Below are 59,551 nucleotides of genomic sequence, written 5' to 3' on the forward strand. Positions count from 1 at the left end.
CACACAAGAGATTGAAGCATTCTCTCACACAAGCACAGCCCTAGATTTCATTTTTTTTTTTTTTTTTTTTTTACAGATGCGTTGATACAAGGTTCTTATCCTATGTCCAATACGAATATATTGGACAGTTTGACTCTGTCCAGTGAGCATGCGGTGTGTCTCGGAGCACAGCAGGACCCCAGGCTGGCTGGAGGAGGTCCGGGGGGAGAGGCGATGCTGCGCAGTGAAGCATGTACGACTCCAGGTCCTTCTCGCCACGCAATCGCCACACTGGTGGGGCGGTGAGGAGTAAGGCAAAAGATATTTACAAAAAAAAAGAGCTCACTAAATGAACAGATGTATGTAAGTAGTAGTCTTTTCAGAAAACAAAAACAAAGAGGAAACTGATCTAAAAAAACAAACAAACCATGAGCCAGCATTCTGTATGTTGCAGATATTATTAAAAGGTCTTTTATTTATTTAATTTTTTTTTAGCAGCTGAAAATGAGCCTGGTGGCCAAGGAACAGTTTATTATTTATATATATATAAAAAAAAAAGTGTATTCAATAATAATTTTAATAATAATTGAAAAAAGGAAGGCAGTATTCCCGGATCACGGTTCCCCTGGCTCACACGGTCCCCCTCTCTCAGAGTGGTGTGAGCCCCCTGGCCCGGGAGAGGCTCACAGACTGACAGGCGCACAGCGTAGGGTCCCCTCCGGACCCCTCACTCCACAAAGAACCCGCACGTTTCTTCAATCGCAGTCAGGAGCTTCTCATACAGTTTCTCGTAACTCTCGTAGGGAGGAACGTCGATTCGATTAAAACTGGGTAAAGAGAGAGAGAAAATGAAACCTTTATTTGATTCTGGAAGTGTGACGAATAACATTAGCAACATGTTCCTCTGTGCTGTCTGGAGGGGCAGGGTGCTGCACTGGCACAGCGCCGGTCACTCAGTCCCATTACAGGGACACAAGAAGCTTTTTATTTTTTTTAAGTTTCCTCTTCAATAGAAACTGGAAAGGCTAAATAATGAAATGAACCACTGTGTTGTTATTCTTGATCAGCTTCCTCTTTCGAACACACACACAGTTTGTCGAATTGAAGCCATGCCAGTGGCTTGAGGACTCACCAGGTGTGTGCTTTGGGCAGGTTGTTGGTGCTGGCGTCGATCTGGTGGATTGTGAAGAGACGAGGTCCGGTGGCACCTACACAGCCAACAGAAACAGGAATTCAGACCAGCACAGGCCACAATAATGTGAAAATAATGCCACCTTGTAACTGAAGGGGTTAACACACAGTCGCTGTGTCTTTGTATCACACTCACAGCTGGGATTGAACACAATAAACTCCACAAACATTTCCAACGCCTCCTAGCCTGCGCCGTGTTTTGTGAGTCGGGTAGGAGGCCCTGTTTGCGAGGCCCCTGTTTAACTGTTTACATGCCCACGAGTTGATTGATTCATTCAAACTACATCTGAACCGTTTATGGTACAAGGGACAGATGTGTCCCACCAAAACACCTTCTTATTTTTGCACCAAGGTGCACGGAACAGGGTTTCAAATGTACTGACAGGGTGGATCCGGTCGTCACAGTTGTCAGTTTCCTCGTGATACTCAAGTCGCTCTCAAATGTATTTTAAGAAGAAACCGTTTGAACAGCAAGCGCTCGATTCCTTGTGTACCTGAAGGGGTTCAAGTTACTCCGCTGATGCTGCTGAAGTTTCCCCTGGCTGTTTCCTCGCAGCCTGTGAATCGGACCCTACCTTGTAGTGCTTTGAAGCCCTGCAGAGGCACCCTGGAGGAGCCTGTGACGAACTGCAGGAGCCTGGCTCTGCGCTCCTCGTCGTACGTCTCCACCGCCTTCCAGAACCACTTGACCACGTTGCTGTCCAGCGTGCAGTGCTTCAACCGCGTGTTTGACTTCCAGTCGCTGATGTCAATCTTACCAAGGCCGCAGATTATGAGCTGCGGGAAAAACACGACAAAAGAGAAGCGGTGAGAATCTCCGCGGAACGCAGCGCAGCGCGTGTGATCAACGCACGAAGGAAGCTACGTGAAGGTGCGTGCTGGGGAGAGTCAGGATACAAGAAAAAAAACAAAAACTCGTTTCTCAGAGTGCTGTTTTTACAACGACTCCCCTTGTAAGCAAGAGCTCTCAGTGAAACGAATTACATAATTACAATAATAATACATAAAAAAACTAAAACAACAAATAAACTGTGGAAAGCCAAGTCTCAAGGGCAGCCAGCTCAGAGTCTTGGTTCGCACACAGTGCATTTCACTGCAAAGGCACCTGAAGTAATTGGCCTGTCTGCTTATTTTGCCTGAGAAAGCAACGTGAAGCGACAGCCTACCCAGCCCCAGCCCGCTTCTCACCTCCAGCTCCTTCTCGTCAAACGATTTGAGCAGATGCTGCGGGATCACCTCGTTGAACCCCTTCTGCAGAGCCAGGAACTGGGCTTCTATCCCCCGCAGAAACCGCCAGTTTACATACAACCTGCAGGACAGAGGGGGGGGGAAACAATCAATGCAGAGAACAAAAGCTGGATCAGCAAGACAGGTCAAACCAAACCACACAGCCTGCTGCAGGGACAGACACGACCCAGGGGTGGAAGCAGCCTGCTGCAGGGACAGACATGACACAGGGGTGGAAGCAGACTGCTGCAGGGACAGACACGACACAGGGATGGAAGCAGCCTGCTGCAGGGACAGACACGACACGGGTGGAAGCAGACTGCTGCAGGGACAGACACGACCCAGGGATGGAAGCAGCCTGCTGCAGGGACAGACACGACACGGGTGGAAGCAGACTGCTGCAGGGACAGACACGACCCAGGGATGGAAGCAGACTCAGCTGTTCCGGGTTTTACTGGCTGTTTAAGCTTAGCCCTCCAGGACTGTCACCTCTGTGGTTCGTCGCGGCTCACCTGACATACTCCTTCTTGCTGTCCTCGCTCACTGGGATGCTCCCTCCGTTGGGTTTCAGCTCATGCTGAATGATCTCACCGTACGCGTTGTGCTCCACACAGAACGTGTGGTCCAGCACTCCTGTGATGTCGTTAGCACTGTCAAATACATGCAGCAAGTTTTACCAAAATACAGTGTCCTACTGTCATCGCCACACCAGACATCAACCCATCTTACAGCAAGCAAGTCAGCAATGAGACAGTGACTACAATGAGTCTACAATGAGACAGTGGCAGCATGCTGCACTACTAAAGTGACAATATAGCTCTTATTTAGAATATTACTATATTAGTACAGTCGGTATTACGAGAACTTCGAGAGTTCTTGTTATTAAATTAAGTGACTTCACTGGGGTTCAGAAGTCTCCAGTACAGAAATAAAACACTCTGGATCCCTGTGGCGTGCTCTCTAGTGAGGGCTCGCCGGTGAATACTCACAGGATCCAGACCAGGCTGTTGTGCAGGTCCGGGTCCACAGACTCCATGTCATCCAGCGTGATGGGTTTGCCCAGCAGCTGCTTGTAGAAGGGCAAGGTGAAGCCCCCGTCGATGTAGTGCCCGTGGAACACCGCCATGCCCATGATGCGACCCACAAAGTGGAAGTAGGACAGGTGCTCCTGGAAGGAAGGAGACCCGGTGAGAGCATGGAGTGAGACTGAACGAGCCCTACAGAGTCAGCGGGGTGAGGAGCAGACCTGGTGAGAGCATGGAGTGAGACTGAACGAGCCCTACAGTCAGCGGAGTGAGGAGGAGACCTGGTGAGAGCATGGAGTGAGACTGAACGAGCCCTACAGTCAGCGGAGTGAGGAGCAGGAGGAGAATACAAGCTCTATAACCACAGAAGCAGACAAGCCCAGCTCTCTTGCATAGCAGTTAAGACTATACCTTGCTTGCTGGTGGTGTGCGCGGTCGCCGGTTTGAGCCCAGCCTCCTGCCTGCTCCTCAGCAGCAGTGCACGGGGTTCACTTGCATTGCTTCTATGCAGGCTGGATTTGATCCACATACAGTAAAGCTCACTGAGGACACGTCTGCGATATAGAAGAGGTCTACCAGTTGTTTCTGTCTGGATTATTAAAAGATGCTCCGCTGTGGGCTGGTCTGACAGACCCCGGTCAGCACCGGTCTTGAACTGCCTTTATCTAAGGGGACATTAAGCTGTCTGAGATGTGTGCTAGTCAGGGGTCTGCGAGACAAGCTGTGCATGACTGAAAGGTTATCAATCATCCGTCACAATCCACAGGAGACATCCAGGAATCCAGAGTACGAAACTACACAGAGTCACAAAGGGTCATTAGCATGCCATGCCAGCGGTTCTATTAAAGAGATGCTTGTGCAAGCTCTCTGGCTCTCTCTCATTCTCTTACCGGGTTGACTGCGGAGTCTGGGTTGATCTGCAGGGTGTAGATGTCGTCCCGCGAGTACTGGAACAGGCCGTAGTACGGGTTCAACATCTCGTGAGACAGCAGGTACAGCCACTCCCTGCCAATAACAAAAACAAACGCTGTCGCTACAGTGTGTCACACAATAAAGGGTAAGGCAAACAGTCACACAGTGCTGGTGCACTCACAGCTGTGCTGCTGTTGCAAAGTGTCGCCACAAGAGGGCATCACTCTCGAATTAGATCCAGTAAATAATAAGGCTGATTGAAGCTGTGTGTGTGTGTTTCAAGTTTGGATAGCACAAGGAGATTTAAGAAAAAACAAACAAAAAAAAAAAAAACATGCTTTTAGGACTGATTTTGAGCTGTGTTCATACCTGGCCACCCCTCCGTAATCCAGGCCTTCCTCTCCTCTGAACTTCACCATCAGTCTCTTCCACAGGTCCTTCGGCCTCATCTTCATCACCTGCCTGTACGACTCCTGCAACGACAAGGGGAATGCGTTAGAATGAGAGACACACACACACAGAGACAGAACTGCGTTAGAATGAGAGACACACACACACACAGAGACAGGACTGCGTTAGAATGAGAGACACACACACAGAGACAGGACTGCGTTAGAATGAGAGACACACACACAGAGACAGGACTGCGTTAGAATGAGAGACACACACACACACAGAGACAGGACTGCGTTAGAATGAGAGACACACACACACAGACAGGACTGCGTTAGAATGAGAGACACACACACACACAGAGACAGGACTGCGTTAGAATGAGAGACACACACACAAAGACAGGACTGCGTTAGAATGAGAGACACACACACACAGGGACTGGACTGGGTTAGAATGATATACACACACAGAATACTGAAGCCAGCTCAACACATCTGATAGGGATGGGCTGGATTGGGTCATACTCAGTTAGATAGGAATCTGCAGATACATGTAAGTTCAAGCACACATGCACCAAGCCTGAGTGCTTAGGATACAAACGCTGCTTTTACAGCTGTACATATCCAACCTCTTCCTGATGATCCACATGCTCACAAGGAGTGGAGCGTTTCCCCAACACTGCACATTATCTTATGCTGAGAACTTGGCTCAGAAATGCCCCTTCATGTTCTCATGCGTTTTTTTGTTTTTTCACACTACGCCCACCAGTTTCAATGTGAGTGAGTCAGGGCAGCGTCTGACTGTGCTGCCAGGGAAATGCCTGGAGTGGAGATGTGCCAGTCACTGCTCGGGTTAAACTGTGGCCACTGAAGTCATTCAATAAAACACAAGAAAACAAGCTGTTTGAACTTCCACTCCTTCCACAGGAGCAGTCAGCACCAAGCAGCAGTGAGGGGACAGATGGGACAGGACAGAGGACAGGCTGGGCACTTTGTAGCAAACTCACAATGAATGAGCTGCTGAAACCCCTCCAGCAGCCTTTGAAAACCAGGCTGTTCATCACTAAACACATTCCAGGAACTACTGCAGAAACAAATGTTAATGCTAATGAATATTTTACCCTATAAAAAAGTGTGAGCGTTGGTAGCTGTGCATGCTGGAAGCGCACGTGTGTGCGTGCGTGTGTGTGTACATGTGTGTGCGCGCGCGTGTGCCTGCGTGAATGCCCGCTCTGCTCCCCCTGCTGGTCACCTCGAAGATCTCTTCCCGGGAGACCTCAATGCGGCAGTGCCCTGCCTGGGGCTGCTGCTGGGAGAGCTCCTGCCGCAGGATCTTCAGTTTGTGCACCAGGTCGCGCTTGTACTTGGGCACGGTGAGGCACTCCGCCTCCTCGGGGAGCTGGCTGGGGGACATCACGGGCAGCGGCTGCTGCTGCTGCTCCTTCACCTGGTTTTGCCTGCTGTGTGGAGGAGAGAGGGAGGGAGAGAGATCAGAACAGGCCTGAGCAACACATGGAGCATTCAGGGTGAGTGTCCCTGAGATACGACAATCCACACAGCATGGTTTGCACACAGTACTCCTCAAGAGTTCTAGAGGCCACATGAAATCCCTCGGCTGACCGTTTTGCGCCAGGTAGAGTAACTACTACAGCCGCAGATGCACACCATGCGATTCATTTAGGGAGGCTGGGAAAATATTGTGCTGTGGCGCAGTCATCCGACATGGTAAACTTGATGGCTGGCTGTGAAGCCACACCCTCACAGAGGGAGCACACACACACCGCTGCCCTGTCCCTTACTGTGCACCCATGTCTCCCTGCTAACCCACGAAGCAGACCGCATGTGTGCACAGTAGGGCTGCACAGTCTGGGGGGTCTGGAAACATTGAACCAGCGGACTGAATATAGAGCCATTCCACCAAACCAGAGGCACAGTCATCTCATGTCCAGCACAGAGCGAGGGCAGACACTGCTTCTACCATCGTACTGCATCACCAGACACTGCTTCTACCATCGTACTGCATTACAGCATTATCAGGGACGCCAAGGAAGAACAATACTAGTTTAAAACATAAAATGTCTGATTAATAAAAGAAAGAACACTTTGCTTTCACCTCTCTCATTTCATTCCTTTTTCACAGACGAACAGGAAAGCCAGTCTGATGGATTTGTGTTTTCTTATTCATATCATGATCATCACAGCTACAAACCTGCTCTCAAACCAAGACGGAGAGTGAACTTCTGAACCCAAACTGTCTGAACAATTCCCGTTCAAGAGTTCCTTTGAATCTGGCATGAAAACTCCTCAGCCGGTGCCAAGACGCAGCTATCCAGAAGAAAGAGACTCTTTTTGAATTCAATAGTACTGTATCATGTGCCCACTGGCCCTCAGGATAGCTGAGCTGTACTTAACTGAGGAACAATGACAAGCCAGCTGAGCCTCCCACAGCACAGCAAGAGTCCCTCTGCCTTGAGGATTCTGTGAGGCCTCTGGGATTTACAGGAACTGTGCAGCCACTTTCACCGCAAGACAAGAACATCCGAGAGTACCATGACACAGTCGATCACCTTGCCCAACAGCCACTGTATGAGTGTGGCATAGCCCATATATATAACCAACTCCCCAGTAATGTTGTTGAAGCTGACACCCTGGGATCCTTCAAGAAGCTGCTTGATGAGATTCTGGGATCAATAAGCTACTAACAACCAAACGAGCAAGATGGGCTGAATGGCCTCCTCTCGTTTGGAAACTTTCTTATGTTCTTATGTTCTATATATATATATATACCCCTGTATTATAATTAGGGCTTCTGAGTTTCAGTTTTAAAATCGATTATTGATTCATTCTGAATACTTTAAACCCACCCAATTACTGAGTGGCAGCACGTTCCTACATTTCTATTGGAGACTCCGCTTGAGAGATTGAAAACAAGATTACAATCAGGCTGGTTCGCGGGATTTAACGCTGTATTACAGTTAAGATACAGAGGATTTAAAACAGAATTGTGGCGAAAAAACCCATTAGAATGTGCCCGTGACCATAAGTATTTCATTGTGTAAGACAGCAAAGGAAAGAAGGTACAATTTAAGTGTGCAAGTACTGTCCAGTTACAATACATATTTTGATAGAACATTTTTATAGCATTTTGGGAGTAACCGAAAACAATAATTTTGTTCTGTATATAAAAAACAAAAGCCCAGAAAAAAACGATTTACATAAAACTTGAAAATAGCTAAAAAAAAAAAAAAAGTAAGCACTGAAAAATGAAATGAATAAAAACCAAAAAACAGAAGCCCTAATTCTAATGAATGTAGTGAATCTCAGCAGAGCTGTCCTGTCTTTGTGTATGTTCATGCATGACATGGGTGTGCATGTGTGTGCGTGAGCACAGCTGGGGACTGCACCGCAGCGGAATTGAAGACAACCCATCCCTTTCACAAGCTCTGCGTGCAGCATCTGTGAATCTGAAGCGCAGGAGTGCTGATGCTGAGCTTCTGTCATATACCATCCCCTCCACAAACGTTTGTTTTCCACCTTTTCAAACGCAGCACCATGCCAAGGGCTGTGCCTCAGATCTCAGTTCAACACCGCAGCGTGTTTCAAAGGGCCTGCCTGGGAGAGACTCTGCTTCCAGACTGCTGTTTGTGTTGGCACTCCAGCAGGGAGCTTGTTCCTTATACCTGAAGAGTCTGGACCACAGGAATGTGGGATTTTAACATGCAACTAAATACCCAACGTGGATAAACAGAAACTGCTCTGGCAACAGTGGAAACTTGAATGCAGCTACTTTTTCCTGAAACCAAATCTATTTTAACTGCATACAGAGATTTCCATTCACTGGGGTCGCACAGCGTTCAGTCTGTCTGTGTCTCTGTGTTTGTCTCTTTGTCTGTCTGTGTGTCTGTCTGATCTGTCTGTTTGCCCCTCTCTCTCTCTCTCTCTCTCTTTCAATTCAATTCAATTCAAAGTGCTTTATTGGCATGACTTATTTTCCACAGTGTTGCCAAAGCAATTACATACATATTACGAACAGATGCATATATATATATGCAGCAGTGTGGAGTAGTGGTTAGGGCTCTGGACTCTTGACCGGAGGGTTGTGGGTTCAATCCCCAGTGGGGGACACTGCTGTTGTACCCTTGAGCAAGGTACTTTACCTAGATTGCTCCAGTAAAAACCCAACTGTATAAATGGGTAATTGTATGTAAAAATAATGCGATATCTGTATAATGTGAAATAATGTATAATGTGATATCTTGTAACAATTGTAAGTCGCCCTGGATAAGGGCGTCTGCTAAGAAATAAATAATAATAATAATAATAATAATAATATATATATATATATATTGTATGCACAAACAAGGAACCATGGTAACAAAATAATAAATAAAATAGAAGATAAATAATAATAATACAGAAATTGAATTAAATATTGAAATAATATTTAAACTGTTAAATTGTGCCGTGTCACTGCGCGCCCCTCAGGTTGTAGCAGGTGGCTACATATTTGGCAGCCAGTGGAGCTGTGTGTCCCTCCCCTGAGTCTGCCATTTGTCTGAAAACAGGAGACAGAGAGTGTGAAAGCGAGATACAGCGAGACAGAGAGAGAGCGAGAGCAGGGAAAAGATAGTGGTAGACTGAACCCCCCCCCCCTCCTCAGTCCTCCCGGTTTCCTGTTTCTGTGCCCAGCAGACACACCCCAGAAGCCTTGGGGAACTCCAGTCAGGTCACTCAGTCCATCAGGAAGTCTTCATCCGATCACTTCCTGCTCGCTCGACTCAAACAAGGAAGCAGCCAGGAAAACAACGGGTTGGGGGGGGGCACCCAAACAGAGCCAAGGAAGCAGGCGGCATCCCACTGTGCACTGTGCAATTAACCTTTATTTCAAACTTTATTTCAATTCCTGCAAAAGTTAACATTGAAAACTAGGAGAGAGGCAAACTGCCGGTCTCTCCAAGCCTCCTAAGGCAGGCTGTGTTCAAAACAGCAGTCTGATTTATTACTGTACAGCAGTGGTTCCCAACCCCAGCCCTGTGTCTGCTGGTTTGCATTCCAGCTGAGCTCTCAATTACTTAACTAGACCTTTAATTGAACTAACAATTTGCCTAATTAGACCTTTTTAATTGTTCTCAGCTCCTAAAAAGAGTTCAAGTTACTTATAAAATGTTACAGCTAACTTGAAATCTGCAACTGTTTAAGAGCTGAAAACAAGTACAAATGTAAAGGAGAGACTGCCGGAAGAACACCAGAGAAACATCTGGGAAAGACATGACCACATGTAGCCAAGGCACGCTGCTGCTGACTATACACCACTCCGGAGGCACGCTGCTGCTGACTATACACCACTCCGGAGGCACGCTGCTGCTGACTATACACCACTCCGGAGGCACGCTGCTGCTGACTATACACCACTCCGGACCTGTTTGCACTGTATGTTTGATTGCATTTAAATCGTGTTCCCTTATGTAAGTGACTTACTATTCAAATCCGAATGCACGCACGCACACACACACACACACACACACACACACACACACACACACACCCACCCACCCACCCTGACACACACCCACCCACCCTGACACAGACACACACACACACACACACACACACACACACACAGACACACCAACAGACACACACACACCCTGACACACACCCTGACACACACACACCCTGACACACATACACACCCTGACACACACACACACACACACACACTGACACACCAACAGACACACACACTAACACACACACACACACACACACACACACACACACACACACACACCCACCGACACACACTGACACACACACCGATACAGACACGGACACACACAGACACACACACACACACTGACACAGACACACTTTACACACACACACCCTGACACACCCTGACACACACACCCACTAACACACTGACACACACACACTGACACAGACACACTTTACACACACAGACACACACAGACACACACAGACACACTGACACACCCACACACCCTTTAGAAATGCACAGCCAGACATCAGTCAATTTGATGTGTATTGTTATGCGTATAGTGTAAATGCTATTGCATAAAATAACACAATAGAGAAGAAAGCCATTTATACATGACACACATTGCTGTACAGCCCTTATTATTAAGATACATTCCGTGATGGGTGTATTGTTGTAAGCTTTTTGTCATAATAAAATAAGACATTCTTCAGCAAAGTCAACACACAGAGAGAAATATGATCTGAAGTCATGTCCAGCTATGTGAAATATGTCCGAAAAGACATTTGGCAATTACCAGCCTTGCCAAAAAGACAGCTCTTCAGCAGCTTAACTTTTACAACAGATGTACGGATGAGACAACAGTGCAATTAGATGGCTCCACATTACTGAGAACATCTGCCTTGCGTATTATTTGAACAGCTGTGCTGAGGAAACAGACCAGCAGCCTCAGGAACGCCTCTCTGCACTACACGCAGTCAGCCTCTCCCAAGCTTCTACACGAAGCCTAGCTCGGAGCACATTGTACTTCAACACACGAAGTTCAGCCAAGATCACAATCCATTAATCCAACAGCAGAACCCTCATCCTGGCATGAGCAGTGCTGGAAGGCTGAGAGTGCTCTTCTAGAAGAAGCAGATTCTGCACACCTCTGCAGGCAGACGTGTTTCACATCAGGTAAAATGCAATCGTTTCTTATTCATGTCAAACTTTTAAGTGGTACTGGCTAGTTTTTATGTTTAAATTCTTTCTAACAGTACTCCATACAGACAAATGAAAAGCTGGGAGAAAAATATGAACATCTTCATCATCAGGAATCCATCTATGAGATTAAACAACCAAACCAAACCAAACCAATCTCACACTTAACCCACAAACTGCAAAAAAAAAAACCCACCAGTGCTGTTAAAGCAACAGTCTCATCACTGGAATCTGATTAAACTCCAAATCAAAATCCCAAACCACAGCGCCACAATAAACATGCATAGAAGCTACGCCATACAAAGCAAAACACATAAGGTAATTAAAGAGAGTCAAAACGCACTGAAAAAGGAGAACAGGATCGGAACGAATCAAATTCTTGGCCGGGAGGCTGTCCTGACTAGACACCTGCAGCGAGAACCACCCCAGAGCAGGGCCCCCCCAGAGAGACTCCCCCAGAGCAGGGCCCCCCCAGAGAGACTCCCCCAGAGCAGGGCCCCCCAGAGAGACTCCCCCAGAGCAGGGCCCCCCCAGAGAGACTCCCCCAGAGCAGGGCCCCCCCCAGGGGACTCCCCCAGAGCAGGGCCCCCCCAGGGGACTCCCCCAGAGCAGGGCCCCCCCAGAGAGACTCCCCCAGAGCAGGGCCCCCCCAGAGAGACTCCCCCAGAGCAGGGCCCTCCCAGAGAGACTCCCCCAGAGCAGGGCCCCCCCAGAGAGACTCCCCCAGAGCAGGGCCCCCCCAGAGAGACTCCCCCAGAGCAGGGCCCCCACAGAGAGACTCCCCCAGAGCAGGGCCCCCCCAGAGAGACTCCCCCAGAGCAGGGCCCCCCCCCAGAGGACTCCCCCAGAGCAGGGCCCCCCCGGCTGGGAAGATGACCCTCCCCATCTCTGCATGTAAGGGTATTACCTTATGTTATTGTTTTTGCTCTCCATGCCGCCACGGGACCCCTTAGTCTTAGCACTGCTGAAACAGAAAACAACGTCAGAGATACCATTCATAAACCGAGCCCCTTCCACACATGGATCGATCATTCACAGCATTAACTGAGCATATCAGACCCACGATAAGCCCAGCTGAGACACCAGCGCTCCAGTTTGAACCCATCCCGGCAGCCAGGTGCCACGCAGCAGGCCAGTGGCCAGCGAAGGATGAAAACCGGTTTCCTGCTCCTAGTCCTGTGTCTTTTGCATTAACCACCAGGCCACGCTGCCACCTTTCTTCCTTCCTGTGTCGTCAGGGTAATCAGTTCCAGCTTTCTCCGGTACTTACTTGAGCACGAGGTGCAGGTTTGCGGAGAGGCGGGGGTCTGTGAACTGGGTGGTCCGGTTGTTGTGGTCCACGAAGTAGACTCGTCCCGTGGCCGTGTTGCGGATCTCCCACCCAGGCGGCAGGGGTCCAAGCTCCTCGCAGTTCACGTTGCTAAGATCCCTAGAAAAACAAACACGAGGTTTTAAAAGACCTCAGCGCTCACATCCCGGGCCAAATCCACTCAGTGAGAGTAAACAATTCCAAGATATCTTTTAAAAAGAGGCATTTTTTAACTGAAACATAATAATTTCAGCTGGAATCCTTTACTGTCCCAAGGTACTGTACAAAGCCACAACAAAGATACAGGAGGCCTTGCCTGGGCTGTCATGAATGATACAGGAGGCCTTGCCTGGGCTGTCATGAATGATACAGGAGGCCTTGCCTGGGCTGTCATGAATGATACAGGAGGCCTTGCCTGGGCTGTCATGAATGATACAGGAGGTCTTGCCTGGGCTGTCATGAATGATACAGGAGGCCTTGCCTGGGCTGTCATGAATGATACAGGAGGCCTTGCCTGGGCTGTCATGAATGATACAGGAGGCCTTGCCTGGGTTGTCATGACTCATTGTGAAAATTAGATAAGAGCCAAACTACAGTCCAGCTCAAACTACAGTGAAAAAGAACAGCGAATAGCCAACATTGGTAGCTTGTACTTGTCTGAGCACTTTTAGGAAAGACTCTATCAGGAAAGGACACGGGCAGTTCACCTTTTGCCAAGATTCGGAGTGAGACTGGATTGAGTTTCAAATACTGTGGTTGCAATCTCTTCCCCTTTCAGGACAGTGCTGTGTAAGCCCTGTCCTGTCTGTGACAGTGCTGTGTAAGCCCTGTCCTGTCTGTGACAGTGCTGTGTAAGCCCTGTCCTGTGTGCTGCTGCCTAAGGGCTGGGGGGCTGACAGACAGGGCTGAAGGAGGCTCTTACCTGGGTACCCGGGGGTCATGCCACGTGCTGACTCCCGTCTGCGTGTGGAGGAAGTAAACCTGCCCCTGCTGCGTCGTTCTTTGTTCTGGTAAAAGATTAAAAGAGGAGACTAAATTATTCTGAAAGCTTTTGATGCATGGTGCTGTGTGCGTGTGCGACGCTTATTTAAAAAAACAACTCATTTATCAGAGCTGTGAGGCTGCGGTATTTCCATGTGCTGAGCTCTCCCTGGCTCGGTCTGAGGCACTCCGCCCTTTTACTGTGAAACCCCTCTGAGGTTTAGGTGGAGTGGGAGGGGCACGGTCCCTCGACACCTCACCACACCAGCCCTTGGTCAAACAAAACACAAAATCTATGCACTGTTCAATCTCCTGTTTACCCCCTTAAACACCAAATGACAAGCAAGGTCTTGGGATGATGCAGGATCCCATAGGTCAGTCCTATAGGTCTGCAGACACTGTTACTGGCTGAATCACTGGCATGGCGCTCCAGCAGTGCACACGGGCTCTTCAGTGCATTCCTGGCTGTGAAAAGGGTGACTCTATTGGGTTCTTATTTCAGTCGAGGTACGAAGATTGTTTTAGATCGCAGTTATCTGTTGCTTTCCTGCTATAATGCACACACATACATACAGAACAGATGAATCCCACAGAAACCACAGTAACCTTTCAGCAGGATTGTGAAATACAAAGAGCAACAACAACAACAACACATCATCTACGATACAACACTGAAACTTGCACACAGCCTTCCAACGATGAAGAAAGAGCGTTTCATTGCTGCAGTGCGGGAGCCAAGTGCTTCTCACACACTGGGAATCTCAAGACAGAGACGTCACCAAGAAGTTATTTTCTCTGCAGAGCAAGAAAGCACGCTGTTTGCAAACACAGAAGGAGCACGCCTTACAAAAACACATTTTCAGCACCAGCTATACCACCTTGCCACTTTTTAAGGCTGCAGAGTTGCACAGAAAAGGGGCTTGCAGCAGGAGTGCTATTCACCCCCCTGCTCAGCATTCCTACAGGCATGCATCACCACATGCCTATAGCCCTGCCAAATAAAACAGTTTTAATGACAAAGTCCTGGCCATGCTGTCCACTGCAATGATTTAAAAAGAACAAACTCCACCATGCACCAATGGATAATGTACAGCCTTGCAGGCGTTCACAATGTAGCAATCCTGTAAAGAAACGTAATAAGTCAGTGGCAAACGTTTCAACTAGAAGTCTTTTACAATGTCAAATCGATCAATCCATCACATTCTTTTTTTATATAGCACCTTTCATAGCAAGGCCACCTCAAAGCGCTTTGTCTTCAGTGTGCCCCGTGTCTCGGTTGGTTCCGACTCACCGTATCCCTCGGGCAGGTCGGGTGGGGTGTGCAGGTGTGTTCTGCTCATGTAGTTCCTGTGTCGCTGTGAGCGTACCCTCCTCTCCTGGGCCCGCGGGTCAGCGGTCTGTCCGCACGACGCCCCGTTCATCCCCATGATGGGCGTGTTCTCGTCCACCAGGCAGCTCAGGGGCCGCCCAGGACTCGAGTACTCCGAGGCGGGCCTGTGGATTCAAATCAAACCACGAAAAACAAACGACACAGCCGTCAGACACGAGAACACAAAGAAGTTCAAAAGTGAATGTTAACATGTGATGCAAGAAAAGAGGATGTATATTAATGTCCGTGAAATCAGGCTTTTGGAGTGTAGAGGGTTACTGTACTAAACTGTATATTTTACAAAGGAAAATAATTTAGGCAGCGAGGGGAATGTTTGTTATACCACAATAGTAAGCACAGTCAAAATGTCAAAGCTCACAAAAATGTCTGCATAATAAATCTGGTAAGCAAGCGTTGCATGCATTTTTGTACGATTTGTTCAAGTGTTGCTCTGAACTCTCCTGTGGGCTTGGTGCACTGAAGCCTCAAAAACAAATGTTCTTTTCTGGCAGCACTCACCAAAAACTAATCAACAAGGGAGGAGAGAAATTCTGCCGAGATTTGAGAGCAGGAACTGTGGTAAAGGGCCATGCGGCCACAGAGCGCCAGGGAAGTGTCCGGTGATAAGGAGGCAGAGCAGAGAGCCCTCGAGGCTGGAAACAGTGCTGTGTCTCGACCGCTAGAGCCACAGACGCCCCCTTATCATAGTTTACATTGGAATTGGAATTGGGAATTGATTAAAAAAAAAAAAAAAAAAGGAAATCGGAATTGAAAAAAGGGAAGACCCCAACCCTGCTGATGTGACGTAATTCAACAGACCTAGCTGCAGGCGAGACCCCAGACCCACAGTGCCAACCCAGGTCTGAACAGAGCTGGTCCCTGCTGCTCTCAGCTTACCGTGTGGGCCTCTCCCACTGTGTGGTCCGGGTGATGTGATTGAGATACTGGATGCGTCCGGACGCGGTCCTGCGCTCCTCCCAGCTAGACAGGGCACAGGGAGAGGAAGGCAATTAGAGTGGCTTCCAGAAAGCCATTGCCAGCCACACCGCCACCAGAAAGCAACCCGCTGACGTGGAGCAGGCAGCACATTACAGGAGGTCCCAGCCCAGAGCTGGAACTCTTTGAAACGTAACCTTTCTTTCCTGCTCTGGAACAGGACCAAGCCATGCACAGCCCAGGACCAAGCCGTGCAGAGCCCAGAACCAAGCCGTGCAGAGCCCAGAACCAAGCACTGCAGAGCCCGGAACCAAGCACTGCAGAGCCCGGAACCAAGCACTGCAGAGCCCAGAACCAAGCACTGCAGAGCCCGGAACCAAGCACTGCAGAGCCCAGAACCAAGCCGTGCACAGCCCAGAACCAAGCTGTGCACAGCCCAGGACCAAGCCGTGCAGAGCCCGGAACCAAGCACTGCAGAGCCTGGAACCAAGCACTGCAGAGCCCGGAACCAAGCACTGCAGAGCCCAGAACCAAGCCGTGCACAGCCCAGAATCAAGCCGTGCAGCTGGGTGCAGCTCTGGGGAATGCATTTAAAGCCGTACCTGTGGAGTATCCTGACGGATTTACAAAAAAATCGGATCCCACTCAGAAACCCAGAATAAAAAAACCACTGAGAGTGGAGCACAAGCCCTGCTCTGTGGCCAGCTCATCAGTGTCCATGAGGCTGTAGGTTAATCCCAGGCTTGGATACAAGTCTGTAATGTGTTTTCTGGGGCAGGACGGGTGCCAAGCAAGAGGGTTAGCAAAAAAATATCTGGATTACAAAATACATTAAAAAAATAGGCCACAGGACTCTGCTCTCACTGCCGCTAGAGGGACCAGGGGTGAGAGAGTGCAAATAATTCAAGTTCCCTGACCATTGTGGCTGCAAAGCTTCTGTGGTTTGTGTTTTGCACACTCATTGTTTTACACACCCACCCATCCTTCCTTTCCACAAGCACTAGCACTCACCCATCCGGTAAATCATTATCAAACAAGCGGCTGCAGTCCACCACCGGTCCTCCTGTGCCAATCCGATCTCTTGATTGGAGACTTACTGGAGTAGAGAAACAGACAATCCACATGTAACTTGCTGCATCTCTCCAGGGTACTGTGTGCAACGCAATGCACCCGGAGCATGCCATGAGGACACTGGATTAGTCATCAGTATCAGACCTCTGGCAAAGCTCACTTCTTTATGATTACACTTCAGTGCATTAGTATACACCACAGAAATCCTGGTCTGGCCATCAGTCTGATATCAATGACTGATCAGTGTAACCCTTTTCAAGGAATGGCCAGTCAGGTTAACCAGAGTGATCTGCCACAGCACTCACCTACTATTTGCCCTCTCACTGTGTCATTGTCGTTGAGCCCAAGCTTGTTGAGGTCTAGTCTCTGATCTGTAAGAAGCAGATTGCAAATAGCTGCATGAACTTCATTCTGAATGTGGAAGGACTGCACCAGGGAACTGAACATAAACCAGCCTGTACATGAGAACACATTATAGAAGACATTGATCCACACCAGCCCACATTCAGAACCCGGACTGGAATACTGGAACACACAAGATTCCAAAATAATGTATTGAACGTTCCGTACAGAACAAGCCAACGCAACAGAGCACCATTGAAATGATGAAAAGGAACAGAAAAATAAATTCTCTAGTCTGGTGTGTGAAAGGGATCGATTCAGGCAGAGTCTGATGATGCATTCCCTGCCAACAATGTTCTAAATTGAGTAAAAACGTTGAGAATAAACCAGCCTCTGGCAACCAGACGTTTGCAACTTATTTTTGTCTAAATGCACTGCTAATCTGTTTTGCACAGATGTCTAGACTAAAGAGCTGGAAGTAAAATGGTTACAAGATCAAAAGGCAGACAAGGCGTGGCTAAATGTATTTCATTTATTGTTTCTTATTAAACTCTTTTTAAACTGTTCAAAATCGTTTCAAAGCTGCTTTTTCAAACGGACCCCTTACTGCATGTGTTTTTACTTGTATTGCTTTTTTTAAATGTAAAACAATCATTTAGCTTGGAAACATGACATTCGACCACAAAACAGTGGACAGAGGACTTTTGTCCACAAACACCCTCCTGTGTGTTATCTGTAAGTCATCTCCCTGCCCTACAGTGATAGGGTGTTTATCGCTGCAGTATGATTATTGCTGGCTCTGTGAGATTCTAAGAGGTGCCCTGTGTGTGAGGACACTGTTCTGTGCTTGTGTGAGATTCTAAGAGGTGCCCTGTGTGTGAGGACACTGTTCTGTGCTGGTGTGAGATTCTAAGAGGTGCCCTGTGTGTGAGGACACCGTTCTGTGCTGGTGTGAGATTCTAAGAGGTGCTCTGTGTGTGAGGACACTGTTCTGTGCTTGTGTGAGATTCTAAGAGGTGCTCTGTGTGTGAGGACACTGTTCTGTGCTGGTGTGAGATTCTAAGAGGTGCTCTGTGTGTGAGGACACTGTTCTGTGCTGGTGTGAGATTCTAAGAGGTGCTCTGTGTGTGAGGACACTGTTCTGTGCTTGTGTGAGATTCTAAGAGGTGCTCTGTGTGTGAGGACACTGTTCTGTGCTGGTGTGAGATTCTAAGAGGTGCTCTGTGTGTGAGGACACTGTTCTGTGCTGGTGTGAGATTCTAAGAGGTGCTCTGTGTGTGAGGACACTGTTCTGTGCTGGTGTGAGATTCTAAGAGGTGCTCTGTGTGTGAGGACACTGTTCTGTGCTTGTGTGAGATTCTAAGAGGTGCTCTGTGTGTGAGGACACTGTTCTGTGCTGGTGTGAGATTCTAAGAGGTGCTCTGTGTGTGAGGACACTGTTCTGTGCTGGTGTGAGATTCCAAGAGGTGCTCTGTGTGTGAGGACACTGTTCTGTGCTGGTGTGAGATTCTAAGAGGTGCTCTGTGTGTGAGGACACTGTTCTGTGCTGGTGTGAGATTCTAAGAGGTGCTCTGTGTGTGAGGACACTGTTCTGTGCTGGTGTGAGATTCTAAGAGGTGCTCTGTGTGTGAGGACACTGTTCTGTGCTTGTGTGAGATTCTAAGAGGTGCCCTGTGTGTGAGGACACTGTTCTGTGCTGGTGTGAGATTCTAAGAGGTGCCCTGTGTGTGGGGACACTGTTCTGTGCTAGTGTGAGATTCTAAGAGGTGCTCTGTGTGTGAGGACACTGTTCTGTGCTGGTGTGAGATTCTAAGAGGTGCTCTGTGTGTGAGGACACTGTTCTGTGCTTGTGTGAGATTCTAAGAGGTGCTCTGTGTGTGAGGACACTGTTCTGTGCTGGTGTGAGATTCTAAGAGGTGCTCTGTGTGTGAGGACACTGTTCTGTGCTGGTGTGAGATTCTAAGAGGTGCCCTGTGTGTGGGGACACTGTTCTGTGCTGGTGTAAGATTCTAAGAGGTGCTCTGGGTGTGAGGACACTGTTCTGTGCTTGTGTGAGATTCTAAGAGGTGCTCTGTGTGTGGGGACAATGTTCTGTGCTGGTGTGAGATTCTAAGAGGTGATCTGGGTGTGAGGACACTGTTCTGTGCTTGTGTGAGATTCTAAGAGGTGCTCTGTGTGTGGGGACACTGTTCTGTGCTGGTGTGAGATTCTAAGAGGTGCTCTGGGTGTGAGGACACTGTTCTGTGCTTGTGTGAGATTCTAAGAGGTGCTCTGTGTGTGGGGACACTGTTCTGTGCTTGTGTGAGATTCTAAGAGGTGCTCTGTGTGTGAGGACACTGTTCTGTGCTGGTGTGAGATTCTAAGAGGTGCTCTGTGTGTGAGGACACTGTTCTGTGCTGGTGTGAGATTCTAAGAGGTGCTCTGTGTGTGGGGACACCGTTCTGTGCTGGCGTGAGATTCTAAGAGGTGCTCTGTGTGTGAGGACACTGTTCTGTGCTGGTGTGAGATTCTAAGAGGTGCGCTGTGTGTGAGGACACTGTTCTGTTCTGTGCTGATCGTGTGATTTTTCAGACAGGGAGGGCTGGTGTGACGGGATGATGATTTTTTCGGGTTAATCGCTGAGCTAATCCACAGTGTCCATAGCAGCGGCATAATATTATTGAGCGATGATTAGAATGAAAGATGTTGATGTTGACACGGATCCATGCTGAGCAGTGCAGTGCAGTCAGCTCATCCAATCTCCTGTTGCATGGACCAGGGAGGGAAGCCCTAGCAGCAGAGAGACCGGCCAGTCAAAACAACCCACTCAGGGCGCCTCGCTGCCGGGGACATGACAAGCAAGAAATTTGGGGTACACCATATCCACTTTGGGTGTTGCAGCCGGAATATTTCAGGGCAAACAAATGAAATAGCTGAAAACTTGTATTCAGGGATGAAAATAAGACTCAAATTGCATAGCCGTTTGATCCATTCCTGGTTTTGCTCTGAGTTTAATAAGACAAACCTGAGTTTGTTCCCTACTATACACTGTGGCTAAAAACACTTCACTGCCAAACCACTGGGTGCTGAGCAGCAAAAGCGAATGGAAGGCACTGGCAAAGAAAGAGCTCATTTTATTTTAAGGGAAATCTCCAGGGACCTGTAATTTACAGCACCAGTAAAAATCCCATTTATTTTGTCACTTGGCAGACTGTACTCTGGGCAGCTGCATTGTGCTTGCGGTGTGCTGGCTGTGAAAGGACTGGGGCCAGTGTGGAGATTCTGATGTTTGAAATTGCTCTGCGGCTTAAACACAACACACAGACAGATGCAACACACAGACAGATGCACACCTAGGACTAATGTAAAGCACTGTGAATTACTTCTGTACTCACAGCCAGTGTCTTTCAGGCGGTTGATTGCGTTGGATAGGAGCCGGACGCAGCCCAGGAATCCAGCGCCTTGCTTCTTGTGGATCTTCTTGTGATTCCAAACGCTTATTGTTATTGAGTCGGACTTCCCAATGTACCTGGGATGGGGAAACACAAACACACACACACACACACACATTACTCACATTACATATGTGTGTTTTTCTGCTTTAAACAAAGCTCCCAGCGAGATTAAACTTGTTGCACATGTTGTTTCTCCCTCGTGTCTCCTGTTAAAAGTACAAACTGACGAACACGACCACAGCCTGTGCCAGTGGACCAGGGGGGAGAAGATTACTGGAAGAGACTGCTCAGTATCTGGACGAGTGACAAATCAGCTCTGGAGGGAGCCCAAGAAGAAGTGCAACTCAATTTAGAGGAAGAACGAACAAAGACAGAATACCTGGCAAGCAATTACTGCACAGGGCTTTCCAAGCCAATCCAACTCCTTTTCCAGTTAGCAGGGATTGTAAAGCACAGCTGTCCTGTTTCCTCCCGTTCCAGTTAGCAGGGATTGCTGTCCTACAGACACTACAGGGGTTTCCCCAAGCAGGACAGGCCCAGTCAGAACTCACCCACACACAGTGTGTTCCCGTCTTTCCAAACCACAAATACCCAAATGGAAATCCTGTTTATTTAAATTCTTAGACAAGTCCCAGACCAGTTTCACAATTACTACAGATTCTTTCCCCCCAATGCCACCCCCTGCTCTCTCCAAACCAACCAATGATGAAAATAATGCTCACTGTGAATTATGATATGAAATTCCTTAAAATAACATCCATCATCACTGTTCTAGACACACACATGACCACCATGAGCACTGCAGACAGAGAAATCTAAATTACAAAAACATTAACGAAAAATTTCATTTCACTAAAGTTAAACAGCATTGCATTGTTTTTGCAGATCCCCAGTTGACCTGTTTTGAAGCTGACGAACAAACAGATTATAATGCATTTGCTCGTTGCAAAGTTTATTGGTTGTAAATGAAACCTCCTCCCTTGATCATTCGAAACCCCTAAAGAGTACAAACAGAAGTGCTGATCAGCACTCCTCTGAGTCAGGCTGGCTGCATGGTCTAGCTGGCTGGCACCGGACACACAACTTCTTACACCCCTAGCCAGCACACAGTACCCATTTTAATATTTTAACGTACTTCCCACATTGACGGAAAAAAACAGCGTGTCTCCACCCTGCACTTTGAAAGAGGAACTAATTTAAAAAGGAACAAAAGCCTTTATGTGGCTTAAAAAGGAGGAGTTTTTTTGCATTCCGCGCAAGCATACTTTTGTGCTAACCAAACATTAGAGAAGAAAAAGAAAACTCATGGGCTAGACAATGACAAAATGTCTGGGTTTAAGACTGGTAAACACCATTTTTAAATGTCTTGAATAAAATTACTTTTTTTTTTTTTTTTTTTTTTTTAAATTTAGTCGTTGCCAATTAGTTTTTATTATTTTCTCCCCAATTTGAAATGCCCAATTATTTTATTATGCTCAGCTCACCGCTACCACCCCTGCGCTGACTCGGGAGGGGCGAAGATGAACACACGCTGTCCTCCGAAGCGTGTGCCGTCAGCCGCCCGCTTCTTTACACACTGCGGACTCACCGTGCAGCTGCCTCAGAGCTACAGCGTCGGAGGACAACGCAGCTCTGGGCAGCTTACAGGCAAGCCCGCAGGCGCCCGGCCAGACTACAGGGGTCGCTGGTGCGCGGTGAGCCGAGGACACCCTGGCCGACCTAACCCTCCCTCCCCCCTGGCGACGCTCGGCCAATTGAGCACCGCCCCTGGAAGCTCCCGTCCACGGTCTGCTGTGGAATAGCCTGGACTCGAACTCGCGACGTCCAGGCTATAGAGCGCATCCTGCACTCTAGCGAGTGCTTTTACTGGATGCGCCACTCGGGAACCCCAAAATTACTTTTTAAAGCTACAGAGAGAGAGAGAGAGAGAGAGAGAGAGAGAGAGAGAGAGAGAGAGAGAGACCGAGCAAGAGTTCTGTTAATCCTTGACTCTAGCCCAGTGGAGGTGATGCCAGCAGACAGGTGAGGTGTCATTAAAAAACATTATTTTCATCATTGGTTGGGCTCCCAAGTGGCGCATCCGGTAAAGGCGCTCCGCGTGGAATGCAGGATGCGCCCTATAGCCTGGACGTCCCTGGTTCGAGTCCTATTCTACTGCCGACCGTGGACGGGAGCTCCCAGGGGGCGGCGCAAAATTGGCCGAGCGCCGCCTGGGGGTGGGGCTTAGGTCGGCCAGGGTGTCCTCGGCTCACCACACACCAGCAGTACAAGCTCAACAGAGAAACACGGACAGGACAGACAGACAGACTGGAGATCAACGTTCCAGCAACGAGCTAGACCCCGAGAATTCCAGCACTGAAGGCAAGCCCCTCATCATCCCTGCTCTAAATCAATACTCACAGGTCGTAATGCTGGTTCCACTTGGGGTCAAGGGTATTCTTCACAGTGTCTGTAGAATGGCATTGCCCAGAGCCGTCCACCACCACCTTAGCAAAAGGGTCAGGAAGCCCTGCGGGTTCAATCACAAGAGATTCATATACTGAAGCACATCCAGCCGACTCATGTACTAGAAGCCTACAGAAAGCAGGCCTTGTTGATGGCCACTTTGTTCACATGTACCTTTCCTCCAGGTAGTTGGTGCCGGAGAGAAAAGCTCAAACTTTTTATGAGACAAATCCTTCTATTGAAACAACCCATCTCATTATACACTTCAAACAGTACAAATCTTTACATCTTAGGAGAAAATAAATACTTACGAAAGAAGTCTTTCTTCACCAAGTTTTTCGCACATAAAACTGAAAAAAAAAATGAAGAAAAAAAAAGTTAATAATCCAGGTGCTACTCCATGCATGGGGTTAATAGTCTGGAAACGTGCACAATAGAGACCAGTTTGTAACCAGATCACATTTCAAGTTTTCAACTGCCAGTACAAAATCACCACTGCAAGAATGCCATAATGAATAGGACGGGAGAACATATGCAGACTCTGAATTATTAACCAATGCTGTGGCCTTAATCCACTTCATCATTTGGCCACTTTCAACTACGTGCCTGAGGAGCTTATGCATTGAGCACAATTTACTGACTGAAGCGTAAAAGTGATTCCTACTATAGCATACATATACCATCTCCTGACTCCTCAATGCAAGCAAAAGAAAAGAAAAAAACAAAAGCTAAGAGGCGTTCCCTCTGGAGCGAAGCCAGCTTGAGCATTACTGCAAGAAGCCTCTCGTCTAACCTGCTAGGAGCACCCTGGTGAAATATTTAGTGTGCTGGCCGTAGGGCAGGGCCTTCTGCAGAGCATCACAATGCTCCCTGGAGGTTCTAAGAACTCTCTTAGAACCTCGAGGTTCTCTCTCTCTCAAGGTACAGCTGTAGAGGAGGAACAGCGAGCTCTGTTGCTAATGGACTGGATGCTATTCGGGTCAGCCTGCATAAACAGAGTGTTCTTCTGAGCCGTGCAGGACTGCATCTCAAAAACAGAGCTGAATAATTCAAGAGAGAAAGAGAGAGTCAAAGTGCAAACTATTATTTGCACTGCATAACAAACAGCTCTGCAGCTCTCAGTGCATGCTGAAAGCTTTAGAGACAGTGTATCCGGTGTCACTGCTTATTGAATAGGGTTGCACTGCGCGCAAGGCATCCTGTGCTGGCAGAGCTCTGCGTTTACTGGAATTCATACCGTGGGTACAAAAGATGCATAGAAACAGAGACAGCGAGAGAGCGATGGGAGCATCCTGTCGGGTATGTGCAATTATGGCATTGCTGGTCAGTGCTGTTGTGAATTCCTATGAAACTGCAGCCTGTCCTGATCCGACCTGGCATGACACTTAAAACGCTTCCCTCCGCATTCCCAGCCTGCCTGGCACAGAGGATGTTCTTGTTTGCATATCCGAGTGCTAATTGGTCCCTGAAAGCTACAATCTTTTCCGAACTGGTTTCCATAAACAAACAACATCATCTTCAACCCGATCTTCCATTGCCGTGACAAACACCATCTAAACATTCAAAACACACAGTGAGCAAAGAATAGCGAGGGCCAGTTTAAATGCAGGGGTGGAAATGACGACTCCCATTGCACAGCAGTTTGATCCATTCCTGGTTTTACTAAGAGTTTAACAAAACACAGCTTAGCTTGTTACCTATACTCTGTAGCTAATCAAGCTCATACAGTAGTAAAACCTGGAATGGGTGAAACTGCTGTGCAATAGGAGTCTTATTTCTATCTCTATTAATGTGTTCTTCAAAAAACGTGTAATTTACAGTACAGCAGTACCCTCCCAACACTGCTGGCTGGTGATGTGTGAACCACAAAAATGTCTAATGCTAACAATAATAATAAATTAAAAAAAACACACATTGAGGATATACTTAAGTCAGAACCCACACAATTATTTTAATAGGCAATTCTACGAGTCCATTATTTGTGCAATAACAATAAACCAAAAATAAATCACCCGCCGTTCCCCACTGAAAGAGGAAAGACAAGCTAAAATAGGAACAGCGTTCAAGGAGACCCACTAGAAAAGTAATGCTTTCCTGTCAAACAATCCCCAATCCACTGCCAGTTAATTACAGCTATGTTGCATGTCAGGACTTCCATATGTCATCTGCTTCATCCAGATAGAAAGTCTTACAACGCAGAGATTTGAAATCTTTCTAATTAAGACAAATAGGTTAGGGTTAGAGCTGATAAATGACTCCCTATACCTCAACCCCACCCTCCCCCCAAAAAAGAAATCTGAAAATCAGTCTTAGCGAGTGGTATGGCAGGCCAGGTGCGACTTGCTGTTTGCAATGTAATCCGATTCAAGATTCAGAAATTACCAGGAAATACTTTACATTCCACTCCTGCAGAACACCACCCAGAGTGAGTGTGTGCGAGTTACACAACAGCACAGCGGCGCTCGCATTGCAACAGCGGAGACGAGACCGAGTCAGGAGTGTGGACCTCCACGGAGACGAGACCGAGTCAGGAGTGTGGGCCGCCACCGAACCTGCTCTTTCCAGACAGACAACGGAGACAAGACCGAGTCAGGAGTGTGGACCTCCACGGAGACGAGACCGAGTCAGGAGTGTGGACCTCCACCGAACCTGCTCTTTCCAGACAGACAGCGGAGACGAGACCGAGTCAGGAGAGTGGACCTCCACGGAGACGAGACCGAGTCAGGAGTGTGGACCTCCACCGAACCTGCTCTTTCCAGACAGACAGTGCGGAGTAGTTTTAATGTTGGGAAACATTAGCCCCCCCCAGCGCAGCCCAGCCCCCTTTATTTGGAAATGCAGGGGCCCCCGCTACAGTGTGTGGAAAATCCAAGGGCAGCACCAGATCCACACTGCCTTGTCCGAGAGAATAAGTTCAAAAGGGTTCTCATGCAAACCAGCTGACGGGGAAACTGTGCACAATGAACAGAGGAAATACAGAACCCAATGTAAAGAGTCACGTGTGTGTGTGTGTGTGTGTGTGTGTGTGTGTGTGTGTGTGTGTGTTTGCGTGCGTGCGTGCATGTGTGTGTGTGTTGTTTAGCCCTGTGGGCTAAACAAACACTCCAATCAATAAGCCACTCTCAGCCCATGAACTGAGGAATGGCAGACAGCTAGCCCCTAGAACAAAAGTTAAAGTTTCAACAGAGGCAAGGACGCAGAACTGGTTTGGTGGGACCGTGTCCTCCCTCGTCGTCACGGATTGGTTTGCAGTGCCCTGGCACCTAATCAGTTATTTTCCACCTACAAGTTCCTACAAGGAGCTTTGTGTTCCGCGAGCCAGGAAATGTATTAGTGACACAACGATTAAATAAGACGACCACAAATAGAAAACCTTTCACTGAAACGATCCAAATCTACAACAGGAAACTGGGGGGAAAAAAATAAGATACCTTTCAGCATGATTTTCTGAATTGATAAGCCTGACAGATAACAGGTGGGAGAGGCCGTCTACACATCTATATACAAAAAAAAATACAAAGATAAAAAGCTCAACCTGATCTAGCAGACTTGAGAAAAGAAAGGTTATTGCACTTCTGCTTTCCAGCAAAAGCCATGGAAATCCTGTACTGAGACTGTGTCTGCTTTGTCCCGTCTCGTACGCCACACCCCTCCCCAGATGTGCGCAGGTTGAGACTCGGAGACGGGGTGACTGGCGGACACGCTGTCCGGAGCCCGTCTGTGTCAGAGCAGCGGCACCGTGTCCAATTCACAGCATTGTTCTACTGCAAACAAAGAGCTTCCTTTTCCCTCCCATTCGTTCTGTGCCAGACCTGAAAACCCATGCAGCGCTCTTACACTACATTCCAGGAACGAATCTTTATCAGCTTCCTTAATTCACCTCCCCTAGCCCGGTGGCTCCCTGCCACTTGTGTCATAGTTAGACCTGTCTGGGTTCTCATGACCCCACCAATATGATGGCTTCCTAGAGCAGTGGGGAGGGAAAGAGATCATTTGACAACAAAGCCAAAACAAGCCACAATGTAGACAACAGGACCTGTAAGAATTGGGTTTGACAAGAGATCTTTAGAAAAATCAGCACACTATCAGGATTTGACACAATATGACAATGTAAGCTCATCTCTGACTGTGCTCAGAACAGTCCTTGAAATTAGAATGCAGTTCAGATTCCAGATCCAGGTCACTTGACCTCTTGTGTTTATCACGTCAATTGACCCTGAATGACTAAACAGTAATAATAACTGTGAGCATCAGCCCCAACTCCCTCCCATAGCTACTACACTAGAACTCTCCAAGCCACCCCACTCTCCTCACTACATACAGAGTCCCAACAGACCTCCACTGATATGGAAACTGGAAAGAGAGAGAGCATTCATCTAATTTCCAGCAGCAGCAGCAGCAGCAATAGCAACCGCTTTGTGATTTTGCATCATTTTGAAGTAAAGGGTAAGCCGAATGATAAGACACTGCTCACACTTAATAGAGAACAGTGAATTTTCACTGAATCCCCGCACAGCGCTCATCCCATTCAGAGACGATGAATCACTTCCCATTTGGCAGGGGTTCAGAGTGCAGAGGCTGTCTGCTCCGAGGATTCTTTTTCTTCTGAGAATGGGATGTGGTGATCCTGCTCACCTGACAGGGCGCTCAAGCGACCGCTGCCAGCTGCTGGAGACTAGACCTCGTCCTGTTTACCAGACACGCTGGGAAGAGCTTTTATTATTGAGACCCGAGGCTCGAGGGCAGAGGATGCGCTGCGGGAAGACAATATCCTAACAAACAAACAAACAAACCCATTCCTTGACTTCTTGTAAATCTTGTTTAATCCACAGTGCTGGTACAGTACATGCACGAGCCAACAAAGCCAGATGACTCCGAATGCCAAGCACAAGCGATGACAGCGTGCAGTTCCTCTGCATGTTCAGCCTGGGCTTGGAGAAATCTGCCTTGCTTGATTGTAGCAGAAAGCAGCAATCGTTTGTGTGGCAGCCCCAGGGTTAGATGTCTGCTCTTAGAAAAGCACCCGTCAAAACACCCCACGCAGTCACAGGATCACAGTGCATAACTACAGCAGGACTGGAAGAGCGTGTGTGGAGAGGGGGCCTGCTCTCACATGCTTACAGGCCCCAGGCTGGCACACTACATCACATGAATCATCAAGCAGCAAACCCCACAAAAAAGCCTTTGTAATTCCACCTGCTTAGTTACTAGTTTATATATATATATATATGGTAATATTGAAATGTTAAGTCATAGTTTCACACAATCATTCATCAGCCCCTTGTCTTGATTAGTTTACAGTTTTGGAATGAGTCACACTTCCAGGGACATTAATAATAATAATAATAATAATAATAATAATAATAATAATAATAATAATAATAATAGGGGCAAGTGAAAGGATTTGCAGAGCCCATCGTCCTTGCTGAATGAAAAGCCTTCTCCAAGACGAGCTGCACACACAGAACTTTACTGCGCAGTTCAAGCACCTAAACCTGCAGGCTGAGTCGAAGCCAGTCATTGCACAGACACACAAAGATGAAGACGGGAAGGACAGGCATCCTGAGTACTGTACTCAAGCACAACAATTACAACCAGCTCTGGTAGCGAACACCACATGAAACGGAGACAGGAAGAAGCCCCAGCCACAGCTAAACTAGGTGTGAGACACAGAGTTGAGAGAACACAGCAAGCACAGAGCAGGAGGCGTGATCTGCACATGAAACCGTCTGTTTCCAATCCGGTACGACCGCAAGCACAGAGCAGGATGCACTGCCGACTTCTGAGGGTCCGGAACGATGCTTTCGTTCTGTTCTGTGTTCCCATCGCTGACTCCTGAGGGTCCGGAACGATGCTTTCGTTCTGTTCTGTGTTTCCATCGCTGACTCCTGAGGGTCCGGAACGATGCTTTCGTTCTGTTCTGTGTTTCCATCGCTGACTCCTGAGGGTCCGGTACGATGCTTTCATTCTGTTCTGTGTTTCCATCGCTGACTCCTGAGGGTCCGGAACGATGCTTTCGTTCTGTTCTGTGTTTCCATCGCTGACTCCTGAGGGTCCGGAACGATGCTTTCATTCTGTTCTGTGTTCCCATCGCTGACTCCTGAGGGTCAGGAACGATGCTTTCATTCTGTTCTGTGTTTCCATCGCTGACTCCTGAGGGTCCGGAACGATGCTTTCATTCTGTTCTGTGTTCCCATCGCTGACTCCTGAGGGTCCGGAACGATGCTTTCATTCTGTTCCCATCGCTGACTCCTGAGGGTCCGGAACGATGCTTTCATTCTGTTCCCATCGCTGACTCCTGAGGGTCCGGAACGATGCTTTCATTCTGTTTTAATCACACGGAGCCCCTTTGACCATACAAGTATTTCTATGTATTCCCTTCTACTGAGTATAAAATGCATGAGCAGCATGGGTTTGCCGAGGTTCAGTTAGACATTCTGTACATTATTACATTCTGACCAGGCTGGCTGGGATTGAAGAAACGTGTCTACATGTTTATATAAAGCTCAGTTTCCTTGGTTATGGTTTTACTTTTCCTCCCCAACACTTCCTTTATACACACAGAATAACCGTGACGTGGCTGTGAATTAGGTGCTGCAGTGCAAGTAAGAAAAATCTGTGTTTTACTGGCTTTTATTATATTCTTTTTTGGATAGCAAAATCAGACGACACCGATGGTAAATAAGCAAGCTGCAAAGGAAGACCATGCGTGCAAATAAATAACACACATTCTGCAGAAGAGTTTCCTTCCTTCGTTTAGAAGGGAACTTGATGGGTGCCGTTGAGAGATCGCTTTACTGAACTAATGACTATTGTTTTTCATCTCATTCAAAATGGAAACATATAATAAATGCTTCTGGACACGAAACATCAAACAGTAATCCCAGCAATAAAGATAAATATGAATCCTTATCTGCTTACCAGAGTTTAAAAACCCACTTGGGTTAAACAAAAAAAAAAAAAGTTTTGAAGCAGCGTGTGTGTTTCATATTGTAGAGAGTTATGTATGACATTTCCTTTAAAGGAAACACCAGCACATTTTTCACCATGAAGGAAACGCACTTTGAAATGCGATATTATTGAAATGTAAACATTGCTCCTGGTCTGGTGGGAAATAGCAAGACCCTAACTCCTGCACCGCTGTCAGACACACACACCACTGTCACACACCGCTGTCAGACACACACCAATGTCACACACACTGCTGTCAGACACACAACACTGTCACACCCCGCTGTAACACACACACCAATGTCACACACAACACTGTCAGACACACACACCACTGTCACACACTGCTGTCAGACACACACCAATGTCACACACACAACACTGTCAGACACACAACACTGTCAGACGCACACACCGCTGTCACACACACACCGCTGTCACACACACACTGCTGTCACACACGCCAATGTCACACACACTGCTGTCAGACACACAACACTGTCCGACACACACACCGCTGTCACACACACACTGCTGTCACACACACACCGCAGGTCTCGCGCTCCAGTTTCTCTGCACTGGACACAGCAGAAAGAAAGGGAGAGACGCACAATGTCAAGTTTCACAACGACAGGAAAGATTTGTTTTTAATAAAAGCGCTTCACAGCGTCTGCAGCATAGCTGTACGAAACTTTGACCCTGTCCGAGCGGTTCAGGCTACATTTAAAATCACTGCTGTAGAAGTTAACTCCGAGACATTTCAAATGCAAATCCGCCCAGTCTGCCACAGCAGCAGCAACTTGAACCAGCTGACAAATCAGGAGCTTTTGTGACTTACATTTGAAAGGAAATTGAGAGTAACGTGACAATTTTACCATGTGCCCCGCCCCTGACAACATAATTCTAGTCCTTGCACATATATTTTTATTTTTAGTGAGCACCACTAATGCACAGCGACACCCCTCAACAATCTGTCCGCTGGATCTCCTTGTATCCATAAGCTGATATTCCAGACGAAGGTCTGTGTCTTGTGCTGTAGATTTGGGGAAGATAAAAGGAGAGTCATTGCAGACTCTGCTAGGTCTGCTGTGTGCTCAGTGTGCGGAGAGACTGGAACTCCCTGCCAAAGTGGCCTCTTGTTTTACGAGGTCAGACAAAACAAGGAAGCTGCACTGGTCTGGAACACGGCTGCAGAGAACAGCAGCGTGAGCAGGGCTCTGCAATAGCTAATCCAGTTAGACTTCAGCAGGTAATGATTACTGGAAAAGTTAATCAGATCGGAGGAAGTGAACCCTGCTCAGACACAGTCTCCAGGCAGGTTAGCGAGTGCAGGGACAGAGAGGTAAAAATCAGACAGACAGAGAGAGAGAGAGAGAGAGAGAGAGAGAGAGAGAGAGAGAGAGAGAGAGAGAGAGAGCGCTGTGTGCAGTGTTGGCATCCCCTTTCACTTAAATAAACAGCCCAATTTTAGGGACAAGCAGTATAAAAGTGTTTGTCATGCATGGAGAAAAGAAAAATATAATTATAGAAAGTTTAACTTTAGATTCTAGCATGCCTTATTCTTACAGCCCTGTGAGCATGAGATATTACAGGGGGTGGGGTAGGGTATTGTGTGAGGCTTGCAAACCTAATTCCCAGTGCTATATAAATAGCACTACACACACACACACAATTTCTCATTGCTCCACACAGCTGTACTGTAAGTAAGACGATTCTAGCGAGGATTAGCAATCGATTCAGCCTTGTATTCATTAACACATGGAAAGACCAAAATGCACGTGACCTACGAGCTTGGATTTAAAATGCGAATGTTTAGAGGTTGCATGCTGGTTCAGTATCACGTGCGTTCATGTATCCCATCTAGCTAGCAGCAGCCATCACTGGCTAACACACTGCATGGTATATTACACAGTCTGAACTGCATGTTCAGTCATCTCAACGCAGCATGCATCCCACATTCCCTCTGGCAATATTCCACTTTCCTGACTTGAACATGAAGCAAGATCTGTGACTTTCAAAGTGTGGTGCAGGAATGAACATGGGTTTTTCCATGTTGGGATTTCACAATGTACCGCATAATCAAATATTCTTTCACTCTGAATTAGCTGGTATAATTTAGTCATAAAAGTGTAATTAGTTCCATATTACTATATATTATATATATATATAAATATGGTATACCAGAGGGTGCTCATATTCATAAATACACATACAATCTGTGGAAGATCAGCTTTAGCAGATTACAGCCCAAACGCAGTTCGACAGGTGTATGGGAGGCACAGGAATCAGATCAAGGCAGTCATCGTCAGACAGACAGACACACACTCAGAGCATGGGGGACCACATTTCTGAGTGACAGCCCTGAAACAGACTACGCTCTCCAGACGAGCACCCCTCCACAGGAATGTCGCTGATAAGAATATCAGATCTTCACCAGACACACAGGTCGGTGCTGGCAGGGTGGCCTCTCTCCGAGTTAAAAGGGCATCCCGAGCACATTGGTGTTTTCTGGGCTGAAAAAACTCTTTCTATCTGCAGGAACAGGAATCGGATCTGAACCACAAGCAGCCAGACTGTTTGAGAGACAGGAAAGGAGGTCCGTGCGGCTGGAGACTGGAGATTATAAATAGGATTAACACAACTCACCGCATTCAGTGCACTGCAATGATTCGAAGAAATGAACAGACCACATCCTGGAATCTACTCTTCTTGTAGAAGTTATTTAGTCCCGTTGCACTGTAGCTGATTTCCAGTGCAAATCACTCAAAAAGGTCAAAGAAAACCCATCTTTCAAGTCATAGCATTTGGAAATAAAACAAGCTAACCTAATCGTTTATTTCCTCTTTTGTAACTTTAACAGGAGTTTAAAAAACAATTAAAAAAAAAGAGTGAAAAGCTTTGAAAACTCAGCCCGTTGCGATAGTATGCGGAGAGATGTGTCAGAGACCTCTTGTGTTCATCACTTCAGTTTCATGTTGTATAGGATGAATCATCAGTGAAAAAAAACAAAACTGTTCAACTATTCAGGGCAATGAAACTGGACAGGGGACGGGAGACAAGATTCCAGAACAGTGAGTGGGTCAAACAGGATTCCAGAACACTGCGGGTCACACGGGATTCTAGAACAGTGAAGAGGTCACACAAGTGTGATATGGTTTTCTGTAGCTTGCAGCTGGGTTCTTTAAAGCAGCGAGTTACTCAACAAACCAAAAGCTGGACAGCCTAAACCAGTCACCGCTAATCAGGTATTGCAGTGCGAGTTACTAGAGTGTAATCACTGCGGTGTCCCAACAGCTCACCAAGCACAGTTACTCTAGAACAGAACAGGCCATTCGGGTCACCAGCGCTTGCCCCACTCCTACCAGTTGATCGATCTCAGAACTTTGTCAAGTTGGGTCATTAAAGGATGTACATGTTTCTGCCTCAACAGCATGGCTAGGTAACCCTAACCCTAACCGTCACCACTCTGTGTGAAGAAGCGTCTGCTTCCCTCTGTCCTCAGACTACCTTCACTTCACTCCCAACGGTGTGTCCTCTGGTCCTGGTTTCTGCGCTGCGCTTACAGTAACGGTTTTGGATTAACTTTGTCAACTCCTTTTAAGGTTGTAACACAAATGCAACAGAGCAGCCATCAGTCCAGGACCGGAGTCACACCCGCTGGAACTGTGGCATGGTACAACTTTTGACACATTTCTTCGGGTTCGTATTATTGCAACTCCAGAGGCAGGACACCCAAGTCTTCATTTTAATGACAGGTATCACTTTCTAGTACAGCATGCAATCGCTCATATGGTGCAAGAGGATACAGTACAGCAGCAGCGCTAATCCAGAGACACAATGGTCTACTGTATGCATGCGGTTTTCATATATTAAATACGAAATAATGTCTCGACAAGGTCATAAAATAGTTCTTAGCAATGGTAAAGCAATGTTTTTCATTAGTTTTTCATCAGTGGTCATGTCTTAAAGAATACTGAATGTTATCTGAGTGTGTGGCCAGTCCTGTTTCCACAAATATCAACAATCAAGCGAAGATTGCATGGTGGGTTTACCGTTACTGAGAACTATTTATGACCTTCTACAAAGTGCCTTATATTGATCAGCACCTTTTTTTAATAAAAAGCTTTGATGTGCACAAATGCCTTCATGAATTGTATATATATAGATATTACAATATGAGTAACTAAAGCAGTAAAAGCAGCAATCTCCAGGTTGTCTGGCATTCGCATCGTCGGGCTGGGGCTCCTTCTGCCCCTTCATCTCGTCAGAGTATCGGGTCGGGTCCTAACTGCATTGGAGCTCCTTCTGCACCTTCATCTCGTCAGAGTATCGGGTCAGGTCCTAACTGCATTGGAGATCCTTCTGCCCCTTCATCTCGTCAGAGTATCGGGTCGGGTCCTAACTGCATTGGAGATCCTTCTGCACCTTCATCTCGTCAGAGTATCGGGTCAGGTCCTAACTGCATTGGAGCTCCTTCTGCCCCTTCATCTCGTAAGAGTATCGGGTCAGGTCCTAACTGCATTGGAGCTCCTTCTGCCCCTTCATCTCGTCAGAGTATCGGGTCAGGTCCTAACTGCATTGGAGATCCTTCTGCCCCTTCATCTAGTCAGAGTATCGGGTCAGGTCCTAACTGCATTGGAGATCCTTCTGCCCCTTCATCTCGTCAGAGTATCGGGTCAGGTCCTAACTGCATTGGAGCTCCTTCTGCCCCTTCATCTCGTCAGAGTATCGGGTCAGGTCCTAACTGCATTGGAGCTCCTTCTGCACCTTCATCTCGTCAGAGTATCGGGTCAGGTCCTAACTGCATTGGAGATCCTTCTGCACCTTCATCTCGTCAGAGTATCGGGTCAGGTCCTAACTGCATTGGAGCTCCTTCTGCACCTTCATCTCGTCAGAGTATCGGGTCAGGTCCTAACTGCATTGGAGCTCCTTCTGCCCCTTCATCTCGTCAGAGTATCGGGTCAGGTCCTAACTGCATTGGAGCTCCTTCTGCACCTTCATCTCGTCAGAGTATGGGGTCGGGTCCTAACTGCATTGGAGATCCTTCTGCCCCTTCATCTCGTCAGAGTATCGGGTCAGGTCCTAACTGCATTGGAGCTCCTTCTGCCCCTTCATCTCGTCAGAGTATCGGGTCAGGTCCTAACTGCATTGGAGCTCCTTCTGCACCTTCATCTCGTCAGAGTATCGGGTCAGGTCCTAACTGCATTGGAGATCCTTCTGCCCCTTCATCTCGTCAGAGTATCGGGTCAGGTCCTAACTGCATTGGAGCTCCTTCTGCACCTTCATCTCGTCAGAGTATCGGGTCAGGTCCTAACTGCATTGGAGCTCCTTCTGCACCTTCATCTCGTCAGAGTATCGGGTCAGGTCCTAACTGCATTGGAGATCCTTCTGCCCCTTCATCTCGTCAGAGTATCGGGTCAGGTCCTAACTGCATCCACAGACCATTTCCTCCTCGCTATCTAATGGGCTTCAAGGAATACCCGCTGTCATGCTACAGATACGTTCAATTCTTGAGTTTACTCTGCAACAGCACTTACAGGTACTATTAAAGAACAGGAGAAGAGAAAGGTTGCCCCCAACGCCACAGGGGTGGAAATAAGACTCCTATTGCATAGCAGTGTCCCCACAGTTCAGAAAGTTTTTCAAAACAATTGCGCCCGACGCGCCTTCAGCAGAGCTTTATCAGAACACCAATACAGCATCAGCGCCGAGCCCAGACTTAAATAATCCTCAACACAATAGGAAAGCATGCCAGGCCTTTTTCTAGAAGTCATCTGTTCACCTTTCTTACAGCCTCCCTCCCTCCCCGCTTGCAGAAACAACGCCCGGTTCAATATTGAATCTGGCGCTTCTCGATGGACAGAGCAGCCTGGCGTGCGATCCAGCGCAATTCTTGGACACACATCAAACAGCGTCCTCCCCGGCCCAGCCAAAACAATGCTGTCCCATGCAAACGTTTAATGTTTACGTCCTGCAAATCTACAGACTAAACAGGGTTAGAGAGGGCTGCAGAGCAAAATAAGTGTGTGTCTGAATTGGATTTTTTTATAATGTTTGTTATAATTGTCCCATTACTTTTAAAGTAGGGTTGCTATCCCTATTTGTGCATGTGCTCCCTTCTGGTTGAACCCAAACATCATGCAAACGTTGTTTACTGTTCAGTAAACAATGCTTAAATGAGTTATTGAAAGAGAAAGTAAAAAACACTAACATTACCGAACTGAAGCAGACTAAACCAACTCCACAGTATGGTAAACAGTCTGTCTTTCCACACTCACTGCCTGCTAAAACTGAAACCGATTGCTGGAGCATCTCTTCAGATAACAATACGAGGGAGGGCCATCACTCAGCTCCTCAGTGTCCAGTATCCAGCTCCTCCGTATCGCTTTCTCTTGTGAAATGGAGCGGAAAGCACAGAAAAACTGACAGCTACTTAAAAACATGTTCTGTTCCATGGACGCAGCTAGGAGAGCATTGTTAGAGTCTACATCAGCACTCAAGTGACAAGTAAGTCAATTCACCAGACCTAAAGGAACAGCTTAGAGACCCAGCAGTTAATTGTTCAAAACCCAATAAGAAATAAGACTCCTATTGCATAGCAGTTTCACCCATTCCAGGATTACAAGCTGGATACGCCACAGTGTATAGGTAACACACTCAGGTGTGTCTTATTAAACTCATAATAAATCCAGGAATGGATCACACCACTGTGCAATGGGAGTCTTATTTCTATCCCTGGTGACAGACTGAAATACCGCGCTCTTAAGGGCTTACCCCCAGAAACACGGACTACTGATGCAAAGCTAAAACATTAACAACAATTTCGATTTATATATAGTGCCTTGTGTGCACATCTCAAGGAGTTTTATACAGTACAAAAAAAAATAAAATACAATATCTAAACGAGAAATAAACAAACCAATCAGAAAATCAGAACATAAACACAAAAAGCAGATTTGGCTATAAAAGCTTCTCAAGGGCATTAACCAAATGCGAGACCGAACAGATAAGTCTGAAGACCTTTTCTAAACCTATCAACTGACTGGCAGCTCCTGATGCCAACAGGGAGGTCATCCCACAGCACCGCAGCCAGGTGGCTAAAGGAACGGTCAGTGAGACCAACCTGTTTCACATCATGAACAACCAGCAGACAGAGTAATTCAGTAAGCAGGACCAGTATCACTGTGTGAGAGCGAAGATGAGTACTTTAGAAGAGATTTGATGCTTGACAGGAAGCCAGTAAAGTTTAGCCAGGACTGGCAGCTGCGTTCTGAACAATTTGTAATCTACCAATTGCTTTGGATAGAAGACCTGCAAATAGGGAGTTAGAACAGTGAAGCCTATAGGTTACAAATGCATGGATCAAAGTCTCAGCATCGGGGGGAGAGAGTAATGGTGGATGATTGTGTATCAACAGCACTGTATGAAGAGGACAGACACAAATGGAATCGTGGATCATACGTACAGAACTTTATCGTATTGAACACAGACTAAAAGGAAACCTGTTTGATACTGATGCACTACCCCGACTGAGGCTCAGGGCCAGTTCAGCAGTATACTTTTCCCCTATTCTATAAGGGAGGCCAGTCTATTCTCTCCTGCCACAGTAAAGCCCCCCCCCCATCTCGGTTCAGTTTCAATGCAGGTCCAGAGTTCAAGAGCTATGGACTTTGCTGAATCTGCTCAAACACAGTTTATCCACCTTTCATCACAAGGTCAAGATCCACTTCATTATATTCCTCTGATCCCGAGCGCATGGGAGCCGCAGCAGGAGCAGACTGCTAGCGATGTGAGGAGAGCCCCTCCGCCTCTCACAGCTCGCTGTTTATTTACAGGAATCAGGTAATCTCTGGGGTTTTTATACAAGCTCCGTGCCAGCACAGTCCAGGACTGGAGCACAGCCAACAGAGACTAGGAAAGTACAGCAGTCCTCATAGACACCGAGCACAGACAAGTAAGATGAGATGATATATATATATATATATATATATATATATATATATATATATATATATATATATATATATATTCACATTCAGCAATGAGGCTGAAGAGGGTGGGGTGGGGATTTAGTTCTGCAAACACACGAATAAAAACACTACACCCCACATAAGTGCATTTATTTGTGCAATACAAGTACAGGAATGGAAATAAGACTCCCATTGCATAGCAGTTTGATCCATTCCTGCTGGTTTTACTATGAGGACACATCTGCACTTGTTACATAGACGCTGTGGCTGCCTAATCAAGCTCATAGTAAAACCTGGAATGGATGAAACTGCTGTGCAATAGGAGTCTTTATTTCCAAAACCTGTAGTATGTGATTCCTGTCTGACTTATTTGTGCAATACAGTGTCTGAGTGTGTGGATGGTGGATGTTTATCATTTTTTAACTTTTTTCATCATTGTAATCTTGTGCAATACCTTGTTTGGCAACGAAACCCAAAGCTGGATTCTAATAATAATTTTGAGAGCAGGAGGAGCACGGCTCAGGAATCTCGTCTCCCTGCAGCGAAAGAGGAACTGCAGCGCTGGAACGCTTTCTAACATGAGGCACCAGGAAATCAAGAAAAAAACATGTTTTTTTTCCAGTAACTAGAGCGTTTCCGTATTAAAAACTATAATGCTGTATCACGATAACAAAATCAACCCAGTTTACATTTCCACACGTTCACGTGGATTATCAAAAACAGCAGATTGTGTTCTTAATTTGAACACGCTTCTGTCTAGTTCACTGTGATGTCAAAGCCAATAGGATGCAAAAAGTGTTTCTTTAAATGTTTTTCAATATCATTAAAACATCACACAGGGATGATAATAAGGGATTTGACCCCTTCCTGGTTTTACTAGGAGTTTAATAATAAGACACACCTGAGCTTGTTACCTGTACACTGTGGCTAATCAAGTTTGTAGTAAAACCTGGAATGGGTGAAACTGCTATGGAACAGGAGTCTTATTCCCATTCCTGATCTGCTACATCCTTTTCATCAGCAGTCAATCGAGATCAAATGGTTAACGTGGGACTTGTCAGCCAGCCCCAGTTAGGATTACTGGCTGAACTCCATCTCTCCACGCTGATGGGAAGGACAGAACACTGGAGACCGTCCACTTCAGACGGAGACGGCGTTTGCTCCAGTTTTTCATGGCACACATGGAAATGGGGAATACACTGTTTGAGAGTCGTCCCTGTTATGTAATGTTAAAGGGTGATGTCATGTCTGAGCACAGGAATGGGTCTCCTTCCGGCAGCGATGCTAATCAACAGCTTCTATAATTGAGGAAGTCGCCCTGGACATGAATAGAACACAAACACTAAACCCACAGTAACTAAGGAAGAACAGCAGTGTGGAGTTCACACACACTGAACCCGCAGTAACTAAGGAAGAACAGCAGTGTGGAGTTCACACACACTAAACCCGCAGTAACTAAGGAAGAACAGCAGTGTGGAGTTCACACACACTAAACCCGCAGTAACTAAGGAAGAACACGGAGTTCACCACACTAAACCCGCAGTAACTAAGGAGGAACACGGAGTTCACACACACTAAACCCGCAGTAACTAAGGAAGAACACGGAGTTCACACACACTAAACCCGCAGTAACTAAGGAAGAACACGGAGTTCACACACACTAAACCCGCAGTAACTAAGGAAGAACACGGAGTTCATGCACACTAAACCCGCAGTAACTAAAGAAGAACACGGAGTCCATGCACACTAAACCCACAGTAACTAAGGAAGAACACGGAGTTCACACACACTAAACCCGCAGTAACTAAGGAAGAACACGGAGTCCACGCACACTAAACCCGCAGTAACTAAGGAAGAACACGGAGTTCACACACACTAAACCCTCAGTAACTAAGGAAGAACACGGAGTTCACACACACTAAACCCGCAGTAACTAAGGAGGAACACGGAGTTCACACACACTAAACCCGCAGTAACTAAGGAAGAACACGGAGTCCACGCACACTAAACCCGCAGTAACTAAGGAGGAACACGGAGTTCACACACACTAAACCCGCAGTAACTAAGGAAGAACACAGAGTTCACACACACTAAACCCGCAGTAACTAAGGAAGAACACGGAGTTCACACACACTAAACCCTCAATAACTAAGGAAGAACACGGAGTCCACGCACACTAAACCCGCAGTAACTAAGGAAGAACACGGAGTCCACGCACACTAAACCCGCAGTAACTAAGGAAGAACACGGAGTCCACGCACACTAAACCCGCAGTAACTAAGGAGGAACACGGAGTTCACACACACTAAACCCGCAGTAACTAAGGAAGAACACGGAGTTCACACACACTAAACCCGCAGTAACTAAGAAAGAACACGGAGTTCACACACACTAAACCCGCAGTAACTAAGGAAGAACACGGAGTCCACGCACACTAAACCCGCAGTAACTAAGGAAGAACACGGAGTCCACGCACACTAAACCCGCAGTAACTAAGGAGGAACACGGAGTTCACACACACTAAACCCGCAGTAACTAAGGAAGAACACGGAGTTCACACACACTAAACCCGCAGTAACTAAGGAAGAACACAGAGTCCACGCACACTAAACCCTCAGTAACTAAGGAAGAACAGCAGTGTGGAGTTCACACACACTAAACCCTCAGTAACTAAGGAAGAACAGCAGTGTGGAGTTCACACACACTAAACCCGCAGTAACTAAGGAAGAACAGCAGTGTGGAGTTCACACACACTAAACCCGCAGTAACTAAGGAAGAACACGGAGTTCACACACACTAAACCCGCAGTAACTAAGGAAGAACACGGAGTTCACACACACTAAACCCGCAGTAACTAAGGAAGAACAGCAGTGTGGAGTTCACACACACTAAACCCGCAGTAACTAAGGAAGAACACGGAGTTCACACACACTAAACCCGCAGTAACTAAGGAAGAACAGCAGTGTGGAGTTCACACACACTAAACCCGCAGTAACTAAGGAAGAACACGGAGTTCACACACACTAAACCCGCAGTAACTAAGGAAGAACAGCAGTGTGGAGTTCACACACACTAAACCCGCAGTAACTAAGGAAGAACACGGAGTCCACGCACACTAAACCCACAGTAACTAAGGAGGAACACGGAGTTCACACACACTAAACCTGCAGTAACTAAGGAGGAACACGGAGTTCACACACACTAAACCCGCAGTAACTAAGGAGGAACACGGAGTTCACACACACTAAACCCGCAGTAACTAAGGAAGAACACGGAGTCCACGCACACTAAACCCGCAGTAACTAAGGAAGAACACGGAGTTCACACACACTAAACCCGCAGTAACTAAGGAAGAACACGGAGTTCACACACACTAAACCCGCAGTAACTAAGGAAGAACACGGAGTCCACGCACACTAAACCCGCAGTAACTAAGGAAGAACACGGAGTCCACGCACACTAAACCCGCAGTAACTAAGGAAGAACACGGAGTTCACACACACTAAACCCGCAGTAACTAAGGAGGAACACGGAGTTCACACACACTAAACCCGCAGTAACTAAGGAAGAACACGGAGTCCACGCACACTAAACCCGCAGTAACTAAGGAAGAACACGGAGTTCACACACACTAAACCCGCAGTAACTAAGGAAGAACACGGAGTTCACACACACTAAACCCGCAGTAACTAAGGAGGAACACGGAGTTCACACACACTAAACCCGCAGTAACTAAGGAGGAACACGGAGTTCACACATGCACATGCTGTGGGGTCTGCTTTGAAGTCTCCCAACTTCACGTGTCTAAAACCATGCGCGACGTTTAATTAAAAGCTGAAGTAATTCAATACTGAATACCTGCCTCTTCAATGTCAGAAATACATTACGGTATCTAATATGAGTTGAGACGATTCCCACTTTTGAATCCGGATACATGAAATGTAATCTATGATAGAATATAAATAAATAAATAAATAAATAAATAAATAAATAAAACAGGCACTATTAGAACAGTATATGATCGAAATACAGTTTTTTAAGTGTAAACATATACATGTATAACGAAGAAGAAAGGTAACAAACTGAAAACTCACTATTTTAGTAATTAGTAATACTTTTAAAAACGTACTATTACGACTGTAAATCGCCCTGGATAAGGGCGTCTGCTAAGAAATAAATAATAATAATAATAATAATAATAATAATAATAATAATAATAATAATAATACATACAGTAATCTGATACTTAAATATTTAGAAAAAAATGAATTAGTTAAAAAGTAATCAATTATAAACGCTGTTAGTATGACTAGTATAACACCAGTACGGTATGCACGCGTTGTTGTATTTATATTATAAAACACATTCGTGTTTACCATCAACACGACATTGGTAACGTGCTCCTGGGACATGACTGGATTTACTGTAACTATGGCAGCCTGCTGTCGCAGCCGTGTTACACTGTATTTCCCCGATTGCACCCATCTGTGTCTTTATAGAAACAAAGTATTTAATAAGTGTTGCGCGTTTATGTTACATGTCCCGAGACAGCAGAACAACACCGCAGCCTCCTGAGATAGTTGGATCAAATCGTCCCCCAGTTCAATATCCCATACTTGATGGTTATTTTCGACTTGAAAGGGAACCGTAAACACACAGCTGTATTGTTTATGAACATAGATAGGAGGGATATACGAGTTATACAAAGTCAAAACAAACATACAATAACAACAAGCTGAAACACCACACTATACACGGCACAATTAAAACACAACACAATCGCAGTTTACTGTGCGAGGCCTGCGAGCTTAATGAAAAGAATACACACACACAAAAGCAAACCTATTCCAAACAGTCGCGTCTTAAACGTTGATCATGCAATTTACACCGCTTAAAAAAATGAAATACATCTATTAAGCATCACACATCTGTAACTGTGCATCGGATTCATATAAAACCCGTGCACAATCATGCTTCAGTGGGTTAGTTTCGCCCTTTCTACTCGACACAACTCCCGTTCACAAGGAGAGACACAACCATCCCAACTCAAGAATGCTAAGGATCTCAGCCCAGGACAACACACAGGACTTTAAACACCTACCCGTTAAACGCAGCTTCACCGGTCCATTCCTCCGTACTCCTTGGTTAGACATGTCCCGTGGCAGTCCAGCGTGTGTTTTGATTTCTTTTAATTATTTACAAATATATATATATCTATAAAAACTATCCTCTTTCTCTCCAGTTCAGTCCGTATGCACTGTAATGGAGTCACGGCGGCGCTGTGGCCCGGATGTACACAGCACTGCCATCACAGACCTCCACACGTACAAAAGGGATTTCAGTTATTATTATTTTGGTGAAGGTTGATTATCCCAGGTTAATATTCAAATGCACGCAGAATCATGCGAGCTCTTGTGTATCTCCGGTGCACGCACAGCGTCGCAAGCATGGTTTATTCGAACTAAGTCTGCGGTCGCAGTTTCACAGCGGTGAACCCTCCGTCTCTCTCTTTCTCTTTCAGTGCCGCTGACTAGACGCTCCGCCAGGAGATGGTTACCAACTAGCTCAGTGCTGACATCACCAGACACAAACCCCCTACATTTTTTGCTTTCTTTTCAGACGAGAACTTCTCCAATACTTTGCGTCTCTAACAGGCAGTGTCAAACCAGTACTTTTCTTGATCCAAAAAACTAAACAAAACATGAAAACGACAGTGCTCGGTCTGTTCTCTTAGGATCCCCGTTATTGCTATTTTTTGTGGTATACGCTTTCAGTAATTGTGGTAAGGCATGGTAAATGTGTACAATAACCTTTTAGGCTTATAGATAAAAATGGGGTCTATATGGAGATCAAAAAAACCCGTGATACTCAATTTGGCACAAACCGGGATCCCAACATATCTATTGAGAGATCGTTATATTAAACAGCACTGTTTGTGATTTCAGATCTTAACAAGAAGGGCAAACACACACACACACAAGATAATATGCGTAAGCAGACAGAGAATAGGCAAGGGGGTGCAGAAGGATTCCCATTTTAAAGTATTTGTGTGACAGTTCCATTTGCTAGGTACCATTATGTTCTCTTTACACAAATCAGAATAATCTATTTTTTATTTTGTACACACAATCGCTAATACTGTATTTATTTAGTCATGTTTTAATTTAGCAGGGCCAATTCTGATGTTTATATTATGGATGATTAATTATGTTGACAAATCTAGACTATAATTGAGCAAGTCCAGCATGATCAGTATTTCATCTTCATTTCTGTGAACCCCAACCCCCCCCCCCCCACAAAAAAAAAGCAGACAATCACAAATTAGCAAAAGTTTATTTACATAGTATACATTAAAATCAGAAGTATTAAAATGTGAGATGAAGATAACACACAATATTGCATGTAGACTGTAGAACAGGGAGCACAACTGACAATACAGAAGAAAAGAAAAAAAAAAGGGAGGTACAGGAAATTACACAACATTCAGAGAACACACAGACTTGTTTTTAAGTGTCTAGAAATTGAAAGTGCTTTGGGCATCTGGGATTTGAAAGGTGTAGCCTTCTGAAGTGGAGTCTGGCACCACGCTCTGGTCTTCCTCTTCCTGCAAAAGAGAAGAGGATCAATTATTACACAGTATACTCCAGGCAGACGCACATCATTCATCGTCTGTTTATCTGCACCACACCCCACAGTAAATATATGAGCATCAACACATTGCTATTTCAGTAGACAGCAAGGAGGTTCTGCTTTTCTGTATGGCAACACATGGAAATGTACAGGTCATCAGTGTTCATGTTTACCACAGGATGGTAAACATGAACACTGGCCTGGCAACAGTTCAGAGGGTGTTCACTTGTCCAGGTGGTTACTTCAGGACCCAATTCAAAATCAAAGCATATGGCCTTGCCACAGCACCACTTCACAAAGGATATGGCATGGTCATCACGGTTTAATCCAGGAATAGGTTTTACAATACAAAGATAGATTCACACTTTGCATAGCAGTTTGATCCACTCCTGGTTTTCCCTACAAGTTTAGTAAGGCTCCGCTTGCTACCTATAAACTGTGGCTAATCAAGCTCTTATTAAAACCTGTAATGAGTGAAACTGCTGTGCAATAGGAGTCTTATTTCCATCCCTGGATTACCTAAAAGTACTATTCAAACAAAATGGTGTGCACTACCTGAAACTGCGACTGATAGAGATGCTGCCCTAGAATAAAAGTCACATCCCCTTGCACACGAACACCCCAGGTGTCAAGCTGTGAATGCGAGACAGACAGCTCACCTCTCCTGAGAAGTATTTCTCGATTAGGTTCAGGGAAGCTTTGTACACCATCTCATTCTCGTGAGTCTGGAGAGCTTCTATCTTGTCCAGCCCGCCGATCTCCTCGATCATTATGCACAGCTTTTCAGTCTCCCCAAGCTTTTCACCAGCCTGCAAAAAAAAAAAAAAAAAAAAAAAAAAAAAAAAAAGGGTCAGTGCCATGCATCCCTCACCACAGCTGATAAGACAATACCACAGACATCAGCATTGTGAAAACTGTATGACCACAGACTGCATCTACCTGTATGTATAAATGCAATTATAACAATCACTTTAGAGATCAACCAATTAAGGTAAGCAAGGTATTTTCCAACTTCACTCTTTCTTTAAGAATTTCATGAACTTGACACTAGTTTCTCCAAAAACAATATATTTCCAAAAAAATTTGGTACACAAGGTTACAGTCAGACATTTGAAAGACTCCCAGCGCATTTCCCCCAGCAGAGGGGAACACAAGCACCGTGCTTCTATGCTAGTCTGACTCCACACCGGTACGCACCAGGAAGATGTTGGAGATGGCATCCAGGATCACCAGGATGGTTTTGCTGTCCTTGGCAGACAGCAGGTTCAGCAGTGGCTCAATGACGCCGGCCTGGACGAGGTGCACCACCTGCTCGACCGTGCCCCCACTGGTGTAGTTGGTTACAGCCCACACTGCCTCCTTCTGGGTCTTGTAGTCTCCCTGCGTGGGGAATAAAAAAATCAGAACAGTTGAAGGAGGCACGTGTATGCAAAAAAAAAAAAAAAAAAAACTCTGGTCACCCCTGATTTGTTTTGTGAAATCAACGTGGCCACAGGCGCGCTTGTTATACACATTGATGGAAGGTCAGCTACATGGCACACCTGCAAAGATTGCTACAGCCATTAGAAGCTGTATGTTAAAAGATAAAGGACTACATCAGCAGTAACACTGCATGGGTAGAGTATGCAATATTAAACACTTTCCTACACAACAGTTTAATCTGGTCGCTTTCCTTCACACTGAACCCTATGGAGAAGGTATTCCTCTTTAAAAATCTCCCGTTATTGGGAAGAGGGCTAGTTTGGTAATGCAGTACGGAAACGGTAAAGATCGTCATTACAAGGAACAACGTACACCCCAGCTGTGCAGAATAAGGGTTACATTCTAAATAAAGGGTTTCTGGGTGACATCACTAGCTACCTAACCTTATACACAGGTCTCGAGTCACGGTGTACAAGACTGTAAAACATTGAAGCTTATGGTAAAGTCAGGTCACCATAAGCCCTGCTTTTCAAGCTGAGCCCACCTTTCGAATGACCTCCACCAGATGAGGGACCAGCCCGGCGTCGATGACCTCTTGTATCTGAGCGTCCCTCCCTGCGGTGATGTTGGACAGGGTCCAGGCTGCCTCCTTCTGAATGTTGCTCTTGGGGTGCCTGAGCAGGGCTGGGAACACAGCCAGGGCTCCAGAATCCAGCACCGTCTGGGTCTGCTCGTCCGTGCCAGTCACAATGTTCCCAATCGACCTCAAGGACGGGGTCTGACAATCAAGAGGAGAGGGGACAGAATTACACCTTGGACACATGCAAGTAATTTACAAAGAAATGCGTTTACATGTCGTAGATCAAAAGAGGGAGTCCCTTAGGTATCCAGTAGCTTAAGATGTGAAGCCTGGATAATTAAGCAGTTTGGCATACCTGCAGATCTGTCAAGTAGCATTTGAGCCACTTTAGGAGTCCTGTCATGAACAATAAAGGATGGCAGTGGATCCAGCAACACATTCAATTGCAATAATTCTGCAATTCCTACAGTTAACTTCAAACCCATGTCAACCTTGGACAGGACAGTGTTGTTACCACATTCATCAGGGATGGAAACAATCCTGCCTGCATAGCAGTTTCAGCCATTCCAGGTTTTACAACAAGCTTGATTAGCCAAAACCCAGGGAAGGATCAAACTGCTATGCAATGGGAGTCTTACTTCCATCATTGTGAACAGGAGCAGAACAAGAGTTCCACAGTTTTAGGTGTGAATTCTGGAGGAGCTGTGTGCAACACATGTTTGCTTTTTTGGCACAGGGTTTTCAATGGACACGTTCAGCCACTGTTCTCACCACTATGGGCAGCTCGTTGGAGCCCAGCAGCTGGACCAGGCGAGGCACCAGCCCGGTCTGCAGCACCACGTCGATGCGCTCGTTCGGCCCGTCTGTCAGGTAGGAGATGGCCCAGCAGGTGTCCGCCAGGACCTCCCTGTCATCGTGGTGCAGGAGACGCATCATCGTTGGCAGCAGCTGTCGCACAGCGGGCAGGGGAGGGGCTGGGTTCTTGTTGCGGCACAGGTTCGAGAGGGTCCAGGTGAGATTGCGCAGGTACCCAGACTGGAGAGTGAAATAGAGAGATGGGTGAGCAGGGATACTGTCACAGCAGCACAAGACGTTTGAGAAAAAGCTTTAACAATTGAAATGTGCAAAAAAAAACACAAAAATGACTAAATGTTTAAATAAAAATGTGCTTTGTGAGAATCTTGTATAGTCAGATTTCCTATTAAAAGGTCTTGTCAGTGTGTTTATATTGTACAACCCCACTATGTAACATTAAATCTTAACAGAAAGACTGTAGTTTATTGAAAGTTTACTACAGCTTGAAACAGAGTTCTAATGCTTACTTACAGACAATGCAGACAGCTCTGGGACAGCCAGCAATGCGAGCAGGGGTTCGATGGCTCCGTGCTTAATGACTCTGTCTCTGTACGATGACCCATCACCTGATAAGAAAGATGGAAACATTAAGCATTTTGCAAATTACACTGTAGCAGGTAAAACACACAATTATTCAAGCCAAAAATATTGTATACAGTATATATATATATATATATATATATATATATATATATATATATATATATATATATATATTCTTGGTTCATCATATACAAGTCTAACAGATTTGTGCTATAGCTAAAAGATGGACATGACTAGGGAGTGAGGTTGCGTAACAATTTGGACATCACTTGTGCCACCTAGTGGACAGTTACTTGAATTGCCAAGCTGTCCACCCACCTGCAATGTTCCCCAAGGCCCAGACTGCCTGCTCGCTGATGTGGGAGTGCGGAGAGGTTACCAGGCTGATGAAGGCTGGAATGGCGCCCCCGTCCACAACAGCCCTGGTCTGATCGGAGGTCCCGGAGGCGATGTTCGTGAGGGCCCACGCAGCCTCAAACTGGATGGGGCTGCAGTCAGACAGGCCCAGGAAAGCCACAAACTTGGGGATCAGCCCGGCGCTAATGATGCCGTCAATAGGGGGGTGTCTCTCTCTAGACAGCAGTTTCCTGAAGGGAAAGAGACAAGCGTGTATGAAGGAGGAAACGGGGTTTCAAAACGGTACAGAACACGGAAAAGCGAGATCTTGCTATTTTATTATGGTCTATGGTCAGGATATCTATGCTTGGTTATTTCAGAAGGTAAATTGATAATGCACAGCAGAGGGCGCTGGCACAGCATACCTCGCAGCTTGTGTTGCTTGAAGCTGAAGTTCCAGGTTGTTGCTGTTTACTCCACTGACGATCTCCTCTACAGTCCAGTGTGCGGCAACCTGCAGACACACAGACCCCAGTAAATTACCTGCAGACCCCACCAAAAACGACCTGCAGATGATACACAGACCCCACTAAACACGACCTGCAGACGACACACAGACCCCACTAAACCCTACCTGCAGACGATACAGAGACCCCACTACAACCCTACCTGCAGACGACACACTGACCCCTTTACCACAAGACTAAGAAAACAAATAAATTCTGATTCATGCATTCCTGAAGTACAAAATAGAAGGATTAACCTCAGGGACGAACAGGGAGAAAGGTTTATTTTACCATCTTAAGTTTATAGAAAAGGGGGTAACTATCCAGAAGAAAAAAAAAAAAAAAAAAAAACACCACACACACACACTACGGAGTAATTCAAGTGTGTACATTTGCCAGTCAGTGCATGAATAAATAGCATACAGGCTTGGTTTACATTCCAGTTTGTAAGCCAACCCCCTGATGCCAAGCAGCTACAGTCCTGCAGGTTGAAGTTAGGAAAGCCCTCTGCAGGCGTCCTTAAACAATGCTTTGGACGTATCGGGTCAGCTTCAGTACAAACACAGCGACAGAATGGTCCACTTCCTTTCCTCGCCCTACCACGACTTCCTGTTATCGATTCTATTCAACGCTATCTGGTGTCGTTTTCCAAAGGGGTCGCTCACGACATGAAATTAGCATTTTCATTCTCCCCTAACGCGGCGTTTGTTTTAAAGCAGCCGGGCCGCACGTTACCTGTCTGTTGTGGTTCTTTTCTTGAAGGGGCGAGGTAGCTTCATCGGGGAAAGTGCCGACATTCCTTCTTTTCAGCATCTGCTCGTCTTTCTTGGCTTTTCTGAGCTCCACGTTCACTTCGATTCTCCTCCTTCTCAGTTCCTGAAATCAGAGACACACGACACGCAATTCAAGCACAGCACAAGCCCGGCTAACAGATGCGTGCAGATGATCAGATCGCGACCAGTCACATATTTCTTTTTAATGAAATGTTTAGACATTTTAAGGACGGTTTGTGTGGGAGCTCCATGGTGGGAGCCTATGGCCGATGCACTGTAAAACAGAGCCGTAGATAGGAAACGGAGCACGACACAGGCGTGGCGGGCCGGGAACACACATTACATTAATAAACTCACATTGCTGTCTTTCCCCTTGTTCTTGAACTGAGTCAGGCGCACAGCGTTTTCATTTCCATCAGCAACAGACATTTTCTGTATTAGTTAACAAATTAATGCTTTCAAATGTCGCCCAAGGCAAATTCAAACGGGATACCGATCCAACACCTATAATAAAAACAATATCAATATTAATACAGCACCGGTATTGCTAAAAAATAATAATAACACAAAAAAAACAGTATTTTAACTAATATTATAGTACATGAAAAATCAATAACCATTTTTTTTCTTTTAAATCTCCAGTCACATGTCACGACTTTTTTTAAACTTTACTTATTATTAATATTAGACTTGTTTAAAGGTATTCTCGTATTCAGTTTATTATTTACACGTAATATAAAACCGCCCAAAATATTTGTTTGCAAAACTGTACACTAGATAAATGCCTCTACAGTACCTGTATTGAAACGTGCGCCTCAGTTGCAAATCCTGCACCAGTGTCCGGAATCAGCACGCTGCCGCCCTTTAAATTCCTGGTGCTCTAGTTCGCTGATTGGTCCATTCGAGCAAAAGCAAGTCTCTCATTGGACGTTTCAAAAAAATCGCACGACGCGCACGATAGGTTGTCAGGGTTACGCGCAAAAAAAAAAAAAAAAAAAAAAAAAAACGAACCCTCGCGAGAATTTTGAGGTCCTTGCGTGTTTTTAAGACATAGTATATTATTATATGTATTTATCTGGCGTATTCAATCATAATGTTGCCCATTATTCAATATCAAGGACATGCAATAATATTCATTTAAATACACAGCTGCGTTTTCCCCCAGCAGGCAGCAGCTCGCATGATTAGAGGCGAGCTGATGACTGCGAAGACGTGGTGACCCAGTGGCCTAATGGATAAGGCATCAGCCTCCGGAGCTGGGGATTGTGGGTTCGAGTCCCATCTGGGTCGCAAACCAAAACACATATTTTAGAAAAATTCAAAATTATATATATTAAAAAAAAAAAAAATCCTAAAAATAAAACGAATGAACTGTGCATTTGCTGATATCCCAACATGCAATTAGTTGTGTGTGTGTGTGTGTCTTTTTTCAAAAAAAAAAAAAACTAGGGGTCGGTGTGTTCCTGTTTTATGTTAAAGCTGTAGTTTAATTTAATACCAGGAGGGGGGGATCACAGCACGAGGAATAACTGCCTGTATTTTAAACACGCTCTATAATGTATTGAATAGAAAAATACAAATTATACTAATTACAGAAAATGTACAAAGACACAAACACGCGTTGGGTACACACACACCTTGTGCGTCGAAATGCAGCAACACAACCGTTTATTTGTAACGCAATAGTTATAAAATAAACTATAAGCTGCTATAAACACTATTGCACTGTTGCCATTTCGCTATCTAAATATCAGAAGATCACACCCGTTTCTAGTGAGACTTACAGATTCTGTCGTTTTATTTTTACAGATGTGATAAACTGTCCATAAAGGGGTCTTAGTTTTCTCTATAGATTCCTATCGGATTGTTTTTCTAATCCCTCGCTTCGCTGGGTGTCTTCCTCAGTGTGGTTTACAGGTAAAGGACGTTCGTGTTTATTTGCAATACAACACGTGTGTTTGGAATTGGTGATGATTTGGGAGCAAGTGGGTATTTTGCATAAAGTATTCTTTAGAACATGTTCATTTGACCCAACAGAAGAAAGCGTTTGAAACGTGAAGGCTCGAATCATGGAACCCCTAATGCTTCCAATATGACGCTTTGGTGTTTCCTGCAGAACCCGCTATAGAACCCGCTTTATCTCCATCAACAGAACCTACACGTAATGCAAAATAACGAGTTCTAAAAGAAAGACCATAGAAACAAGCTAAGGGTTCAGAAGACCCAGCAACGCGAGCGTGCGGTTCCGAGCACGAAACGAGTCGATTTCAATCAGAGCCCTGCTGTATAGCTGTGTATCCCTGGTTACCGGCTCCGTTTCTTTCGAAGTCTGAATTCCACTGCAGAGTAAGAGCCGTGATGAACAGCGGGCTCATTGTGTGAATGCAGCTCGACCCTGAGTGCTAAAGGACTGTGCGAACTGATCTGTTTTCCATGGCACCGCCTTCAGTTGGCATGAGCGCCTGGACGCGTATAAAACGAGCCCCGAGCAGACCACATGCACTCAGTACACAATGAACGCGGCTGTGTGCGCGCTGCTCTCCCTAGCGATCCAGTGCATTGAAGCAGAGGGACCCAGCAATGGTAAGTGGACACAATACGTGCCTGCGTTAATAACGTGGTGAGACTGAAGGGTGCTGCCTAGAACAGTCCGGTTATATTTATCATTCTCAGAACCCTTTCAGTCTCAAAGTGTATTACCGTATTGTTACTGTATCGCTTGTATAGTACCGTGCTAAAGTCAAATACTCCTCTATATTTTTTGCATTTTTAGTATTCTACTATTTTGATTTATTTTATTATTATTAAATTACCTTTAACGATTTTCTGTAAACATAATAATAATAATAATAATAATAATAATAATAATAATAATAATAATAATAATAATAATAATAATAATATGTTGCATCTGGTGCAAAGGCTAAAAGTGAAATAATAATAAGTGTGCGTGCGTGTCAGTGCGTGCGTGTGTGTGTGCGTGTGTCAGTGTGTGTGTGTGCGTGCGTGCGTGTGTGCGTGTCTGTGTGTGTGTCAGTGTGTGTGTGTGTGCGTGCGTGCGTGTCAGTGTGTGTGTGTGTGTGTGTGTGTGTGATTTCAAGACAGTTACATACAGTGTATAATGATTTCTGTTTCCAGAGCTGTTCTCTTCCATGGCAATGCCGTACTCTAAAGAAACTCCTCCGGGGATACACAGCTTGTCAGACGAGTCACAGAACCGCACGAAGATGCACGTCAAAGACATCGTTCCGATGATGGGCGACCCAAAATACACCTTACAACAGAACCCGCTGCCCGGGCACGGCTGGTACAAACACGGGGAGATAACGCAGGGGTCACAGCCTGACAAAATAAAGAAGGCAACCAAGAGCCACAAGTTTCCAGCTGAGCACAACAGCGAGAAAAGCAGACATGAAGGGAGGACCCAAGCACCAGATATCGGGACCGCTTCTGCTCAGCACAAAGCCGCCGGGATCTCGCCTCCCCAAGCGGAACAGGACCCGCGGTTTCAGCCGTACCACACGCGGTTACGGGACAACAGAAGGATGGACCCCGAGGAGAACAGACCCGGGAGATCCAGCCTTTACCAGCCCGGCAACGAATCAAGAAACAGCACCAAGCACGCACTGACTTCCAACCGGCGCTCGCCCAGCCTGCTCTACCACTTCAACACCCTGAAAGAAGGTGAGGTGAAACTCTGTAAAATTCACAAACCAGCTCAGACCGGTACAAATGATCAAACCAGCCAGTCCACAGCTATGTCAGTCAGGGTCGTTGTTAGCAAGAGTTTCAAGGGGCAGGTCCTCCAGTAATCTACTGTCTGACCCTGTACATATGTGGTCAATTCTTGCCTCTTGATGGGGTTATTTATTTATTTTTTTAAATTTCACATTGCATAATTGGGATAGCGCCAAAAAGTGTTGAGGGTTTGAAGCCAGGCTGAGATGTGATGGAAGTTTGCAAAGACAGCTCTGACACTCAGCCCTGACACCCGCCTGTCTGTGCTGTTGAAGGCTGTATGGTGGTACGGTGGGACCTGCGTTCTGTTGAAACCCTGCTTGCATGTTTGTTGTAAGATTGTGGATGCAGGTCATGAGAAGTTATCTTCATTGTCATTGAACTGGGCAGTCCTGTAATTAGTTTCTGATTTCCTTTCGGGGGGTGATCTTCATTAGGGGGCACTGGCTGACATGCCTCCTATTAAATCATGCTGTCTGCTGGGTCACTATCAGTGATTATCACCGGTACTGGACCACTTTACTCAAGGTTATGTAGTGCTTATCAGGGTCCCTGTGAAACCAGCCTTATCACTTTTTTCATTTTTCATGCCTTTACTGGAAACATGGACAGGCTTTCTTATTTCTTACAGGGGTGTCCAAAGCTGGCTGTTCCTGTCCTGGTCTTTGTTCCAACCCTGTTCTAAATGCTTTAATTGAACCCATTCAAACTCCATCCAGACCCTGAAGAACTTCACTGCAATATCTACAGTTCATATTTTGTTTATTTTGTAGAATCCGAATACACCAGAGAAGCATTCTGCTTGAGTGAATGTAGGAAGGAGCAGGACGAGAGGGAATATTTCTGCTCCAGTGATTTCGGTAAGCCCTCGTATCTCACAATCCTTACACGCGAGAATCTTACCAATGCTGAGACTGCATGGAGCATGGTGCCTCGTCACAATGTGTGTTCAGTTCAATACATTCCAGCAGTGGAAGACACTTAGCAAATTCCAGTTTTTAATACAAGCTTGATTAGCCAGAGTGTAAGGTAACAAGCTCAGGTGTGTCTTATTAAACTCATAGGAAAACCAGGAATGGATCAGACTGCAATGCAATGGGAGCCTTATTTCCATACCTGAGAAAGATATGTACAACATATCGAAACATTGGGCAGCTGGCTCTTTGAGCTAATATACATATATATATATATATATATATATATATATATATATATATATATATATATTTGTATTTGTGTCAATAACCTTTGGATCTTAAAGCTAAATGTATAAATGTACCTGATAGTTAATACTGTCCTGCTCCTCCTCTCCCTCTCTCCCTCTCCGTAGCGGTCAATGGCATCGTTCACGACATCGAGGTCTTGAAGAAGGGCATTGGCCTCGTCACGTTGCTCATCAGCAGCGATGGTTTTTATAAAATGAGTCGGCTCCACGTGGCACCGGATGGATTCTTTTTCAAGGTTCGCGTTTTCGTGCTGGACACCTATAAGTGTGCCAAGCCCTGCCCGGATTTTAAACTGGGTGAGTTTGGAAGAATTCGATCCAAAATGAAACGTGGTTTACCCGCAGTTCTTATAAATACATTTCAATATATATATATATATTCTTAAATCACATCTCCAACCACCAAAGCACATTTGTCATTTAATAATTACATAAGCGATATGCCTACACAAACCTGAATTAGAAATGAGTCCAGTAAGCTGTTTTGTGAACAGAACACATTGATTCTTTGCAGACAATGGATGTCAGTGATGTCCACAGCACAGCAATAACAGCAGGGACTCGTACTGCTTTATTGACTGAATGCTTTGTTGTTTTTCTGCATGCTTGCAGAGACTCTGTGTGGCACAGCACATTATTAGAGTGTTATTACCTTGACTGACACAGTACAGCAGTGCTTTTGATATTGCTGTTATTTTAGCAGCAATTACTCCTCATTATTTTATTTTTATATAGGCACGGAACTGCATATCTGTCCTGCCTCTTTCTTGACTTCTAACGAGAGGGACACACCTGTGGTCTAAATTTGTAACTGCAGCTTCTTCGAGTGGGATTGTACCGCAGCATGCACTGCCACCAGGTGGCCAAATGTTGTAATAGCTGCATGCATCCTAAACAAACCTGAGGTTAAAGTAGTTCCAGATTTATCAAAGTCTGTGAAATCTTCTGTACAAACAAAATTAAATACAAGTTCAGAAGATTGTCGGTGGTGTAGACCTAGGGTTGCCACAAAGCAGGACCTCCGAGTGGTTTAAACTCTCTTTAGAAATCCTATATGTGTAACATTACTATTATAGTACCGACAACCAATGAATATTGTGCGTCTGTTGCAGTAATATTGGATCCTGATTTATCTACTGCATTGAGTGTCCTGGGAAGGCGTATTGAATTCCCGGGACACACCAGTGTAAACAGGGACAGGTGGCATCCCTCTGCAGACCCCTGTAACTGGCGTGCCCCTTCTCGTCTTGCTGCAGGGAGCAGGTACATCGTGATGGCTCAGATCTACCACTGGAGGCGCCACCTCTCCAGCGAGCTGCTGGCACTGCTGGCTCCGAGGCTCCGGCCGGGTGACGGGCTGGTCCGCAGCAACAGCTACGTGAAGAGGTTCAACAGGAAGAGGGACCAGAGGGTGCAGGAGGCGGCTTACAGCAAGTGCAGATGAGCACAGCGGCACGGGACCCCGCGTGGAGAGCGAGAGAGAGACTGTGCTCTGAACCCCTGCCCTGCTAACCGCTAGGAGTCCAATCTGCAAAGGGTGGAAATTCACACTTTAGATCCACTGCTTATCTAGTCCCAGAACGTAATTTTTTTTTTTTTTTTTAAGGGTGTAATTTGGCTGAAGAAATCAGAAAGCTTTCGTTAGCTTTATCGTTTTCCCATTATCCAGCTGTCATCTGTTATATGCTTACAGGCACAACATTCTGTAGTTTTATCAGGAAAAGAATCCAGGCGCGCGAGAGCAGAGGGAAACCAAGCAGCTCTTGCAATCAATACTGCAGAGTATACTTCCCGGAGGGGACAGACTGTACCTGGGCTTCGATCACACCGTAGTTAATAGATGTCAATACGTTTTGTATGCAATCTTGACCCAGATTTTCAATGTAGTCACACATCTGTCTTTACTGATTGTAACTGGAGTGTGTGCAGTTGTGTGTGTGTCTAGTGGAAATGTGGAAGTGTATGAAATGTATGAAAAAATCACACAAGTGCTGGGGTAAACTTTAAGCCATGTCTGTATTTATGGAAGCTTGTGCAGGCCACAGGAGTTTTGTTTACGGTATGACTGCTCTGTACTGTTAGTTTTGGGATGGCTTTGAACAGAAAACCCTTTTCATCTTCCCCAAATGGAAATACTGTGCTGCCTTTCCCTTCTTTTCAGTATTCAGGAAATGCACTGTATATTTAAAAAAAAAAAAAAAAACTTTTACACAAGAAGGTATTTTCTTAACTTTTATGTTGTGCATGGAAGTATTTGCCAGCAAATGGACTTGAAAGCCGAGTTCAATATATCAAGGGTGTTTATCTAAGCGAAGCAGTAAATCTCATGGTAGAAATGTGATCAGAGCTGCACCTGGACTTGCGGCTCCAGCGAGGCACCGTCTCCTGCTCTGACTGGAGGAGATCGCTCCCCCCTTTGCTGGGCTTGCTTATTTAATAGAAATAATATATACACACGCAAACCCTCACAAGAGCTGGGCTCAGAGGAAGCACTTTTAAAAAAGGAAATGAAACCTGCCTCTTTATTACACTGTGAAGTCTCTTTATTTAATCCCAGCTCTCGGGACGGATCCGGGTTTGAATATTTACCCGTGCGGACGGAGGGAGGGAGGGAAGGTTTAGGCACTGTGTCGTCGACACTGTCTCCTGTGTCCGGGCAACATGCATCTATTAAAATATACTACTTCTTAGACTGTTGTGATTTATTTGTTTTGTATCTTTGAATCAATCTATTTTACTTTAAGAGAGAAATTAAGATTGGACTTGTCAAATAAAACAGGGCAAATGGAACAGTCTGGTAAGATCCTGGACCAAATGTGTTCTGCTCCGGTCCTTTGGAAAGTGTAATCATGACTAGTTGAGCCCCTCAAAAGGGATGCTGCTCTCAGCTCAGTGCTCCCGTCAATAAACTGAAACAACTGCACCCATTGTCACCAGACACTAAGAATAACACAAACGTGTTTGTCCTCGGCCGCAACGAATGTGACGCTGTAGAGAGAGGCTTTCCTGAACTAATCTCGGTAATGATGGGCTATTATACCCAACAAGGTCTTTACAGGCTCTCTCTCTCACTGTGATCAGCTCCCCAGAGTGGCAGGAGCAGAGTAAACAGCTACACGATTGTGTTCAGGTTAGGGAGGGCTCTCAAGCAGAGACATGTGTGGAAACTCAAGCACAGTGCAGCTTTTCTTTCCATAAATATGCCATGTACACAGATAGAGATATAACATTCATGAATTCCAAAACTGATGGATAATAGATTAACAAACACACAACAACAACAACTTCAAGCGAACCTGAAAGTTAGAGGCAAACTCAGATTGCATTTATTTTTCTGACTGTGAAATCCCTACATTAGAACTAACCAAAGTGGACCTTAAGTGAGCTACTCCCAATATGGGAGGGGTGTGTCCACATTGAAAGGGGGCAGTCGTGAGAGGGCTCTCTCAAGGGTGGGCTGGGCTCAACATTACTGGTCTAAACCAAAGGGATTCCACAGTGTTGAAGAAGACCCCAAAGCAGAAGGTAAACAGCATTTCTTGCCCCCTCATTGTGAAATGCTTCGGATTTTTTTTAAAGCACGTCACACATTTGTCTCTCTTCCACCTTTGATATTAATTTACAAACGCAGGCAGATTAGTGATCCTGATCCCTTAAACAGGTTTGCTAACGACCCTCTGATGGGACAGAGAGCCGGAGGAGGTCACAACCCCATTTCCTTTGGGAGTGCTCGGGAGTAACTCATACTGTTAGAGGAAGGCTCTTACCCTGGGACAGTTCCACCTGGTAAGAAAATAGTCTCTCCAGTCCCTCCACTAACGGATGGAGATCAGACACATTTCAAAAGGCTTGTTTGTGGAAACTGCACCCAAGAAAAACTGGAACAATATATTTTAGAGCACTCAAATCAACCTTAATAGAGTGCAGATAATAAAATCAGTGAATCACTTTTCAAACTCAAAGTGATTCAAGTGCTGGTATGCAGATAAAATAGATACTAAAAGGGTAATAAATCAAACAAGGGGAAGTTTATTTACAGGGAGTCTTTCAGACAGGGTACACAGATAGAAAATGTTCATAAACTACAACACACACAGCTCAGAAAAGGGCTCTTTTTCACCTGCTATATACATTTGTAACACGTGGGGCTCGTTAACATGCAGGTCTTTCTTTTGTAAAGAACAGTTTTTACATTGCTTCTGTATTTTGTTCTGTCTACATTTTTTGTTGAAAAACAAAGTGACTAGGCACATCTTGTAAACTAAAAAAATTACAATATAAAAAATAATAATAATGAATGGAGAAGTTTTCTTACACTGTCCAGGCGACATCCTTCAGTTTATTATCGGGCTTTGCAATCTTCAAGCACACTCATGTAGCCTAAATTCCTATTCTGCCCGTCCACCACCTTTATTTTCTGTCGACTGCAGCGCATAAAAAGCACATTTTCTCCGAACCTATTTTGTTTTCAATTAGGAACATTTCCTAAAAGATCGTTATGTACACAACCGGTTTCAAAATTCAGATATTTACCAAAAGTCTTGACGTCTCCCAAGCAGCACCAACATTTGTATTCTTAGCAATAGTGTCCCCAGTTTAAAAAAACAAAAAAAAACAAAACTGCACTAAAACGCATGGCTGAAATGATGCCTAAAAAAACAGCAGGGGCAGTAGACAACTTCACTTCTGAAAAATATAACCTCTCA

General features: G+C 45.8%; 3 protein-coding genes and 1 non-coding gene across 6 annotated transcripts; 2 read left to right on the forward strand and 2 right to left on the reverse strand.

Moving 5' to 3' along the window:
- Window positions 1-418: 418 nt before the first annotated feature.
- Window positions 419-43,780, reverse strand: LOC117424634 (E3 ubiquitin-protein ligase SMURF2). 3 transcript variants are annotated; one of them, XM_034041214.3, is made up of 20 exons: window positions 43,339-43,780; window positions 23,628-23,666; window positions 23,272-23,380; window positions 20,812-20,945; window positions 17,401-17,466; window positions 17,036-17,120; window positions 15,986-16,069; window positions 15,011-15,213; window positions 13,661-13,745; window positions 12,700-12,858; window positions 12,337-12,390; window positions 5,982-6,189; window positions 4,704-4,807; window positions 4,313-4,427; window positions 3,387-3,565; window positions 2,910-3,047; window positions 2,359-2,479; window positions 1,746-1,947; window positions 1,112-1,187; window positions 419-806 (listed from the first exon to the last, which is right to left on the reverse strand). In XM_034041214.3, the coding sequence occupies exons 1-20, from the start codon at window positions 43,388-43,390 to the stop codon at window positions 707-709; spliced, it is 2,313 nt and encodes a 770-aa protein (XP_033897105.1). In that variant the 5' UTR covers window positions 43,391-43,780; the 3' UTR covers window positions 419-706. The 3 variants fall into 3 exon arrangements, with proteins under 3 accessions (XP_033897105.1, XP_033897104.1, XP_033897106.1); XM_034041213.3 differs by having other exon boundaries at window positions 12,337-12,393; XM_034041215.3 differs by lacking the exon at window positions 12,337-12,390.
- Window positions 43,781-44,551: 771 nt separating this feature from the next.
- LOC117424637 (importin subunit alpha-1-like) lies at window positions 44,552-50,762 on the reverse strand. Its single transcript, XM_034041218.3, has 11 exons — window positions 50,679-50,762; window positions 50,240-50,386; window positions 49,845-49,985; window positions 49,029-49,117; window positions 48,586-48,854; window positions 48,196-48,290; window positions 47,641-47,904; window positions 46,834-47,067; window positions 46,065-46,247; window positions 45,527-45,676; window positions 44,552-44,841 (listed from the first exon to the last, which is right to left on the reverse strand). The coding sequence occupies exons 2-11, from the start codon at window positions 50,309-50,311 to the stop codon at window positions 44,752-44,754; spliced, it is 1,587 nt and encodes a 528-aa protein (XP_033897109.1). The 5' UTR covers window positions 50,312-50,386; window positions 50,679-50,762; the 3' UTR covers window positions 44,552-44,751.
- A 337-nt stretch (window positions 50,763-51,099) lies between these two features.
- trnar-ccg (transfer RNA arginine (anticodon CCG)) lies at window positions 51,100-51,172 on the forward strand. The gene has a single exon. It is a non-coding gene; the product is annotated as a tRNA-Arg (tRNA).
- Window positions 51,173-52,379: 1,207 nt separating this feature from the next.
- LOC117424641 (UPF0450 protein C17orf58 homolog) lies at window positions 52,380-57,516 on the forward strand. The gene is made up of 5 exons (XM_034041222.3): window positions 52,380-52,465; window positions 53,021-53,566; window positions 54,394-54,480; window positions 54,951-55,142; window positions 56,102-57,516. Exons 1-5 carry the CDS (start codon window positions 52,396-52,398, stop codon window positions 56,287-56,289), a joined length of 1,083 nt encoding a protein of 360 aa, XP_033897113.2. The 5' UTR covers window positions 52,380-52,395; the 3' UTR covers window positions 56,290-57,516.
- The last annotated feature ends 2,035 nt before the right edge of the window (window positions 57,517-59,551 follow it).

Source organism: Acipenser ruthenus, chromosome 19 (assembly GCF_902713425.1).
Source record: "Acipenser ruthenus chromosome 19, fAciRut3.2 maternal haplotype, whole genome shotgun sequence".
Lineage (NCBI taxonomy): Eukaryota > Metazoa > Chordata > Actinopteri > Acipenseriformes > Acipenseridae > Acipenser > Acipenser ruthenus.

Bases quoted from the DNA above. Each gene is read 5' to 3' on its own strand.
- LOC117424634 (XM_034041213.3), bottom strand. From the start codon at position 43,390: ATGTCTAACCAAGGAGTACGGAGGAATGGACCGGTGAAGCTGCGTTTA. The intron at 23,381-23,627 runs GTAAGTATTTAT...TTGAACCCGCAG, and splicing joins GGTGAAGAAAGACTTCTTTC to GGCTTCCTGACCCTTTTGCT. The intron at 3,048-3,386 runs GTGAGTATTCAC...TGTATTTGACAG, and splicing joins AACAGCCTGGTCTGGATCCT to TGCTAACGACATCACAGGAG.
- LOC117424641 (XM_034041222.3), top strand. From the start codon at position 52,396: ATGAACGCGGCTGTGTGCGCGCTGCTCTCCCTAGCGATCCAGTGCATT. The intron at 52,466-53,020 runs GTAAGTGGACAC...TTCTGTTTCCAG, and splicing joins AGCAGAGGGACCCAGCAATG to AGCTGTTCTCTTCCATGGCA. The intron at 54,481-54,950 runs GTAAGCCCTCGT...CCCTCTCCGTAG, and splicing joins TTTCTGCTCCAGTGATTTCG to CGGTCAATGGCATCGTTCAC.
- LOC117424637 (XM_034041218.3), bottom strand. From the start codon at position 50,311: ATGTCTGTTGCTGATGGAAATGAAAACGCTGTGCGCCTGACTCAGTTC. The intron at 49,118-49,844 runs GTAACGTGCGGC...GTGTGTCTGCAG, and splicing joins AAAAGAACCACAACAGACAG to GTTGCCGCACACTGGACTGT. The intron at 48,291-48,585 runs GTGGGTGGACAG...CTTTCTTATCAG, and splicing joins GGCCTTGGGGAACATTGCAG to GTGATGGGTCATCGTACAGA.